General features: G+C 48.1%; 2 protein-coding genes across 9 annotated transcripts in view; both read right to left on the reverse strand.

Annotated features, from left to right (window-relative positions):
* Plpbp (pyridoxal phosphate binding protein) overlaps nucleotides 1–7763 on the reverse strand; it is a 14429-nt gene extending 6666 nt beyond the window's left edge. The window contains 5 exon segments of the mRNA XM_006982923.2: nucleotides 4907–4982; nucleotides 5492–5527; nucleotides 5607–5714; nucleotides 7556–7679; nucleotides 7681–7763. Coding sequence (XP_006982985.2) covers nucleotides 4907–4982; nucleotides 5492–5527; nucleotides 5607–5714; nucleotides 7556–7679; nucleotides 7681–7748 — 412 coding nt within the window. The 5' untranslated portion in view covers nucleotides 7749–7763.
* A 5463-nt stretch (nucleotides 7764–13226) lies between these two features.
* Nucleotides 13227–50886, reverse strand: Erlin2 (ER lipid raft associated 2). Of its 8 annotated transcripts, none has more exons than XM_076553580.1 (12): nucleotides 50772–50886; nucleotides 31004–31125; nucleotides 27865–27946; nucleotides 26761–26807; nucleotides 26340–26401; nucleotides 26070–26195; nucleotides 21767–21840; nucleotides 21583–21641; nucleotides 20950–21041; nucleotides 19720–19809; nucleotides 16693–16772; nucleotides 13227–16297 (listed from the first exon to the last, which is right to left on the reverse strand). In XM_076553580.1, exons 2-12 carry the CDS (start codon nucleotides 31108–31110, stop codon nucleotides 16097–16099), a joined length of 1020 nt encoding a protein of 339 aa, XP_076409695.1. In that variant the 5' UTR covers nucleotides 31111–31125; nucleotides 50772–50886; the 3' UTR covers nucleotides 13227–16096. The 8 variants fall into 8 exon arrangements, with proteins under 8 accessions (XP_076409695.1, XP_076409698.1, XP_006982987.2 ...); XM_076553583.1 differs by lacking the exon at nucleotides 50772–50886 and adding an exon at nucleotides 32566–32782; XM_006982925.4 differs by lacking the exon at nucleotides 50772–50886 and adding an exon at nucleotides 32293–32413.
* Nucleotides 50887–70829: the final 19943 nt, after the last annotated feature.

Raw genomic sequence — 70829 nt, forward strand, 5'->3', positions numbered from 1 at the left:
GAGATTGGGGCCAAACAGGGCTAAACAAGACTCTCTATCAAAAACACATAGTAGACTTCTCAGCCAGCCTTGGTAGTATAGGCTTGTAAAATTCCAGTTGCTTGGGAGGATGAAGGAAGAGGATCACAAGTTCAGTGCCTACTTGGGCTACAAAATGAGTTCAAATCTAGCCTAAGTAACTTAGTGATACTTGGCCTAACTCAGAATTTAAAAAGGGACTGGGATCTAGTTTAGTGGTGGAAAATTGACTAGCCTGAGAGAGGCCCTAAGTTCAGTCCCCAGCCCTGGGAGGAGAGAAAGTACAGGAATCAGATCCTATTTGTTACTGTCATTTTTGTATTATTATCCTATGCATATGATATATGTATGGCATGTGTGGAGGTCAGGAGACAGCTTGTGGGAGCTGGTTCTTCCCTGAGGAAACTGGAGGATCAAACGTAGGAATGTCAGGCTTGTTCAGAAGGTGTTTTCATTCACTGAGCCATCTGGTCAACCTTCCTCTTCTTTAAAAATAGCCCAAGGCAGGAGGGGACTATACATCCCTCAAGCAACCATTTATAAGGATCAAATATCGTGGAATAAAAGATCATGATCTCTGAGAGTGGGGAACAAATGATGTGAGCCCCACAACTGCCCCAGCTTCTACCTTGGGGATTTTCTCCAACAGGGCACTGGGAAGAAGACAGGTAGGATGTGGTGGACTTTGAGCTGTGAGGGTGGCAAGGGCCCAGAGTCCACTCTGCAGATGTGAGTGAGGACAGAGCTGCACCCAGTGAACCGGTGATGTTAATGGGCCAGAGTGTTCTGCTGGGTACTGAAGCGTGCACATATGTGAGGAAGTTACAGTTAGGAGAAACAGGGCCTGAGGTTCACAAAGGATGTGGACTATAGGTCGGGATGGAGACACTAGTATGTAAAGGACCGCCATGCCTTGGTAGTGCAAATATTTCTAAACTCAGCTTTGGCCTGGCTATACACCAACTGATATTAAGAACAAGACCCAAAGCAAGGAATTGGTGGTACACAACTTTAATCCCAGTGCTGGGGGGCAGAGGCAGATCTTTGTATTTGAGGCCAGCCTGGTCTACTGAGAGAGTTTCAGGACAGCCAGAGTTTCATAACAGAGTAACCCTGTCATGAAAAACCAACCAACCAAATAAAACCCCAAGCCCTAAAAGGATCAAATTGTTCCAATAAAATGTAAACTATGCTCCAGAACAAAGCAGAATTATTTATAGGAATACAAAAATAGCTAGAACTGAGCAAGATAAAATTCATGTCTGAAATCCAAACAAAATTGTCAGGCATCTTGCTGGGTGTGTTGGTGGCTCATGCCTGCAGTCCCAGCATTCAGGATGAGACAGGAGGATTACCACAGGTCCTACCTAGATCAGGCTGGGTTAGAATCAAACTCTGTCTCAAAAACAAACAAAGACAACCAAACCAGCAATATGAAAAGCAATTTTTCTCAGGACAGTGTATAATGAGAAGTTATATTAGCTAAAACTGGTCCAAAACAGAAAATGAAAAAAAAAAAAGTAGGTCATTTCTCCCATGTATCTAAAATGACTCAAACTTGTAGCAAAACCAACACCCCTCCTTCAAACTACAGTGTATCAGATGCCAAACTGAGAGCTGACAAATTGGGCATGAGGCACAGCCAATGAAATTACTCAGCATGGCAAAGCCAGCTGTTGTTGCTGTTGGGTTTGTCAACCTGACATAAGCCAGGGTCATCTGGGAAGAGAGAACGTCAAATGAGAAAATGCCTCCATAAGACTGGCCTCTAGGCAAAAGTCTGTGGGCATTTCTTGACGAATCACTGATGCAGGAAGGCACAGCTCACTGATGTGTGCCACCCCTGGGCAGGAGGTTCTGGGTTGTATAAGACAGTAGGCTTGAAAGACCCTAGCCCTTCAGGCTTATACCCCCAAGCCCCAGAAAAGGAGAAACTTCAAGCACCAGGAAATGAGAAACTAAAAAACTAGTTCCAAGGGCCACCTGACTCAGCCATTATTCAACCACCCCTACAATGTAACAATGTAAAAAGATTTCTGTTAAGAGATGTGCTCAACTGTGACTGGGATAGTTGTGGGTGTTCCAGGAAGGACCACTGTGACCTTTGTGTAAACTCCACTCCTGCCCTGATACCCCCCTTGAGGTTTCAGGAAAAATGTACCTGTTGACGTAACTGTACCCCCTCTGTGATCACTCTGTGATCAGACCATGATCTTGTGAAATGAAATTGTATGGGAATTGTAATCTTATGGCTTTTGTGGGTTTTTCCTTTAAAAGCCCTTATGGGGCTGCAGTAAGACTCGACTCTTGCTCTTAGGAGCAGAGTTTGCCCTTCTGTACAGATGCTTAATAAATCCTCCTGCTGTTGCATCAACTGGACTGGAGTCTGGGTTCTTGGGGCGCCCACTTGAGACCCTAAATTTTGGGGTCCAACAGGCTGAGGAAGCCATGGGGAGCAAGGCAGGATGCACCATTCCTCCATGGTATCTGCTTCGGTTCCTGCCTTGACTTCCCTCAGGGATGGACAGTGATGTGGAAGTGTAAGCCAAATAAACCCTTTCCTCCCCAAGTTGCTTTTGGTCATGGTCTTTATCACAGCAGCAAAAGCAAACAAGGACCCCAGTCCAAACGTGCGCAGTGAGCTGGGGCCCTGATGCGTGTGGTGGGATTCTGGCTGCCAAAGCCTTGCCACCTTTTAGTGCTTAATCTTGGGCAAGTTGTTTAATTTCTCTAGCCTTACTTTTCTTACCGTTTCTCTGCCTCTGGGACTAATTCTATAATGGCTCTCATTTTATGCTTTTATTAGCCATAAGGCCTTGTTGTGTTACTTTTATGTTGGCCTTAGAATTTCTACTATAAAAACTGAAGATCCAAGATCTGAAACTTCTTGAGCATCAGGGTCAACACATATATTCCATGTTTAAACCTCAGACTACATGGTTATTATATTTAAACAATTAATTCAAGATTCTGGTGGCACATACCTAAAATCCCAGCATTTGGAAGGCATGGCAGGAAGAAGGTGAGCTCAAGGCCATCCTATCCCACAAAGCCTAGTCTTGTCTCAACAAAATAAAACAATTCAAGGCTGGGCGGTGGTGGTGCACACCTTTAATCCCAGCACTCGGGAGGCAGAGCCAGGAGGATCTCTGTGGTCTACAGAGCGAGATCCAGGACAGGCACCAAAAACTACACAGAGAAACCCTGTCTTGAAAAACCAAAACCAAAACCAAACAAAAAAAAATCTCAAAATGAAACAATTTTTTGTTTACTTAAATGTTTTAATTTCAAATTTTTTCTTTTATTTTAGGCACATGGATGTTTTGCCTACAGGAAGGTCTGTGCACCACATTTGGGCCTGGTGCCTGAGGAGGCCAGAAGAGGGTGTTGGATCCCCTGAAACTCGAGTTAGAGACTTTGTGAGCTGTTTGCCATGCGGATGCTGGGTAATCAAACCCAGGTCCTCTGGAAGAGCAGCAAGTGCTCTTAACCTTTGAGCTATCTCTCCTTCCCTTTAATTTATTTTATTGAGGCAGGCCAGCCTGAAACTCTCTATGTAGACCAGTGGCCTCTAACACATATCTACCAGCCTCTGCAGGAGAAATGAAAACAGTGGACTCTGAAATAGTATAGTAAGTAACTGGAACAGATAAAGTGTGAAGAAACAATGGTTCCAAGTTTTCTTTCTTTCTTTTTTTTTTATTACATGTATTTATTAATCCTGAGTGCTGGGGATTCTGGCTTGTGCCACCACATCAGGCAGAGGAGCTTATTTGTAATACTTCAAAACTAGAAGTAAACTCAACATTCATCAATGTGAATGGAGGAATTGTGATATGTTTATTGAGTAAGAAGAGGAAGGAGCCACATACACATGATACACAAGGTCAAATCCTTGATGAGGATTGATAGAAATCAGATACAGTGTTTTTATAATTCCATTTACGCAAAATCCTAAAATGTGGAATTGACAGGAGCAAAACAGACAAGGAACACTTGGGAAAGATGACAGGAAGGAGCCTCTTGGGAGAAGGATGCCCACTATTTTAATTCCTGTGATAGTTTCATGGTTAGTATCCTATGTCAAAATTTATCAAATCAGATACTTTTAATCTATGCGGTTTATTGTAGTTAGATATGCTTTTTTCAACTGTAGTCTGATAAAGCTGTTAAGAAAAACAAAAACAATCCAGAGGAGGCAACATGGTTTCGTGTAAGGTGCCTGCCGCCAAGCCTGACAACCTGAGTTCAATCCCTGGGACCCACACAATGGAAAGAGAGAACCAACTCCTCTGTGTTGTCCTGACCTCTATATACACAATCGGCCTTGCCCTATCCCCCTCAAAAAAGGGGGGGAAAATACAGGTTTCTTAAGTTTTGACATCTTGAGAGAAGTAAGTTATTTGAAATCTTTGCATGTCACATGGTTAAGTATTTCTGTAGTTAGTAATTATTTTTTATGGTGCTGAGGATTGACTTAGGGCCTTGTAAATGTTAGGAGCACTCTCTTGCTTAGCCACACCCCCTAATCCTTTTCTGCTTCATTCTTATTCCCCCACCCTACCCCACCCCCAGATGGGGTTTCTCTGTGTAGCTTTGGAGCCTATCCTGAAACTCCTGTAGACCAGGCTGGCCTTGAACTCAGAGATCCACCTGCCTCTGCCTCCCAGTGCTGGGATTAAAGGCGTGCGCCACCACCGCCCGGCTCATTCTTATTTTTAATTTATTTTTTTTTAAAATAAATCCTTTTATTTTATTTTATTATTTGAAGAACTCCCACAACACAAATGGTGAGCTGGGGATGTTCTCAAAGCTGCTTACTCTGAAAGGGGTAGAAGCCATACAGTCACAGAGAAGGAGAAGGCATTACTTAAGAGTTTTGCCTTACCTATCAATTTGTTGACATTTTGTTTCTGTAAATGGCCAATGAAGTGCCATTTGATCTCAGGACAGGAAGACAGAATCTGAAAAGAAAAAGGGAAACATTTGATACCGATGTTCAGAGGTCCTGCCAGCATCCTTTACTCCTCTGCTCTCACTTCTTCAGCCAGTCTCCCAATGAGACACAAGGAAACTCAGGGCATCATCTAAGCCTAACGCCGTTTCCCTTCCTCGTTCCCATCAACTCACTGATTTTTCAGCTATTACCCATCAGAGACAGAAATGGTTTGTTCTCACAGCAAGTACTCTACCACCGGACTGCAGCCGATACCCTTTGATTTATGCTTTCAAATCTCCAAAGATTCAGCTAGCTCCAAACATCACTATTCACAACAGCCACAAAAGAGAATATTAAAGTCTGAATAAAGACAGAAAAGGTAGCTGAGAATTATTTGGGGCTCAAGTGAAATGTGGGCAGTTCCCACCCCTAGCCCAGCTTTCCGTTCTAAAAGTCCATCACCAACGTGGGTCTAACTTTCAGCTAAGAGCTAAGACTTCTATGGGGGAACCAACACCTCCCGTGTCTACGCACCTTAGGGTTTGATGCCTTTTCTAGCAGTTCCTGAACCTAAGGAGTAAGAACAGAGTGCGTCAGAAGCCTGGTAGTCATAAATTCTCCCAAAGGCTCTTTGTAAGAGGTAGCTTACATAGTTCTCTCCAAAAGTGCGCTGGCCATGACCATAGGCTTCAATCACCATGTCTGCGGGCTTAGTTTTGCTGACCGCTACTAGCCGGGGTTGGATGGCTGGGAGATCCTGCCAAGAAAGAAAGAGCCACACGAGTGAATGGGCGAAAATACTGCTCCAATAAGATATATACCTTGTAGTGCCGGGTGGTGGTGGAGGTGCACTCCTTTAATTCCAGGACTCAGGAGGCAGAGGCAGGAGGATCTCTGTGAGTTCGAGGCCAGTCTGGGATACAAAGTGAGTTCCAGGACAGCCAGGACTGTTAAACAGAGAAACCCTGTCTGGAAAAACAAACAAAAACAAAACGAAACACAAAGATACACTTGGAAAGATCCATCCTCCCCATTCTTTTGTTTTATGATACTGGATATAGAACCCGGGATTCTGGGAACACGAAGCAAGTGTTTCACCACAGAGCTACAACCCCACCTGCTGACTGCCTTAGGAACAAGTGTGGCCAGAGGATTCTCACTGTGGCCGGAGGTTTAAGGATCTGAGGCAGAAAAGGTGGCTCAGTGGGTAACATGCTGGCCACAGGAGCATGAGTGCCTGAGTTTAGACCCCAACCTCCATCTAAAGGGTAGCTGTGGAGCTGAGTTCTATATCCAGCCCCCAAAACATACAAACAAGAGAAAAAAACCAAACCCATCAGAATCAGTTCGTTTTTTTGTTTGTTTCGTTTCTCCGTGTAGTTTTGGTGCCTGTCCTGGATCTCACTCTGTAGTCCAGGCTGGCCTCGAACTCACAGAGATCCACCTGGCTCTGCCTCCTAGTGCTGGGATTAAAGGCGTGCGCCACCACCGCCTGGCCAGAATCAGTTCATTAAGGGAAGGCAGCATCCTATTGAGCAGGGAGGTCACTTCTGGGTTCTCACACCACAGGCAAACAGTTTAGAAATTCATTTCGGGCCTGATGTAATTATTAATAACGCTCCCATTCACTCTGAAAGGAGCTCGATTGGGATAAAGACAATGTATTGTTCAGTCTATGACTCAACCAACCAATGGTGGCGCTGACAACTGGCACACCGACAGTTCTGTACTCAGCATTAAAGTCATCCACACTCTCCTCACATCTGTCACATAACATGCAGGGATTCCCTGCTTCCAGCTGCAGCCGGATCCTCCCAGAGCTGTCTGCGTGTACCCCACCATTCCTGGGGTTTTCACAGAACCACCACGTCAATTACCACACAGTGGCCTGTTGCTTCCTTCTGAGGGACCGCGTGATGAGTGTCTCACGGACTGTGTTTCCTAGCCTCACGTTGATGAACCGAGGGCCAGAGAAGTTAATGGGACTTGTTCAAGGTACCGTCTAGACATCAGTTTAAGAAAAGACTGTGTCTTCGGGCATCATTTTGAAATCTGAGACCATAAACACTAGACCAGAGAGGGCTTTTATTTTCTCTCCTGTCTCGCCACGCAGCATAGCTTAATTTGCATGGAGCAAAGCAGACCCGGACCCTGGTCTAGTAAGTCCAAAAGGGGATAAAACAACCAATACCAAAATCAAAAATGCTCGTGACTGGGCACCTGACAGCGCCCCGCTACTCTGTGGAGGTCAGAGCAAAACCTTGTCAGTCCTCTCGCCCGCCGCCGCCCCCACGCACGAGATCGTGGGTGAATGTGGCCCTCTCAGGGGCTCTAGTACCGTGGCGACGGGAAACGGCACAAGGAGGAGACACCCGGACACGAGTCACTTTCCCTAAAGTGAGCACCTTCTTCTTTCCCTCCAACCTCCAGGAAGCCCGGAGCCCCAAGGCCAGGCCGCTGGGGAAACCTCGCCAGCCCCGCCGGCCCCAGCTCCTCCCGCAGGGAGCCCCCTTCTGCGTCACGGTGACACCTGATCATCCCACGCGGGTGTCTCCCCGTCTCTCCGCCCGCCCCAGCCCCCCGGCGGCCCGTCCTCACCCGCGGCCGCCGTGCCACGCTCTGCTGGACGCGCTCCTTCACGGCCCGCAGCGCCAACCCGACTCCCAGCTCCGTCGACATGCTGCCGGCTCTCCACATTCCCCGGAGGATGCCGCCGGGGAGAACCCGCGACCCGCGGAGGGCAACTTCCGGTCCCTCCCCCTCCCCGCCAGGCCCAATCACTGCGCAGCATCCAGCCACCGCCCCCCCTCCCAGTGGAGGCTGGCGGCAGAGGCTGGAGCCATCTTGGGGAGGTCGGAGGCTATCCCGGCTGAGAGCCCGAGCGCCAAACTAGTCCCGAGCCGTGACCGGGATTATAAACAAACTTTTTTTTTTTTTTTTCAAATAGTCTTAATTTTTATTTTATGCGTATTGACTGTTTTGCCTTCATACGTATGTCCATCATACGAGAATATTGGAGTATCTCCTGGGCTTGGAGTTAAAGCTGTGAGCCATCATGAGTGTGGCTGGGAACTGAAGGCGGGTCCTTTGCAACAGGTGCTCTTAACCACTGATCCATCTCTCTAGCCCCCACTTTTTGTTGTTGTTGTTGTTGTTGTGTTTTGTTTTTCGAGACAGAGTTTCTCTGTGTAGCTTTGGAACCTGTCCTGGATCTCGCTCTGTAGCCCAGGCTGGCCTTGAACTCACAGATCCGCCTGGCTCTGCCTCCCAAGTGCTGGGATTAAAGGCGTGCATCACCACGCGCGGCCAGCCTCCACTTTTCAATTTAAACATTTAAATATTTTTATGTTTGTGGGTGTTTTCCCTGCATGTAAGATAAAATTGACACTAATGCTGAAGCGTGATAGGAAAATGTTGTCTTTGTTTTCTGTAATAAAGCAATTACTTTTGTTTGTTTGTTTGTTTTGGTTTTTGGAGACAGAGTTTCTCTGTGTAGCTTTGCTCCTTTCCTGGATCTCGCTCCGTAGAGCAGGCTGGCCTCGAACTCACAAAGATTCGCCTGCCTCTGCCTCTCGAGTGCTGGGATTAAAGGCGTGCACCACCACCGCCCGGCAGCAATTACAAGAGGAGAAAGTTCTGTATGTACAGTGAGAACACTGGAATTCGTAACACACAACAGTCTTGAACCTGAGCAGACTTGGTTCAGGCAGCATTCACAGTGTATGGTGTGACTGCTATGTAGTACAAAGTACACATTGTGCGTTCACAACCAGTGCTGCAGTGATGTTTCGAAGCACCAATTAATCACAAATCTGACTTTGCATTAATTTTTGGTTGTGTGTTTAGAGGCCTTACTGGCACCAGGGTGGTATGGCCATAGAACCTCACAAATGAGCCCTTGGGATTCTGGTGTCTCTGCCTTTTTAGCAATGGGATTACAAGTGCATACTATCATGTCTTGTAGTTTTATATGGGTTCCGAGACTTGAACTCAGGTCCTTATCTTTGTGAGGCAAGTGCTTTACTGAGCTCTCTCTAGCTTCAAAATAAGTTTCTTTTGAAGTTATAAATGCTAGGCACTGTGCTAAAAATAGTTCCTATGTATCTTACTTGGGGTTTCTATTGCTGTGAAGAGATACTATGCCCATGGCAACTCTTTTTTTTTTTTTTTTTTTGTTTGTTTTTCAAGACAGGGTTTCTCTGTGTAGCTTTGTGCCTTTCCTGGGACTCACTTGGTAGCCCAGGCTGGCCTCGAACTCACAGAGATCCGCCTGGCTCTGCCTCCCGAGTGCTGGGATTAAAGGCGTGCGCCACCACCGCCCGGCTCATGGCAACTCTTATAAAGGAAAACATTTGATTGGGTTTAGCTCACAGTTCAAAGGTTTAAGTCCATTGTCAATCATGTCAGGAAGCATGGCAGCATGCAGGCAGACGTGGTGCTGGAGAGGTAGCTGAAAGTCCTATATCCAGATCTGCAGGCAGCAGGAAGAAAGAATGACACTGGGCCTGGCTTGAGCTTCCAAAACTTCAAAGTCAGCCCCTGTTGGAGACATACTTCCTCCCACAAGGCCACTGAACCGTTTTCATTCAAACCACACTATGCATCTCATATAGTTTACTCAATCCATTTTATACACAGATGCTGAGGCTTAGTGAGGTTAAAACACTAATTCAAATTGAGCACAGTTGTGTGTACTGTGCATATTCTTCCCCAGTACTTGGGAGAGGCAGAAAGTCTGTAGTTGAACTTTCTTTGGACTGCCAGCTCCCAAATAATGACATGGAGACTTTTTCTGTTTGTTTGTTTTTCGAGGCAGGGTTTCTCTGTGTAGCTTTGCGCCTTTCCTGGAACTCACTCTGTAGAGCAGGCTGGCCTTGAACTCAGAGAAATCTGCCTGGCTCTGCCTCCCAAGTGCTGGGATTAAAGGCGTGCCAGCGCCCAGTGCAGAGACTTATTATGAAAGCTTGGCCTATAGCTTAGGCTTGTTCCTAACTAGCTCTTAAAACTTAACCTGTTTACATTAATCTGCATCTGCCACATGGCTTGTTACCTCTCCTCCATATTGTACATCCCACTTCCTCTGAGGCTGGTGAATTCCCTGTGCCTCAGATTCTCCCCAGCGTTCCTCTCTCTCCCCAGAAGTCCCACCAACCCACTTCTGCCTAGCTATTGGCCATTCAACTCTTTATTAAACCAATCAGAAAGTACCTTGGTAGAGCCACACCTTCATAGTGTACAAAAAGATTATCCCACGAAGGCCATAAACTAAAGGTCAGTTTGGGTTGCTACACAGTGAGAGTTTAAGATCAGAACTGAACTACAATGAGAATTTAGTAAACCTACAGAGACACATAATTTTTTTTTTTTTTTTTTTTTTTTTGGTTTTTCGAGACAGGGTTTCTCTGTGTAGTTTTGTGCCTTTCCTGGAGCTCACTTGGTAGCCCAGGCTGGCCTCGAACTCACAGAGATCCGCCTGGCTCTGCCTCCCGAGTGCTGGGATTAAAGGCGTGCGCCACCACTGCCCGGCTGAGACACATAAATTTTTTTAAACATCTTAAAAGTGGTCGAGCACACTTGCCTAGCATGCACAAAGCTTGGGTAGAATCAGAAAGTAAGTTCAAAACCACATATCTACAGGTGATGAGGGCATGGATCTTGGCAATCCATTTCCAGTTAACTATATTCTTAAGTTGTAACTTCATATTACTTGTGTATCATGTTCTCAAATCAACACCAAGATTAGGGAACAACATTAAAAACCCCCAAGAAAGCAGGGCTTTGGTGGCTCATGCTGTAATCCTACCACTTGGAAAGGTGAGGCAGGATTACTCTGAGTTTGAGGTCAGTCTGGCCTAGAGTGAGACCCTGTTCCCAAACACTAAAAAATAAGACAAAAATCCCTGAGCAAGCCTAACTGGTGTTGTCAAATGTAACAGAGACACTAGGCATGGGTGGATAATGCCGTTTAGGTTATTAAAAGAAAATCCCTGAGTGTGGGATAGCTCTTTAAAAGTTGTTGGTCAGGGAGACCAACAATCCAGGCTATTGTTGCTGTTCTTGGTTGCCTAACTCGATGATGAGGCCCTGCTGCTTAAGACACCATACTCTTTGGTTACAGGACATAGAGAAATCAAGGTAGTACTGAGCTGGAAGCTTCCTCCTTGATGGTTAATTTTGGTAATGCCAGAAGGTGTTATGCAGGCTACTGAGGGAGAAAACTCGCCAGTAGCACTTAGCATCGAACCTCACGAGCTACAATATCAACCTGCTGGGCAAGATGAACAATAGCGCTATGACTATTATGGGAGCAACCAACTGCTCTTTGACTGGATTTGAGGCCCACTCTATAGGAGGGATTCATGCCAAAAGCTCATGATGCGGAGGTCATAGGCCCGAATGGATAAGCTACTATTGTTTTGCTAGTGGACATGGTATCAAACTGCCTTCTAAGTAGTTATAGCCATAGATTAGTGCTGACTTCAGCCTTGGTCAGAGAAGCTGTTTTTATAATGAATAATGATTAACACTGTCACAACTTTGATCGGTTTCAACTGGTCAAAGTGCTCAAAATCAGTGACCATTGAACCCTAACAGAGCATCTAGCACATCCACCAAGGCTCAAAGAACATCTTGGAAGAGAGGGGTGGGAAAAGATGTAAGAGCCAGAGGCTAGGGAGGCGAGCTGTGAAATGCTCTCCTTCTGGGGATGTCATGGCTCTTGCATCCCTTAACAACAGCAACAGTGGTCACCTGGACGAGACTGGGTCCATCAACATTCCATTGTGGACAAGGAAGGAGGCTGTGAGGCCCCACTGGTCTCTGGGGAGTTTAGGCAGTTGTGTTGCTGGGGGAGAGGGAGGGGTCATATTTCTCAGTGGTGTTGCCCTTGCTCAAGTAACTCCTCACTCAGGCTCATACAAGCAACCCAAAGTAGGAAGGGGAGAAAAGGTTTGGGGGGCAGGAGAGACTAAGAGGATGATGAGGGGGGATATGATCAAAGTACAAATTGTGTATCTTTTTTTTTTTTTTTTGGTGTGTGTGTTGTTTTTCTGAGACAGGGTTTCTTTGTGTAGTCCTGCCTGTCCTGGAACTCACTCTGCAGACCAGGCTGGCCTTGAACTCAGATCTGCCTGCCTCTGCCTCCTGAGTGCAGGGATTAAAGCCATATGCCACCACTACCAGCAGAAACAATCATTTTCAAAAAGAAATAAGACTACTCCCGGAGGGCTGGAGAGATGGCTCAGAGGTTAAGAGCACTGGCTGCTCTTGAGGAGGACCCTGTTTGATTCCCAGGACCCACATGCAGCTCACAACTGCTTGAACTCTGGTCCAGGGACTCCACGCCCTTTTCTGGCCTCCATAGGGGCCAGGTATGCATGTGGTACACAGATATACATGCAGGCAAAACACCTAGCACTATACACATAAAAAAACTGAAACTTTGGGCGGTGGTGGCGCATACCTTTAATCCCAGCACTTGGGAGACAGAGCCAGGAGGATTTTTCTGAGTTTGAGGCCAGCCTGGTTTACAAAGTGAGTTCCAGGACAGGCTCCAAAGCTACCCAGAGAAACCCTGTCTTGAAAAACCAAAACCACATAAATAAATAAAATAAAAAAACTGAAACTTATTTAAAATGCCCAGTTAAATGTGAATTTCAGATAAAGAGCAAATATCCTATAAAAGTAGATTCTGTGCACTATTTGGGATGAGACAGGAGTTGTAAAATTAATTGACATTCACATTTATCTGGCAACACTAGGCCAGGCAGTTTGCCAGAGCCCAGTCTGGGAGTTACCTACCTAACCTGCTAGGCCGTGGGTTTGGATCAACTGGGAAAGCCTTTATCTTTCAGAGGAGTGCCGAAGTATGTTCATTCTGCTTGTTTTCGACAGGGTCTCACTGTGCAGACCAGGCTGGCCCCCAACAGGTCCTCCTGCTTCTGCTTCACTGCTGGGGCTAAAGGTGTACACTGCACCAGCAAGCTGGGAAGAGCTATCTCAGGGAAAGCCTAGCCAGGAAGTTATATCTCTATCATCTAGCCTAGTGTTAGGTAAATTTATTTTTTATTTATTTATTTATTTATTTATTTTTTTTTTTGGTTTTTCAAGACAGGGTTTCTCTGTGTAGCTGTGCACCTTTCCTGGAACTCACTCTGTAGCCCAGGCTGGCCTCGAACTCACAGAAATCCGCCTGCCTCTGCCTCCCGAGTGCTGGGATTAAAGGCGCCACTACCGCCCAGCTGGTAAATTTTATTTTAATAAAAAAAAATAAAGACAAAGACATTTTATTTAGCAAGACTGAAATTAAATCCAAGATGTAAGTATATTCACATGAGACCTTTTGTGTTTCTAAACAATTCCTGGAGCTGTTAACCCAAGGTAATTAATCTAGTATCTTTTATGGAATGATTAACGTAACAAGAATCATTTTTCAGTTACAAAGGCTCACTAATGCCCTTGGGGCACACTGAAACTGCTCACCAGTTTACAAAGAAGCAGAGATAGAAAGGGATGGAAAGTACAGACACGTGATTGCCCATTACAGCTTTTATAAGGAAACGAAGAGGCTAGAATCCCACTGTAGACAACAAAATCGGTGAAGTTTACAGACAGAGGAGCTATTTGTCAACATACAGTTTATCAAATTCCAACTTACGATAGTCCAGGTCAGTAAATATGGCTCTCTTACTTTACAAGACACATACAGACCTACAAATCATTTATGAAACATCTCCCTTTTTTACATCACTGTATTACTCAGCCTCATTCAGTGGTTCCCTCCTCCTCAACTACGCAACCATACTGACTCCTTTACATCTATTTTTAGTTATAAAAAAGTTATCAAACTTAGGTTTCCTTACAAACATTCTGACCATATATTGAAAAGTGATTTAAAAACTGTTCTGAATATGAATTGCTTCTGTAAGTTTAGTGAGTGAGAAACATTCTACCAAGGTGGTTGCGCCTTGGGAAAATCCTACAAAACTGAATTTTACAAACAGTTACTTATTTTGATAGAAGTTCTCTATATAAATAGCAGCCATGACTTCACTGCCTACAAAACTGCAGGCTTATCACATTTTATGTTTCGAATTTAAGTGCTTTACAATCAGATTTTCTAGTATTACAAAAAACAAAGTCATACCGACAGATGGACTAGGATCCCATGCTAAAAAGACAGCTGAATTCCATGATTGTACTGTGGGGACAGATACCAACAACTACTGAGATTCTGTTAGCGACATGGGAACATTAATGTGTTTTGTCAGTGACATTCAAGGGGTGGGGAAGCAGCACTTGCAGCAGGACTTTATTGAGGCTCTTTGTGATGGAGGGACGAGCAACCTGAATGGAGTAGCAGACAGACTTTCAGACGAAGAGGGTGCTATTTGGCGACACACCCTTACATTGACTCCCATGAAATAGTGTTTCTGAGCCTGAGGAGGAAGAGGGGATGCTGGGTACAGCATGTTGCTCTCAACAAGGGGATCAACAGCAGCAAGTGGGAAGATGAGTTAGTCTTGGGGGAAAAAGAACCCATTTTTGCAAGAACTTCTGAGCATATTAACATCTACTTTTACAAGAACTTTTGAGCACATCTATCCTTTCCAGGAACATTCTGTAGTCTGTACAAAGTGTGGCCAGGACCAGTGGCTTGAGAACTCTCAGTATGAGGAATTAGAACAGAGAAGGGCAACATCTGAAGTAAGCAGAACTAACACAGTGCTTCCTTCTAGGCAGGCCAAATGATACCCACATACCCGACAAGCCTGGTGCCACTTAGGAGCAAAATTGGCCCGACTTATAAAGCCAAAAATGAGGACTGATGTCAGCAAATATCATTTACAGTATTCACCTAAAAGATAATGGTAGGTGCTTTGTGTGTGTTGGGAGTATGGGGTGAGGGGTGCAGCTAATAACAAGGCCAAGCACGGTTACACAGGGTACCACCATGGCGGCAAATGAACTCTGCAGTTGCCTGCCACAGTGTGCAGCACTCACAGGCCATCCAAGTTGCAGCCCTGCCCCTGCCCGGGCCAACTGCAGGATCTAAGAAATACCGTTCTTTCCTATTTGTTCTTCCCATCCTAAGTCCCCCAGGGTGACTCACTGTTTTCCTAACTGGCAGTGAAAAACAAGGCGTGGGAATTCAGTGCAGCCCATGGGGCTTGGGCATCAACTCTGACTTCTATCTATGTAGCTGCTCAGGAGTTGACTCCCAAGCAGCCGCCTGTTCTCTGGATTTAAAAGATCCCTTTATCTGTGTGTCGGATAAATGCCCAGCCCAGGCCGTAGGCCTACTACCTGGATGTCGACTGGCTGGCCCCTTCTCCTCCAGTGTCAAGAGCTCTTCAATGGAGAATCTCCACAATGATAAAAGTATACATGTAAGGAGCCAAACAGCACCACGGTGCCTAATGGGTATGAGGGACCTCCTTCTTCAGCTAGTATGACATTTGTTTGTTCCCATCTTGATGCTGAGTGGAACCAATGGATAGATTATTGAAGAGATCAAATCACAGATCAGGTGAAAATTCTGAAAAAGGAGCGTGTGGGGTGACTGAGCCCTGCTGCGGTGAGACAGTCAGAAAACAGGAGGGCAAGAGTACAGTGTATAGAAAATCTTGCAAAAACCTAGCACCAGGTTCTTCCTAAGGAGGCCCCAACCCAGCTTAACTCCAGGATAAGCCACCCCACTGTTAAAAAGCAGCAGGCCACTGCTCTCTGCAGCCGATGTTCCAGATGCCTGGGCCGGGGAGACAACTGTGGAACACATTTTCCCAGGAAGGAAATCAAACCACGAGGAAGCAGCAGCCACATCTAACTTCTTCCCAGTAGTATCATCCCCAGTTAAGCCAGCTTCAAAGGGACAAAGTTGGTGCCTGCAGGTCAAGGGTCAAATCTATGGTGTACACACCTTACCAGAAGTCATATAACCTACTTACCTGAATTAAAAATAAAATCAAAAAAACAATTCTCCATCTGCTCTCCCTTCCCAGAAGGGGGTAGATTCTTCTTCCTCACCACAGTAACTTGAAGAGTCAAAGAAGGTAGCGTGGAAAGGAGGAGCGCTCTGTTTCATCATAAAAAATAAAGCTCTCTCTAAGCGTCACATCAGAGGGTGTATACATTTTTTTTTCAATCATCCTTTGTGGTGGCCTCGAGGGGCTCATCTTCTAAGCTGAGGCCCAGCCTGTCAGTCAGCCCCTCAAACTGCTTGCCCAGACCACCTGCAGAGTCCATAAACATGTTGGGGATGTCTTTGCCAAAGTAAATCTTGCTGTTGGAAGCAATGGCCTTGTACTTCATCAGCTGCAGATATTCTGGGGTCAGCTTGAGCTGGAACACAAAAGTGAAGGAAGCTGAGGAGCGAGGACATTAGAGAAGAATTTGGTGGTGCCCTTTCAACTTTGATCTGGAGAGGGTCTCTGTCAAGCAGACATGCTCCATCTACTTTTCATGGTCTTCCTGTTACCCAGAAACCATTTTTCTAAGAGAAAGGAATCCAAGGTCCTATGACAGATTAGCAACAGTTTCAAGAGTTTCTGTGTTTAACACAAAAATGAAACTTCCGCTGAGGCTTCCCACCTGAGAAGTAAGTGCCTGTCTCGCCCAGCCCAGGCTCCTTGGCACTCTGGGAAGGGCAGCAGACCCCGCACACCCTCAGCACCGCTGAGGACTCTGGGTAGGGCAGCAGACCCCGCACACCCTCAGTCCGGTGGGTCGCCCTTTACCTTATTGGCCTCTGCTATCTTCAGAGCGGTGTAGCACTCAGCATCAGCCTTCGCCTTCTCCCGGGCCAGAAAGGCAGCATCTAAGGGGGAAGGGTGCAGGGACTGGATCAAGGGAAAAACACCAAGGGAAGGGCAGAAGCCTGTGCTCTGGGGGCTGGCAATTATAGCTCGGAGGGAGAGCACTTGCCCAGCACACACAAAGCCCCAGGTTCCATTCCAGGCACTGCAGAAAACAAAACCCAACAAAGATATTTCCTGGTCTCTATGACCTTGGTGAGACTGCTTCATGTGCTTTGTTTTTGAAATGGTTTCACCTTATAGCTCAGGCTAGTGCTAGACTACACAGTCTTCCTGTTAGCACAGGGAAAGCATTTCTCTAAAGGAAAGTAACTTAACATCTTTAAGACAGTGTAGCAAGAGTTTCAGCTTAATGCAAAAAAGAAAACCTCTACTATGGCATCCTCCTGCCTCAGCCTCCTCAGTGCTGGGATCACAGACATGCACTGCCATGCCTGTCATGGGTCTCCCCTAAGACTGAATAGCACAAATGAAAAATAGATCAGTTCCCTTTCCAACTTCATTTCCCCAAAGTTTCTAACAGTGACAAAGCTGGCTAATTGTAGAATTACATATGGTGGTTCAGAGGAGCAATGTTTAGATTCAGACCTGCTTCATCTCATCATGCAGCAGGGCACCTCCCTGCCTTGGGAATACACCAGCCTCATTCCAGTCACGTTTGTATCAAAATATTCAGAGACAAAGGTCACCCTCTGAGGATGCTGTTTTGTGGCTGTTGCTGTCTCCTTTCACCCCTTTAACAAATTCAAACCTCCTTATTATTACACTTATTATTTATATAATATTTCCTTATTGGGAGCGGGGGTGGAGCATGCACACCATGGCGCGTGTGTGAAGATCAGAGGACAACTTGGGGAAATTAGTTCTTTTGGCCACACTCAGACCAGACTCAGGCTGTCAGGCTCGGCAGTGAGCGCTTTTACCAGCTGAGCCATCTGGCTGGCCTGCTGCTGCTGTTCTGGAGACAGTTTTTTTTTTTTTTTTTTTAACGTGACCCCAGGTGCCCTGGGATGCTAAATCCTCATGTTCCACCTCCGGAGTCATAGGATTTCAGGTGTGCCCATAACAGGCAAACTTAAGTCCTTACTTTTTTCTGTGCTCTCTGTTGAACCCAGGACTTTGAACATACTAGCAAGTATGTTAGACTCTGAGCTACACTTTGGGGTATCTTATTGCACCCCAGAATGGCATAATTTACTAAAGATTTATTTATTTTTAATTATGTGTATCTGTGTAGGATTATGTGCATGTAAGTGCAGATGCAGCCGAGCAGTGGTGGCGCACGCCTTTAATCCCAGCACTTGGGAGGCAGAGCCAGGCAGATCTCTGTGAGTTCAAGGCCAGCCTGGTCTACAGAGCGAGTGCCAGGACAGCCAGGGCTATGCGGAGAAACCCTGTCTCGAAAAAGGAAAAACTAAGTGCAGGTGTCTGTGGCTCCCAGAGGTGTCAAACACTTGTGGAGTGGGATTTAGAGGTGGCCGTGACCTGCACAATGTGGGGCATTGGCAACTCAACTCAGTTTCTCTGCAAGAGCAGTGAACTCTTGCAGCTGCTGCGCCTCTCTCAGCCCCATGACAAGTATTTATAGGAAATGAAAGCACTGTTGGACTAAGAGCTCCCTGGTGAGAGCCCACAGATCTGTGGCATCCGAATCAGCTCTTCAGTGGGTCCCTGCAAATCCTGCAGGCTCCACAATGCCTGTATAATGAATGACACAGAACACCGTGACCTGCAGCTTCCAGGAGGATGGACTTTGGTCCTGGAAGTCGCCTGACAGAAGCCCTACCTGAAGCAAAGGGAGGGTGGGTGGTGGGGAAGTGAGGGCCCAGAGGGGGAACTGAAGGTGAGCAGTGGTCAGAAGGCCAGCAAAGAACACTTCTCAGCTCCAGAGCTGCTGGAGCTGAAACGTGTCTTCAAGGCTAGTGCAATACCTGAGATGCAAATAAATAATGCAACCGACTGACTGCCTCCTCCCCTAACAGGCTTGTGTGAGAGCAGAGGTGTACATCGACACGCCTGGTTCTCAGGACTTTAGAAGAGGAGGTAGCAAAGACAGGGAAAGCTGCAGTTCAAGCCCAGTGTCAGAGTTAATTCCTAATGCTCAGAGCTATCTGCTAGACTGAGCTCCAGGACGGCAGGGACTGTTACGTCTCTTTTCTTCACTCTTTTTCATTCTCTCTCTCTCTCTCTCTCTCTCTCTCTCTCTCTCTCTCTCTCTCTCTCTCGTCTTATTCTGTAGCTCAGGATGTCCTCTGACTCACTACATCATTCTGCTTTTACCACAAGTGCTCAGACTATAGGAATAGGAGTATGTTACCTTGCCTGTACTGACTCCCCCCCCCCCCCCCCGCCCCCTTTTCTGTTTCCTATCTGCTGTCCGCTGTGCCCGGCTTGCCCCCTCCGCCAGGCCTGTCCTATCCCCTCTTCTTTCTAATGAAGGCCATTCTCCCTCTGGTAACCATGGCCCGCACTCTTCCGCCGATCAACCAGCGCCGCCCATCCTTTCACTGACAGCCTTGCTCTTAGCCCTATTTAATTAATGACTTATTTATAGACATTTATGTGTGTGTGTGCGCGCGCGCGTATGTGCAAGCATGCCATGGTGAGTCTGTAGAGGTCAGAGGAAAACTTTCAGGGCTGGTTCTCTCCCCCGTGAGGCTCTGGGTAGGGAACGCAGGTCCTCAGGTTGGCAGCAGCTCTTTTGCCCACTGAGCCACATCACCTTGGTTCCTCTTTCTCATTCCTAGTGAAATGCTCGGTGAATAATCAACACAACCCACACCTGCGGAGTGTTGCTCTGTGAAAATCTGCTTGCTATGCAGGGCCAGTTCAAAGTTCTAAACCTGGGTCTAAGCAGAGGAGAGCTGCTGTTTCAGAGACACCACGGCCCCCAGAACAGAACACAGACTGGATCTCAGTCACTGTGCTCCATCAGGCACGTCTGCTCACCTTCAATTTCTGAAATCTTCTTCTCCGTCTCCTTTTCCATCACCTTCTGTCCGTAGGTGATTTCTGCAACCTGGGCCACTTTTTCTGCCTCTGAGTAAATGAAATTGAGGAACGATTTAGTGCTGACATGTCAGAAGCTTGGCCAGGGCAGTGAGATGGCTGGCTCAGGGGGTAAGGGTGCCTGCTGCCAAGCCTGACGATGCAAGTACAATCCCAGGGTCCACGGGGAGGAGAGAGATGGTTCCCACAGGCTGTCTGCTAGCCTCCACATAAGCAATCACGGCATGCATGTGCCCGTACACTCACACGCGGACAGTAACCTTGACTGACCGTGCCTTCCCCTGACCTGAGTGCCCTAATACCTGAATGGGGATGCTCACAGAGCCAAGTCCACAGAGGGCAGCTGCAATAGGCACACCTGAGAGATGAATGGCCCAGTGAGCAAGAAGCACGGCATCGGCACGAAACAGTAACCGGAGACGCTGACCCGTGAGGAAAGCATGCTTCCGGGAAGTCAGGGGTACAACCTAACTTCTCTCCCAAGCCAACCCTTTCCAGAGTAAGTTTCACCTGACACTCACTTGAGGAAGTATCTCGGTCAATTGCTGTGACCAGAGATCTGGAGCAGAGCCCCAGTGCTTCCTCTGATTTGCCACATGACCTGGGACATGTTTACAAATCTCTGAGTTCAGCAAAATAAAGCAAGCACCTCAAGACGGCTGAGTGGGTAAAAGTGCTTGCCAGACAAGCCTGGCAGCCTGAGTACACAGTTCAAGGAGGGAAGCATTCCCCAGAAGTGTGCTCTGACCTCCACAACTGTGCCATGGCATATGAGCTCCTACTTGCTGGCACATCTCTCACACACACGTGCACGCACACACGCACACTAAAATTTAGGAAACCAACCAAACAAAAGAGTCCAAGCAAATGACTTTCCTCTGGTGGTGATATGACAACTGAGTTACTTCACATATGAAGTTCTTAGTAAATGAGGTGGTTATTCCTATTAAGAATTAAGAAATCCTTCCATTTCAGAGATACAGAAAAACTCAAGACTCACTACCTGTGTCCACAGTCCGACAATTCCCACTTGGCTCCTGGGGATAAGAATGCCACCCCAGCACACCGGACGCATTTTGGAGGATTTAACCATGCCCTGGACCTCCTTCCTTCCATCATCTGCCATCCCCAACCCTTCTTCCCTAAAGGATTAGAGAACCATGTGCAGACCAATGAGGGCCTTCTTCCTCTCTGTTTCTGCCTCCTTTTCCACCACCTTCTGCTTCTGGGCTGCAATGAGAAGCTTCGTCTTCTCGCTTTCCCTGGAAGGAAAAGCACAGAGCTGTGAGGCAGTTTCTGGGGAACAGCAGTGCTCCAGAATCCTGAGGAGAGGCACACCGGGGCGCCTTTGCTCTCCTGTGCAGGGCTGTTCAGTGGCCCAGCCTCCACTAGCTGATAGAAGGCTTCCTTTGTGAGAAAGACAACCCAATGCCTGGGTGCATGCTTGTGGTCCCCGCTACTCAGGAAGCTGAGGCACAGGAGCTTGAGGCTAGCCTGGACACTAAACAAGGTCCTCTCGTAGGAAAACAAAACAGAAACATTGTCTGCTTGACTCAACTAGACTGCCAGCAAACGTACTTGTCTGGCCCTGTTATCTCCTCTACCTCTGCTATGAGTCGCTCACCTTTTAAAAGCATCACTACTCGCCAGGGCTCCTCTGTGGCCCCGAGTGCTGACATGTCCGCCCAACCTTACAGCACAACAGACTAACAGATGTTCAAGGAAGGGAAAAATCAGAGCTTGCCACTCTGGGATGGGTTGCAGGGAGCTCATGGCGGGCAGCTTAGGCTCAGGGGTACTCACATCAGCTCATAGTTCCTGCGGATGGCCTCAGGAATATTGGGCTTTGTCACGCGTACAGCCTGGAGAAGGGCACAAACAATGACAATGACATCCGCTAGGACGGGCTCTGTGTCCCTGTGCTCCAGGAGCTTCCCTCAGGAGAGAGCATGCAGTGTCAAGTACTCCCCACTGAGGCGATGCTCACCTGGATAACAAGCCCCGGGGCCATGGAGGTCAGGTCCTGTTGTAAGGCCAACTTGAGGTTTTCATCAATTTGATCTGGAACCAAGAGACACAACTGGAGCTGTTAGACTGTCTAGGCGAGAAGAACATGGGGAAAGTACAAGCAAAAACATTAGCCCACTGACTTGTCTTTCCAAAACAGTGTACGTAACAAGCCAGACCCCTAAGGGGAGACCCTGGAGCAGCCCTGCATGGAAGCGAGAGCTAAGTGTAACCTCTCACTTTGGCCTCAAAACAAAGCCCCCTTCATTGTTTAAAACATCAGCCATACCTTCCAGGGGGCCTGAGCTTAAGAAACGGAAAAACAATTTTAAAACATTCCTTGAGCAGCCTTTCCCAACTGGCATCAAGAGAAGGCTGAACCACGGTTCCTTGGAGGAGGGCAGAATGGCTATGTCAGGTTTTCAGAAAAGAAGCAAGTTGAGCTGGGCATGGAAGCACACGCAGTCTGCAACCAGCACTGGGAGACGGAAGGAGGAGAAGAGCCTAGGCCACAGGGCTGGCCTGGGCTGCACTCGGAGGTCTTGTCACCAACAGGTAGTTTAAACCTAGTGGTTAAGAGCACTTGCTGCAGTAGTAGAGGTATTATCAAATCAAGGATTAATTGTGGAGGTGTGGAGGGGCTCATGTGTGACTCCAGCATTAAGGAGGCTGAGGCACGAGTGTCATAAATGAGACCAGTCTGGGTTACATAGTGAGCCAGCCTGAGCTATAGCATAAGACCCCATGGCAAAAACAAACACCACTTGCTGTTCTTCCAGATGACCCAAGTTCAGTTACCAGCCCCATACACCACGCAGAACCAGCTGTAATTCCAGCTGCAAAGGACCTGACGTCCTCTCTGACCTCTGGAGACACTTCCCCGCCCAACATACACATGGCACCCACTCATTCACAGAGATGTACACACACACACCAGAAGACAGAGCAAAATCCCTGGCCTGGTGTTCAGGAGAGCCTCATTTTGCTTTCATTGTGAAGTCTATCAACACAAGGGGAAAATGCAATTCCACATTCTGAAAACCAGCTTGTCTTTTTTCTGATGTTTGTTGTGCGTTCACATGGTTTGAGGATGTGTACACGCACAGGGGTCAGGGGACCATGGGTGTCATCCTCAGGAACACTATCTACTTCCTTTGAGACAGGATCTCTCACTGGTCTTGAGCTCAGCAATTAGGCCAGACTGGCTGACCAGTGAGGCCCGGGGAGTCTCCCGTCGGTCTCCCCGTGCTAACACTCCAAAGCTTTGGGTTCTGGGGCTCAGTTTCAGATCCGTATACTTCTGAGGCGAGCACTTTACTAGCCATCTCTCCAGTCCAGCCATGTCTTTTCATACATTTGCTTTGGTTCCAGTTCCTAGTCTGGAATCCCAATGTGAGTTGTTTCCGAGGCAAGTGTGGGAAAGGCTATCACCGACCCACTCTATGAACAGAAACACTAAAGCTGCCTCTCTGGCCGGCACCTTCTTTTCCACAGACCTCACTGAGATCCTGGAAAGAGAGTCAATAGAACCAGGCTGGGATATCGGAGCACGATCACTGCTGTTTCTGTCAGCTGCCATCTGTGCTAGTCAGCTGTGCCCAAGGGATAGCCTCTGAGGAACAGCGGCTCTCCTCTCTTTTATAGATGCTCAAACTGAAGCCTATGGAAGCTAGCTGGCAACCAAGATGTGAGCCTTTTGGTTTGGGGGTGAGGTGGGGAGGGGTGGGGAACAGTGGCAGATCACTTGCTGGGCATGCATAGGGCGGGCCACTGATTCCATCTAGACAGACAGACAGACAGACAGACACACACACACACACACACACACACACACACACACACACACACACACACACACACGGGAGGGAGAGAATCACCTGATTAATTATCTCCTTTGATTGTTATGTGAAACTGCATTCTCAGCTGTCCTATGAGTAGGCAAGGACTTGTGATGTTTCTATATTTGAATATGTTCTCACATGCCTCTCAGTATTGAGGGAGAGAAGGCATCAAGTCAGTACCTCCCATCTGATACAGGCTTCCATGCTGCTTTCTTTTGGTCAACATGACACAGACGAGAGACAACTGGGAAAAGGGAAGAAGAACTGCTTCCATCAGACTAACTGACGGGCCTGCTACGGGGCATGTTCTTGAGTAATGACTGATGTGGGAGGGTCCACATCACTGTGTGCCACGGCATCCTGGGCTCTATAAAAAGGCAAGCTAAGTGAAGCATGGAAGCAAGCCAGTGAGCAGCCCTCCTCCAAGTCTCTACTCCAGTGTCTGCCTGCGAGTTCCTGCCCGGCTTCCCGCAGCGATGGGCCTCCATGTGCAAGTGTACGGCACTTAGACCCGTGCCTCCCCAAGTTGCTTTTGGTCCTGGTGCTTTATCGTAGCAACAACAGAAAGCCAACCAGGATACCAGCCCATAAAAGAAGAGTTTCAAGGCAAAGAAAGACTTTTTCCCAGCTCCACTGTACGAACGCAACAGTAAATAAGTAGTTAAGGGTATCTGTTTGGACATCAAGAGATTTCAAATACAAAACCATCTATTTTAATTTCCTTCCAGGGACATTAGCGATCCTTTGTCTTTTGATGTTTCATATGCCTTGAAATGGTACAAGCCCTAAAACAATGGCTAGAGAATTAATATTTAATTAAATTCTACTAGCGTGACATAAAAAAATATAGCACATTTTCCTTTCTTTTTTGGTTTTTCAAGACAGGGTTTCCCTGTGTAGTTTTGGTGCCTTTCCTGGAACTCACTCTGTAGACCAGGCTGGCCTCGAACTCACAGAGATCCGCCTGGCTCTGCCTCCCAAGTGCTGGGATTAAAGGCGTGCGCCACCACTGCCCGGCTCAACAGTAGTTTTCTTCCTTCTTCCTTCCTTTCTTTCTTTTTTTTTTTTAAATAATGAATCAAAAACCAACAAAAGAGTACAAACTCTTAAAGTGAATTTAGGTTCATTTCTACTACAGAAAAACAAAGTGATTTGAATGATTTTCTCAATCTCAGTGTAAAAGTATAATAAAACAACTAGCCATTTGAGTTATTATTTTTATTGTTATTATTATTTTGAGCCACTATGTAGTCTTGGTTGTCCTGGAACTCACTATGTAGACCAGGCTGGCCTCACAGTCACTGAGACCTCCTGGAGTAAAGGTTTGTGTCACCACACCTGGCCACTTGGTTAATTATGATCACAGCCAACTCTGACGTGTTTCCTTTTACTTCTAGAAAGTACTCATGGGCTGAGGATGCAGCTGAATGGTAGACCACTTGCCTAGCATGCTGCGGGGACATGGCTTCCACCCCGGCACTGACAAAAAACCTGTTTTCCAAGTGCTCCTGGAGAAAGTCATCGCTCAGTCCTAGTGTCAAGAAGAGGCCATCTGTGTTTAGCAATGGCTACTAGGAAGCTTCTAGAAGTGAATTCAAACAGAATAATACCCAAGGGACCATGACACTAACTGGGATGTTTCTGCTGCAGAATCAAGGCTGCATTTCCTTTGACCAGGTAAAAAAGACAAGCTCCATTTACGCCTGTGGATCCGTTTAACTCAGTGCTTCCTAGTCACCTCTCTGGGGGAGGGAGGATGCCCCAAAGGTTCTAGAAAGTGTAAACAGCCACCCTTCTCTCATTACTTGTAGAACGAAGCCCGGACCACCACCCTCGCCACCATCCCTGGCGCCTGCACTCTGTGGGAAAGGCTTCAGTGAGAGCAGAGGAGGTCTGGGTGCAGCCCTGCTCCCCGCCAGCAACAGCCCCTCACCTTCCTGCTCTTGGCCCAGTGTACTTATTGAAAACGAGTGTGGTAGGCTACCTGGCCTGCCAGATTCTTCTAGAAACCACTGCATTCTCATTCCAGAACAGTATTCCGGGGGCAGTGAGAACATTTCTGTCCCTGTCCTCTCTGCAGGCCAGCAGGGACTCCTTTCTTACACTCTTACTCCAGTGCTATGTCTGACTACTCCAAGGATCTGCCCATCTCACCTTGTCTTTTGGAGGAGTTATCTATTTAGGAAAAGTCTTAGTTTGTAACCCAGGCTGGCCTTGAACTTGCTTTCCTCCTGCCTCAGCCTCCTGAGTGCTAGGATTACAGGTATGGACCACCATGCTTGGCTGTTCTCGGTATTATCTGGAACTCTCTTGGTGACTGGATCCCGTGGATTCCTCATTCTATGGTGTGGTAGCTCAGAAACAGACAGATATAGGACTGCTGAAGCCTGACGTGCCTCAGGGAGGGGGAGGGGGTGGCATCGACTATGACCAGGTTCTTACCAAACAGCTCGATGTAGACTTCCTGGAGCGTATGCACGCTGCAGAACTGGTTAAGCTCATGATGGATCTTGTTGAAGATGAGGGCCTTGTCATAGTCCGCAGTATAGTTCTTCACTATATCATACACTGTGGGGAAGGAGAGGGCGGGCTTAGCATAAGACAAATCCAAGACTTCAACCCTCTCCAAACTTCCTCAGCTTCCTCATTTCTCAATCCCTGTGGTGCCCACAGATGCTGTGTGCACACTTATGGACGAGCTGGAACACATACCTGCATTTGGGACCAGGAAGTTCACCACCTCGATTCTGTCAAAGTAGATCATCACACCACCACTATTGGAGGGAGAAGTGACAAGTTAGCAGGGAGCTCTGGAATCTGGTGACATCTCCTAAGAGATGGCTGGGAGGACAGGAGTTCAGTGTTCATGGGACGCGAGGCAGCTCACACCTCCACGCAGGAGGAGACGTGGGGAGCTTATAACCTGCACAAGGAGACAGCAGGGCCTTGCAGCGTCAGGAAGGAGAGGGTGCTTCCTATCCTTCGGTCACTAGTATCTTTTGACTAGCAATTGACTACATGGAAAGGATAGAGGATTAAGAGGCTCCAGAGCGCACTGGGTGCCCCGAGTTCATCCTCATCCCGCTTCACCATCACTTCAGCTGGGCACTGCCTGTTACTCTTGGTACCTTACCTGGTCCCACAGGGTACGTTCTTCACTTCATCTGTTTGGAGAGTGGTCTGGAGACAGAGGAAACATCAGATAATGTAAAACGGGCAACGGCAGACACCAACCTACTATTTGGAAGCCCCAAAGCCTTTGTAACTGACTGCTTGTTTGGACTGAGCTTCACCCTGGCTAAACATGACCATCCCACGTAACCCCCTTTACAGGCTGAGATTTGAAATCAGGCAAAAGTACCTACTCTGGTGTCGCTGTATGAGAAACACACATGGATGGGCAGGACCCTAAAGGACATGACACCGAGTTTGGGGCCTGAAGAGTATTTTACGAGTGCTGAAGAAGCAGCAGCCTCCCTTTCTGACTGGTTTCAGAATACAGTATCTGCTCGGCATTACTGTGAGACCCAGATAAAAGCCCCCAAAGCGCCGTGAGTCCACAGAGCAAGGCAAAGGCAAGAGAGGATACTCACAAGGGAAGGTGGACGTTCTGCTGGGCTAATTTCATTTTCTCCTCCCTCTCCTCCTTCGTTCTGGGCACTGAGCACAGAGCCTGTATGCTAGCTCCTGGCTCTGTGTGACATCCCCCAGCCCTTGCTGGGCTGGCTGAGTTTTCTTAGTTGGACAGACTTTAGAGAGACAGTCTCCCTCAGCCAGGAGGAGGCCGGCCACAACTAACCTTACTCCCATTTGACATGGCACTGGCCCTTACCCAACCAACTCTCCTCCCCATGCAATTAGGTTCAAACAAGTACAACCAAATCCCATGTTTTATTTCCATCGGTCATGGTAACCTGTGATTTAACATACACACATACTCGACTTTTCTTCTTCAGTCCCACTTCAGAAGTGAGGAAATGATTTCCACTTGGGGCTGATAGGCCAAGGCAAAGCAATGGCTCCCTTCAGCTATTTATTTCAATGATCAAGTAATATTATAAAAGCCCCTGCCTCTGTCTGTCTCTCTCTGGGTAAGTGTGTGAGAGAGAGATCCTTAAGTAAGTCTCTGAAAAGGCATTTTATTCACCTAACAGCTAACTAATACCAAATTGTGTATTAGTCAACAACCCAACTTCGCAGTGATCCAACCACACCACACAAGTCGCGTATCATATACCTGTACAGACTTATAGGATGTGATGAATGGGAGCATGAGATGGAAACCGGGGCCACTGGTGGAGGTCAGCAGGGCACCACCTCTGTAGAGGAGGGAGAAAGGGAAGTTCAATACCCCAAGATCCCTTAAAGCAGTGGTTCTCAACCTGTGCAACATGACCCTTGGGGGCGGGGTTGAACAACTGTTTCATAGGGGTCACCTAAGACCATTGAACAAGATGTTTAAATTACGATTCATAATGGTAGCAAAATTACAGTTATGAAATAGCAATGAAAATAATTGTATGGTTGGAGGTCATCTAACATAAGGAACTGTATTAAAGGGTCACAGCACTGGGAAGGTTGAGAACCACTGTCTCAGATCAAGACTTAAGGGCCAACCATCTCTCTACTCCTAAACATTTAATGTAGAGTGACACATGCCAGTGACATGCCCATCCTTTCCCCCTTTCTTCCTTCTGTCTCAACTCCAACATTCTAGGAAGGCTGATGGGAAAACATAAGACATCAGAGAAGTAAGTATGTAGACTAAAAACCAAAGACAGCAGAAACCCTGACCACACCCAGGACAGAGGGAGCCTGTCCAGCTGCTGAGCCTGGGGCAGTCTCCAGAATGTTAAACCCGGTACTAGTTATCAACGAGCAGCATCGCGGCTGGGAGTCCAGTGGCACAGGCCATCAAAAGAACCCTGGCTTTGGCAGTGCCAGGGCTGAACCCAGGGCATCACACAGTCTAGTAAAGTACTCTAGGGTTGAACCCAGGGCATCACACAGTCTAGTAAAGTACTCTAGGGTTGAACCCAGGGCATCACACACTCTAGTAAAGTACTCTAGGGTTGAACCCAGGGCATCACACAGTCTAGTAAAGTACTCTAGGGTTGAAGCCAGGGCATCACACAGTCTAGTAAAGTACTCTAGGGTTGAACCCAGGGCATCACACACTCTAGTAAAGTACTCTATTGTTAAGAGCTACACCCTGCTCCTTAAATACACTTCAATAGGAAGTGGCATACTCCATGACAGAGGAGGCAAGTGAGACTGAATTAACAGAGGAAGGGAGAGGATTTTTTTTTAAAGATTTATTTATTTATTATGTATACAGTGTTCTGCCTGCATGCCAGAAGAGGGTGCCAGATCTCATTACAGATGGTTGTGAGCCACCATGTGGTTGCTGGGAATTGAACTCAGGACCTCTGGTAGAACATCCAGTGCTCTTAACCACTGAACTATCTCTCCAGCCCCAGGGAGAGGATCTTAACCAAAGTTTTAGTCCAACTTAGAGCACAAGGGTAATTCGCTTGCCTTACCTGACCATGTTCCAGAAGCATCCGTGGACTAACATACGATAGAGCACCATTTTTGAGACGGAGCTTGCTACACAGCCCTGATTTCATAGTACCTGCTATATAGCCCAGGATGGCCTAAAACTCATAGTAGATCTCTTGCCACTGCCCTCGCCCAAGTGATGGAATTGCAGGTGTACTTAGTTCAAGAATCATTTTAAAGTCACTTCAACACATATATTTTGATATACATATTTCTGTCAAGTTGTATATGAGTGACAAAATTAAAAGCTTTGGGGGACCATGAAAGCAGACAGCAGAGATAAATTACTAAAGAGGATATGTGTGGGAATTCAACAAAAGCTTAAACCTTTTTATTATTATTTTATTATTATTATTATTATTATTATTATTATTATTATTATTATTTAACTAAGGGTCTTGAGTATGTTAGTCAGAAGCACTTCCACTGAGCTATAACTCTAATTTAACAAGCATTTTTGAGCTTGCTATTCCATAAATAAGCACTAAATAAGACCCATATAAGGGGCTTGAGAGATGGCTCAGAGGTTAAGAGCACTGACTGTTCTTCCAGAGGTCCTGAGTTCAATTCCCAGCAACCACATGGTGGCTCACAGCCATCTGTAATGAGATCTGGTGCCCGCTTCTGTATACATAATAAATAAATAAATCTTTTTTTTTTTTAAAAAAAGACCCATATAAAAGAAGGGGTCACACTGAACATGTTGATGCATGCATTTAATCCTGGTACTCGGGAAGCAGGGGCAGGTGGATCTCTGTGAGTTCAAGTCAACCTGGTCCACATAGAGTGTTCAGGACTAGCCAGAGCTACACAGTGGACCCTGCCTCAAAAAGGGGGCACTGTCAGAAAGGCTCACAGCATGGCTGGGGCTGTAGTTCAGGGAGAGCAAGAGCTCAAGATGCATGAGTTTGATCCTCAACACCACAAATCAAGCAAATTCCCTGCTTCTACAACCTCAAAAGAAAACCTTGGCCAAAGAGGCCCGTGGACAGAAAGTGACTCAAGATTATGTAAAGAGTCACTCCCAAAGCTGCCTTGACTGATAAAAATCAGGCATATACACTTCCTTGAAATACTCACTTTAAAACAGAATCTCAAGCCAGGCCTGGTGGCACACGCTTTTAATCCCAGTACTTGGGTGGCAGAGGCAAGTGGATCTCTGAGTTCGAGGCCAGCCTGGACTACAGAGTGAGTTCTAGGACAGCAGGGCTACAAAGAAAAAACAAAAACAAACAACCCAAACCCAATAAACAGACCCAAAAACACAAACTCTCAAGTTAGCAGAGTATACTTTTCAAGTTGCCATCAAGAACTGGGACTCAGCCAGGCGGTGGTGGCGTATGCCTTTAATCCCAGCACTCGGAAGGCAGAGCCAGGTGGATCTCTGTAAGTTTGAGGCCAGCCTGGGCTAGAGTGAGTTCCAGGAAAGTCGCAAAGCAACACTGAGAAACCCTGTCTCGAAAAACAACAACAACAAAAAAGAATTGGGATTCTGTCAGCTTTTAGAGAGGTAGCCTGCCAGTGTGGAGACAAGATTCTTGAAGGGATGCAAGAGAAAACAGTATCTCAGAGATGATCTTGAAAGAGCAGTGACTCCTTGAGATTTCTACCTTTAATCCTATAAATACACGTATCGCAGCACACACTAAAGACAATTTTAAATTTAAATAAATACTCACACGCACCCTTACCCATGGACCCTGACTTACAAACTCCACCTGAAAAGGGGCTCCCCTACTTAATAAAATATACGGACGTTAGCAAGATCTGCTAGCCAGGGACAAGGGAAAGGAGCTACCTGTCTCTTGCCTTACCTGTAATACACTCCAATATGTCCCTCTTCTATCTTGTGTACAGCCGAGAAGAGAGACGCGCAGAAGAAACTGGAAGCCACGGCCACAACTGCTCCCAACTGAGCCATCAGTGAACCTGTCTCCTAGAGATAAGATAAGGGACAATGCGTGGCCTGACATCCAGGAGAGAGGCCGCCCCACGGAGCGTAGCTCACCACGCTGCAGCTCATGGAAAGCGATCCACAGGCAGCCTGTGGCAGGGGACTCACAGTGCCAGCCAGATCTACAGCTCACTGCATCCTTGTTCTCGGTCAACATCCCGTTCCTTAATTGTGGGAGTATAATGCCCACTGCCGCGGAATGGCACTAAGTACTCCAGATAACGCCGTACCTAAGGGAGACCCGGTGCCAACTGGGCAGGGCTTAAAACACAGCCTTCTCCTCACTTCTCATTAAAGTGTTGTCGCCGAGGCCACTTAGGAGTAAGGGAAGAGAGGCAGCTGCAGTGTGTTGGCCCAAATTACAGAGGATGTACGAATGACAGGCAGCTGTGGCTATGTATTTCTGGCCAGAGCCTCCCACTTCTAATTGCCTGCCATTTCGAAGGAAACCGTCAGTCACTCCCTTGGGACTCTGGGGAGAGAGACAGCAGGCAGGCAGTCGAGTTCCCGAGGTAGGGTTCTCTGGCCTGTCACCCACCTCTCCAGTTATCCCTTTGGACTGAAACGGGACCGCTCTCTTAACAAAACCGAAACCCACACTCTCCCATAGCCTTTGCCCGCCAAGCCAAGCCAAGCCCCGTGGTTATCGGAAACCGGGAGTGCCTCAAGGCTGGGATACTCTGGACTCCTGGAGGGCCCCAAGCGGTGCAGGCACCGAGATCCCCCCGAGCGTCGGGAAAAACTACGGTGACGGCCCGGCCCATTGGCCCAGGGCGCGGATTCCAACTCTCAGGTTTAACTGATTGGTACCGTGGCGGCCTCCAGCTACCCAGCAGCGGCGGCGGCGGCAGCAGCGTCCTCTCTGCAAATGCCCTCACCGCCACCCCGGCCCACCTCGCGCCCTCTCCCCGCCCTCCTCCTCCGCCGCGAGGCGGGCACGTGCGAGAGCATCGGCTCGGACCCGCTAAAGGACCCGTGAACGGGAGCCCGGACAGACAGGGGGGTTCGCTCTGCTCCCGGGTGGGCGGACGGAGGGTGAGCGGCGGCGGCGGCGGCGGGGGACCAGGGCTCGGGAGCTCCGCCAGGGCCAGCTCCATCCCCGGAGCCGCGCCGAGGCCGATCGCGCCCTGAGGGGCGGGGGCTGCGTACCAGGCTGTCCCTCCAGGCGCTCCGTACCCGTCCGAACCCCCCGTGCAACCGCAGAAACCGCCACACCCCTCGGCAAGCGACTTCCTTCCGGGCCGGTCGCTTGGATGACGCCATCAGTCCGCGCGCAAAAAAAAAAAGACCCCGCCCCTCCCCTGTCCCCGCTCGTCGGCCCCGCCCCGGCCCTGCCCCGCCCCGCCCCTCGAGGCAGTGTTCGGCGGTGCCGCCAGGGGGCGCCCGCGAGCCGACCCGGCGGCTGCAGACGGACGGACGGACCTGGGGATGGCGGGTCGGAGGATGCCCACCGCGCAAGTGCTCAGAGTGGGCTCCCGACACCACGGCTCTGGTATCGCCTTCCGAGGTTCTGACTTTCCAGATGGGTAGAGTTTCTCCTTCGATTCGAGTCGAGCTGGATTGCTTTTGCTTTTCTTCTTCCGGAGCAGGGAGTAGTAGCGCGATGGAGCGTTCTCGTCCTCTGGCTCGCTGCTTTCCTGCCGCACGGGCCAAATGAAAAAAAAACTTCCAGACGTGCAGATTATGACGTCCCTAGTCAACAGTCCTAATCTGAATCGCTCTTTATACTTTTCTGAGAGCTTTGTTTAGCCTTGAGGTCCCCACAGCAACATAAAGTAATTAACAAGGAATTATTGTACTGAAATTTTTTTTTTTTTTTTTTTGAGACAGGGTTTCTCGGTGTAGCTTTGGAGCCTTTCCTGGAACTCACTCTGTAGCCCAGGCTGGCCTCGAACTCAGAGATCCACCTGTCTCTGCTTCCCGAGTGCTGGGATCAAAGGCATGCGCCACCACCGCCCGGCTTACTGTCCTGATTTTAAAGAACAAAACACGAGTTCTGTGAAGGGCGAGGCCAACCACGGTGATTGAAAACTTCCTTTGCATTTCCTTAATAGTTGGAGCTTCCGCTTCCCCTCTTGGTTAACACGTGCCACAGTGAGCTTGTGTCCGCCATCCGCACCCAGGGACATAGTGGACCAGGAAGAAAATCAGACTTCACATCTAAGGCCTCCTCCACCTGTTTTCACCCTGCAGCAGCGTGGGATTGGGGCATTCTTTTTCATCCTTTTCTTCGGGTTTGTCCTGGAGGTGGAACCAAGGGCTTTGTGCCCCACCCCCCTCTAGCCCCAAGCTGCTTTTTTAGGGGGTGGGGAATTTCTGAACCAGCCACTGAAGTCATTTTGTTTGCAGACCGGGAAGTGCCCACTTTAATACTAACTTTTGGTAAATAAGAAAACTTTTCCATACCGTAGATGTCACTTGTCAACGTTAGATGATTTTAGGACTCGGAAAGAGGAAAGTGAAGGGATCTCTCTATCCTCTCCGGAAAGCCAAGGCACTGAAACCGGAATTCAAAGTTCTGGGAAGCCAGATGTTTGAGGACAGCAGAAGACAAGCAGCTGCCCCCAACCCCAGATACTCAGTGGCTGCAAAAGCGAACAACAGACCCCGTCGTTTCAAAAACAGCTTGTCTAAGGGAACGGCTGACTTGGAATTCTGCCCCTATGAGCCCCGCTCCCCTACTCTTAGCTATAATCCCCCTGTTTGAGGCATGTAATCTGCATTCTTCCGAACTCTGGTCACTGAGTGACTGGGTCCTGTGCCCTGATCAGGGTGTGGTCACAGTGTGGGAAGGCATCTCTCTGATGTTAAAAAAAAAAAAAAAAAAAAAAAAAAAGCCTGCTTCAGCTGTCTGAGGTTGTCTAAATCCTCAGCTTTTGTTTCTCCTTACAAGCAATTACTAGATATTCTTACATAGTGGGACCAGAATCCAGGAAGGGCTTCCAGGGTGTTACAGCCCTGCAGGACCCATTCTTCGCCTCTAGCCTATCCCCGATCTCCAGTCTCAACTTCTTCCAAGAACCACTCCACCCTTAGCACCCACTAAGGCTGAACATCGGGTCCCCACCTGGAGTCGGCACCCATCTGGGGCCATCATTCCTAGCAGCCTCATAGCTATGTGAGTGGAACAGGGGCTTTAGTCTGAAGTCCGTGTTGGCAGAATTGGTAAGCTTTCTTGTTCTTACCCTCCGAGGAGACCTTTAGTACCCTAGAGGTCCCCCTTTGCTATTTCTAGACCCACACCCACACATCAGCCATTTTCCCTCTTAGCACGCATGTGTGGGTAACGATCCGTTTGTTTGACTCCGTTTCAGGAGCTGTGCGTTCTTGTCGCTGGAGACTCTTGGGAATTTCATTCCAGGGAAACTTCTGTCCCTGGAGGACATTCCAGACCAGGCAACTGGCCTTGACCCATTTTTAGACCTACAAACATGGGCAATAGTCCCTCTGTTCCCAAAGACAGTCCTTTGGCGTGCTTGAAAAAAGTTTTCAAACAAATGGGGCCTCCAGTTAGATGTTGATCTGGTCCTGATATCCCCTTGACAACCAAAGCTGCTGGCCTAAATTTGTCAGGTTCCAATCGACCGTCGTCTTGCAGGCCCTCAACAAAAATGTCTGCAACGAACTGGCAAAGAGTCAGCATTTCCCGTCCCCTCTCCTTCCACTGTGGGGTTAGGGGATCAAACTCAGGGTGTCAGGCCTGTCTAGTAAACCTGCCACCCCACCCTCCCAGCCCCCGAGCCATCTCTCTGGTCCTTTAAGTAAAGGTCTCTGAAGATGTTATGTGAACTGTGTCTTTTTTTTTTTTTTCTCGAGACAGGGTTTCTCTGTGTAGTTTTGGTCCCTGTCCTGAATCTCGCTCTGTAGCCCAGGCTGGCCTCGAACTCATAGAGATCCACCTGATTCTGCCTCCCGAGGACTGGGATTAAAGGCGTGTGCCACTACTGCCGCCTGGTTTAAGATGTGATTTCTGAAGAAAGGTGGTTTGCCTGACTTAAAAACATCAAATAGGAGGGATGGAGCACTGGCTCAGCAGTGAGGAGCACTGGCTGCTCTTGCAGAGGACCCTGGTTTGATTCCTGGAACCCACAGGGCAGCTCACTGACATATTTTTTTCCCCTCCAGACAAAGTTTCTCTGTGTGTAGCTCTCGCTGTCTTGGAACTCACTCTGTAGACCAGGCTGACCTAGAACTCAGAGATCCACTTGCCTCTCCCTTTCTCAAGTGCTGGGATTAAAGGCGTGCGCCACCACGGCCTGGCACTCACTGACATCTCCAATTCCAGTTGTAGGAGCTTTGATGCCCTCTTCTGGCCACCACAAGCACTGCACACACATGATGCACAGACATAGGTGGATTTGCTTTGTGCTCCGGTTGTTTCCATAGCCTGGCTAGCTCCTTCTTCTTCTGCTCTTCATCCTGCTGCCTGTCTTTCGACACATGCTGCATTTCCCCAGCTTCCATTTCAGTCGGTTTCTTTTGGGACTTCTGCTCCTTGGCAGCTTCTCATTGGATGGCTGAAAAGGTCCTGATTGGCCACTGATTATTCCCTCCTCTTTCTAGGGAGCAAAGGGCTCCTGGAAGAACATGATGAGTGATGAGCCTTAAAACAAGCCACTGCTTTCTGCTGTTTCCACTAGCCAGCATGTCACCATTTTCTCTGGTGAACATGCTGTCCTTTGGTGCAAAAGCTGGTGACTTGTCCACAGCAAATTGATATACCTTCTTTTATGCAACACCTACAACACATCCTAAGATCTTAGTAGGGCAATGTAGGCAGTTTTCCTGTCCTGAAGACATTCTCAAATAAACACACTGAGGCTTGTATTAATTACAAAGGCTCAGCCAATAGCTCAGGCTTATTACTAACTCGCTCTTACATTTTAAGTTAACCCATATTCCACGTGGCAGTACTTTTATTAACATGGCTAGTTCATCTCCTGTTCCCTCTGTGTCTGGCTGGCAACTCCAGACTCCACCCTTCTTCCTCCCAGCATTTTCCTCGTCTGGCTCTCCTGCCTAACTTTATCCTGTTCAGCTATTGGCCAGTCAGCTTCTTTGTTAAACCAATCACCGCAACATATATTCACACAGTGTTAAGGACTATTCCACAGCAGGGCAAGATCTGGAATGAAATTCCAAGTGTTCATCCTCTGATTTCTTCTTTGAGGCTCACTCCTCCATTCATTTATCAGTTTGCGAATCAAAACCTGACGAAGTGGTTTCTTGGGCGAGAAGGGCTCAGCTTCGAGAATTCTGGGACCAAGGCCTGGTGCTTTGAACTTTTGTTCATCTGCCTCTGCTTTGCTGTCCCTTTGCCCATCACAGACCTCGCTTGCTGTCCGGTGCGCAGTACGGGGAGTCTGGGGGATCTCATTCCTAAAACAGATACTTATTCCTTTGTTGTCCCCACTGACTTCATGAAATTTTCATATGTGAGCGCTGAGGAAAACACTGAAAATATAGACTTGTGCTTAATTAAGCCAAGGGCACATGTACCGTGCCTGGTGTACTGCCCGCAAGGCAACAGATTTTAAAAAGTCCTTAGGAGCAAGAATTGGAGAAGAGAATGAAAACGCATCAGGGGATAGTGGAGGTTGGGTAAAGGATGGACAGCTCAAGAAGCTTTCTCTAGAAGGCGTAGGCAAGCTGTGAAGAAATCAGTGGGTCATACCGCCAAGGCAGTTGTCTTTTGCTCCCATACGAATGAGTGACTTGAACTACATCCTAAGAACCAGAAGGAGTATAAGGAAGTGATCATCACGTCCGAACTGTGAAAGCATCCTCCACCTCCTGAGCAACCAAGGCATATACCATAATTAACCCTTTCAACCAAAGGAAAGGACGTTGGTGAGGCAGCTTCTCCATGCACACCCCTTGCACAGCAGGTCCAAGCCTTTCACCAAGGAACCCCTAATGGACATCATCTGAGGAGTAGGAAGGAAGAGATGGCCTTGCAATTATCAATATCTCCTGTGACCAAGATCTCCACCAGACCCAAGCAATAAGATTCATTTGGATAGCTCCATGGGGAGTAGAAGAAGGGTGGATGCTTCTGGTCCATCTACTTGTCACGGGACTCCAGACTGAGTACCCTGTCCAGTATGAACTACTTATTGGGTTCAGTTTTATTAAACAATGCCTTGTTGACTTAGATGATGTCAATAAGTTGTCATAGGCTGTAAAAAGCTGGCTCTAGAGATGGGCTCTGACGCACCCACATCAGACAAAAACATGTCTACCTCAAAGTGGTGGACAAATTTTCCTCAAAGTTTCCTCACAGATAAATTAATTTTATTATATTTCCCTATATAATTTAGATTCAACTTTCTGGACTTTTGTTTGTTTGCTTTTGAGACAAGGTTTCTCTGTGTAACAGTCCTGGCTGTCCTGGAACTCACTCTGTAGACCAGGCTGGCCTTAAACTCACAGAGATCCGCCTGCCTCTGCCTCCTGAGTGCTGGGATTAAAGGCGTGCACCACCATCACCAGGCTTCACCTGTCTCTTGTTATACAATATCTTTTCTGTTTCACAACTGCCATCCACATACCTCCAGCTGTGCCTGCCTTAAATGATTTATTATATATTTGGATTTGTTATATATTGTTAACCCTTCATTGAAGAAAGAAATGGACAAGGCCATTCTAGCCAATTGTATACAATTAGGGCCTCAAGGTTTTGGGGGAAAACTAATACACACACACACACACACACACACACACACACACACACACACACACACACACGACTTAAAAGGGACAGCCACTTACACAGTTAAGGAAAAACTGTCATACATAAATACACACTGTCTAATTTTCCTCCAGGGAAAATTTCTCACAACCGATAGTAAGTTTGTTAATCATGTCTCACAATATTAAGAAAGGTTAAAATGTCTGAATGTTTCCAAAACTGGAAAGAAAACAACAAATAAGAGGTCCTCAATGACTTCGAATGAGGGTTAAAAACCATGAACAGCATGGCTTGTCATGTAAGGCTACAATTACAGGTCAGCATTAAAGACATTTAGTTCAAAGGACTTTTGCCATTCGAGTTCTTGTTTACAAAGAATGTTCCCTCATCCCAAACCATTGATATGTCTAAAGCTCTTGTTAAGATATAAACACCTGGGCTGGGGAGATAGCTCATAGGTTAAGAGCACTGACTGATCTTCCAGAGGTCTTGAGTTCAATTCCCAGCAACCACATGGTGGCTTACAACCATCTGTAATGAGATCTGGTGCCCTCTTCTGGCGTGCAGACATATATACAAACAGAACACTGTATACATAATAATAAATAAATCTTTAATAAAAAAAAAAGATGTAAACTCCTTCACCCAGGATCTGTGAGACCAAACAAAACCATAAAATTTTAAAACCAAGTCACAAAAAGTCCAAATAAGTTCCACAAGGTTTGCAGAGGATGTCTTGAGGCAAGTTTGTTAATTCTTAAAGTGATGGTACTCTGTCCATGTTGACAAAAACTGACTTTAAAATGTATGTCTAATCACTTATGTCTTTATTAATGTCGTTAAGCTTTAACCCTTTGGAGAAACTGAGTCACAACAGTAGCTATGGTAATGATTAACTGTACATATTTTTATTTTAAAATATTTTTATTTTATTGTATGGGCATATTGTCACCATGAATGTCTGTCTACACACTATATGCGTGTAGTGCCCACGGAGGCCAGAGGAGGAAGCCAGATCCTTTGGAGCTGGAGCTACAGACAGCTTTGAGCCACTGTGTGGGTGCTGGGAATTGAACCTGGGTCCTCTGAAGAGCAGCTGGTGCTCTTTACTGCTGAGCCATCCCCCCTACTCCATCTTTATCCTTACGAAAACCATCTTGACTGTTCTCTCCTATGATTATATTCTTTATGATAAAAATGAGCTTGTAGGGCTGGAGAGATAGATGGCTCAGGGGTTAAGAGCACTGACTGCTCTTCCAGAGGTCATGAGTTCAGTTCCCAGCACCCATATGGTGGCTCATAGTCACCTGTAATGATATCTGGTGCCCTCTTCTGGCCTGAAGGGACACATGCAGGCAGAACACCGTGTACATAAATAATAAATAAATAAATAAATAAATGAGCTTGCTTAAACTGGGCAGTGGTGGTGCATGCCTTTAACCCCAGCATTCAAGAGCCAAAGGCAGGAGGATCTCTGGGTTCGAGGCCAGCCTGGTCTACAGAGCAAGTTCCAGGACAGTCGGGGGGCTACCTTCATTTTTTGTGAATCCAATCCTAGGGAGCTGTGGTGGCTAGCCCTCTGGAAAGCACTAGAGTCGACAGTAGCATGAGCCCGAAGAGAAGAAGGAGCACTATTAGCCCTGTCCGCAAATGTCCCTTGAGTCCCCTGGGAGGGGCACTCAAAGGGGCTGGTGAAGTTTTCCAGTCCACAACCCTTCTTCCTCAGGCAGGGTTGTTCTCATTACCCCGGTGTGTGTGGTGGATCCATGGGATGACACTGTGACTTAGAGTTTGAATGAGTGTCCATGGTTCAGCCTGCTGCGCCGACTCGCCCTTTGGTAGAGCGATATATTTACGTGGAGCTCCCCTGGGGATTCGTAGAGAATCAGATATTGAGCTCTTGGCCCTGAGATTAGCTTTGCTAGGAGGAGGAAACGTGAAGACCAGGATAAAGGCGTGGCCAATTTGAGCTAGCATGCAGGTCCCATGCCAGTCAGTAGGCTTAGGTACAAGATGCCTCTGTTTACGGCATCATCTTACATCAGTTTGGGAGACACTGAGTGCAGAGTAATTGTTATTTACCTCTCCATTGCTCGAGTTATTTAGAATGTGGATACAGACTCCAAGATCCCCCACTGGGAAAGAGAATCCATCCCTCTGTCATGTGAGAGACAAGGAGTGATCCATCTTCCCTGTAGATAAGGAGGAGGTTTCACTAGTCCAGCCTGAACAGCTGGGAACAGAAGTGACAGACTCTGGCAAGTCTTATTTCCCCACCCATCCTTCTCCTGAGTTGAGGCCAGCATGCAACTTACTCCTGATGGGGTTTGTGTCCCATCCACCATCCAGCTATTTGATTTGTTTAAAAAAAAAAAAAATTTATGGCTGGCCACACGTTCCAATAACAGCCTGTCCTTGTAGATTAGAGGTTCTCAACCTTCCTAATGCTGTGACCCTTAAAAACAGTTCCTCATGTTGTGGTGACCTCCAACCATGAAATTATTTTGTTGCCATTTCATACCTGTAATTTTGCTGCTATTATGAATTGTAATGTAAATATCTGATATGCAGGATATCTGATATTCGACCTCTGTGGAAGGGTCTTTTGACATTCCCTCAAAGGGGTCGCAACCCACAGGTTGAGAACCACTGTTGTGGTGGGGCCATTTCTCCCGATCATTCCAGGTTTGTCCTTGGGTCCTTAAAGTCTAAGCTGCTTAACTCGGCTGTCAGATGACCGCCATTCAAAATCAATTTGCCTCTGGCTGCTGCGCTGAGAGCTGGACCTCAGTAATGCAGCCCACAGAGGGGTTCACACTGTCCTGTAGGAACGCTGCTGCTTTTACATCAGCAAATCAAAGCTTGCTAGGGATGGGGGCCCAAAGGCTCAGGGACCAGGTACTAAAACTCCAGCTGTGAGTCTTGTCCTCTGGTTGGCTCCTGAGTCCACCCATCCTGGCTCCTCCCACACTCACCTCTTCCTCTGGATCCCTCTTCATGCTCACAATTTTTTTTTTTTTGGTTTTTCGAGACAGGGTTTCTCTGCGTAGCTTTGCACCTCTCCTGGAACTCACTTGGTAGCCCAGGCTGGCCTCGAACTCACAGAGATCCGCCTGGCTCTGCCTCCCTAGGGCTGGGATTAAAGGCGTGCGCCACCGCCGCCGCCCTCATGCTCACACTTTTGCCTTGTTTTTTAAACCTTTCACAGAAGCTCCTCTTAGGTCACCTCACTGCTGTCACTTGGTCTATCCCACAAGACCAAACCAAAGCAATACTTCTTTTAGAGTAGAGTCACTCCAGACTCAGAGCCCCTAGAGTCACTGCGCCCCCCCCCACCCCCAACCAGGAGGAAGTAGCTAGACAGAAAAATGACATCTCTATCATTTATATAGAAAGGGTCTGGAGGGCTGGAGAGATGGCTCAGAGGTTAAGAGCACTGGCTCCTCTTCCAGAGGTCCTGAGTTCAATTCCCAGCAACCACATGGTGGCTCACAACCATCTGTAATGAGATCTGGTGCCCTCTTCTGGTGTGCAGACAAACATGTAGTCAGGATACTGTATGCATAATAAATAAAGAAATCTTAAAAAAAGAAAAGGATCTATAATAAAGGACACCCCCTCCCCAACACACACACACCCTCATCCCATACCAAAGTCAAGACCCTGAAACCTACCTCAGAGTTCCAGGAAGCCAGATGTTTGGAGACTGTGGAAGAAAAGCAGCTGCCCCCTCCCCCAGACACCTGGTGTTTGCAAAAGGAGACCACAGATCCCGTAGTTTCCAAAACAGCTTGTCTAAGGGAACCAGCTACCTCCCCATTCTGCCCCAGATGAATTCCCACCTCCTTCTGCCCCTAAGCTACAAAATCCCCAGCTTGAAGCATGTTATCTGCAGTCTCCTGGACTCTGCTCACCGAGTGACTGGGTCCTGTGCTCTGTCCAGGGGTGGGGTCAGAACTTGAGAAGGCGCCTCTCTGGCGTTAAATAAAGCTGGCTTCAGCTGTTTGAGGTCGTCTGAATTCTCATTTTTGTTTCTCCCCACAAACTTAATTCTTACATATTCTCATAGAAAGTGTAGATTTTTCAGTCATCTTTGGGATGGGCCAACCTCTTTTCCCTGGGTGAGTTTATGTTGGGATATACCAGCATTATATTGTCAAACCCATGAATGGGTTGCATGGTGTTGTCCAGGGACCTGTGCCCCTCTGCCCCAGCACACAGACAGACACATGTGGCCAATTTCTTGGTTGATCCTAGCAGCAGGTTATCTCATTCTCACATACTAGGTGTGCTTAGTGATAATAGTTGAGTGAGTCTGTCACGATGACACACATCTGTAATCCCAGCATTTGGTATGATGAGGCAGGGGGATTGATAGCACAGGCAAACCTGGGCTACACAGGGGACCTTAATCTTAAAAATACAGTTGAGTGAATACATGAAAAGTGAAAATACTGAGGCTTATCAACCTGGTGAACAGGCCCAGTCTACAGCATAAAATATTATTATTATTATTATTATTATTATTATTATTATTATTGAGACAGGGTTTCTCTGTGTAGCTTTGCGCCTTTCCTGGAACTCACTTGAAAGCCCAGGCTGGCCTCGAACTCACAGAGATCCGTCTGGCTCTGCCTCCCGAGTGCTGGGATTAAAGGTGCGTGCCACCACCGCCCGGCAAACATCTTAATTGTGATTTAGGAATTTCTTGTTAAACGCTGGGGTGAACTGTGAGTGGGATTAGTGGCCCTGTCTAAAGGTGGGGGTGGAGGGGTGCGGTAGATGACTGTGTAGCTCCAAAAAGCCCCCACCCTTTTTAAAGTTTTCTTTCTATTAAGAGATTTTCTATTCGTTTTTACATATCAACCACGGATTCCCCTGTCCTGCTTCCTCCCACCACCGCTCCCGCCCTTTCTTTCTTTAAAAATTTTTTCTTTTATTCTTCTTTCATACATTGCATCCCAACTGCAGTTTTCCTTTCCTCCATTCCTTCCAGTTTCCTCCCCACACTTCCCCTCTCTCCCAGATCCATTCCTCCTCCGTTTCCCTTCAAAACAAACAAACAAAAAGAACAAGGCTTCCAGGGATATCAACTGAACATGGCATAATGAGTTACAGTAAGACTAGGCACAAACCCTCATATCAAGGCTGGATGAGGCAACCCAATGGGAGGAAAAGGGTCCCAAGAGCAGGCAAAAGAGTCAGAGATTACCCCCCCACACACACACACACTCCAACTGTTAGGAATCCCTCAAGAACATCCAGCTACACAATCTATTCAGAAGACCTAGCTCAAATTCTTGGCCTATAGGGAGTGGCACTATTAGGAGGTGTGGCCTTGTTGGAGGAATTATGTCACTACAGGGGCAGGCTTTGAGGTCTCATATGCTCAAGCCACACCCAGTGTGGGACACAGTTCACTTCCTGTTGCCTGTTGATCAAGATGTAGTACTCTCAGCTATCTTTCCAGCACCATGTCTGCCTGCATGCTGCCATGTCCCACCATGAGGATAATGGACTAGCCATCTGAAACTGTAAGGGAGCCCCAATAATGTTTTCCTTTATAACAGCTGCTGTGGTCATGGTGTCTCTTCACAGCAATAGCAACCCTAACTAATACAGTCTGTGGTTATCAGAAAAGCCCTTTAATCAAAGACTCAGTATCCAAAGTTCCCAAGCAGGTAAGCTTGATGATTTCTTCAACAAAATGCTTAAAAGGCAGTCTCTTGAAGCTCACAGCACTGAGTAGTAGTTAAGCTCAGGTACCCAGCACCCCTTAGCATCTGACTTTTAACCATGGCTTCCATTTTTATTAGCCATGTCAACCTTGGGAAAATGACTTACCCTATCTGTGTCTCATTTTCTTTGTCCATAAAATGGAGGTAATAACATCACAGGCCGTCTAATATCATTGCAAGGATTAAGGAAAAACCCAACTCGTGGTGCTTTGTAGAAGGATTCATAAAGTACTGATTTTTAAGTGGCAGGTTTCTCATGTCCTTGCGTGTTTGTGGGTTCAGATTGTTTACCTGACAGAAGATGAGACAGGGATAAGCTTAGAGTTATGTGGTATTGAGTAATAACTAAATCAAGTCTCTGGACCTGGAGAAACGGCTCAGCAGGGAAGGATGCTTGCTGCCAAGCCTGCCTACCTGAGTTCAGTTCCTGAAACACACATGGGAAAAGGAGAGAGCTGACCCCTGCAAGCTGTCCTCTTGCTTCTGATGTGTGTTGTGACATATTGCACGCCCACATATACACACCAAATAAATTAATGCAAAGGCATTTTTAAAAAATGGAATGTTTTATCAGAAGAAGGGATAAAGGTCGTGGCAATTATACTGTGATAAGTATTTACCAAACAGATTTCATGAAGCATTTTTGAGTATTGTCTTTATATAAGGCCTGAAGACTTAGGCTTTCTTATTTTGCATAGTCTTAAAGTTAATCCTAAAACTCCACGTTAGAGGGAGCCGAACTTGAAGAAGTTAAGGGACTGACTAAGATTCCTGTCCTAGTCAGGGTTTCTATTGCTGTGATGAAACACCATTATTAAAGTACCATGAGGAAGAAAAGGATTTTTTGGCTTACACTTCCACATCATGGTTATCATCGAAGGAAGTCAGGACAGGCTCTCAAACAGGGCAGGAACCTGGAGGCAGGAGCTGATACAGAGGCCATGGAGGGGTGCTGATTACTGGCTTGCTCCTCATGGCTTGCTCAGCCTGCTTTCTTCCTTCCTCTTTTTCTTTCTTTCTTTCTTTCTTTCTTTCTTTCTTTCTTTCTTTCTTTCTTTCTTTCTTTCTTTCTTTCTTTCTTTCTTTCTTTCTTTCTTCCTTCCTTCCTTCCTTCCTTCCTTCCTTCCTTCCTTTCTTTCTTTCTTTCTTTCTTTCTTTCTTTCTCTCTTTCTCTCTCTCTCTCTCTCTCTCTCTCTCTCTCTCTCTCTCTCTCTCTCTCTCTCTCTCTCTCTCCCTCCCTCCCTCCCTGCTTTTTTTTGAGACAGGGTTTCTCTGTGTAACCACTCTGGCTGTCCTGGAACTCAACCCGCTTTCTTATAGAATCCAGGCCCTCCACCCAGTGGCGGCACCATGAAAAATGGGCAGGGCCCTCCCCCATCAATCACTAATTAAGAAAATGCCCCGCCGGCTTGCCTACAGCCCCATCTTATGGAGGTATTTTCTTACCCAAGGTTCCCTCCTCTCAGATGCCTTTAGCTTGTGTCCAGTTGATAGAAAACCAGCCAGCACGATCCCAAAGCTTGTGAATTGCAGTAGCAGAATGCAAATGGCTTCTGGTTCACTTTTCAAATTTTATTTTAAAAAATTGTTGCTGTTATTATTTGCATGTGCATGATGTGTGTGTGTGTGTGTGTGTGTGTGTGTGTATGTGTGTGTGTGTAGCTGCAGATTGTGGCAGTATGTTCGTCCTCCATCACCGTGACAAATACCTGAGATCATTAACCTAAGGGGTTTACTCTGGCTTCTAGTTTCATTTCATGGTCACTTGGCTTTGTGGCTTTGGGACTGTTGTAGCCCTGTATAGCATGGGGAAAGTGAGGTCGAAGAGGCATGAAGGTACTGACCTAACTCTTTCAAGGGCAGGTCTCCAGTCACCTAACTTCCTTTTACTAGGCCTTACCTACTGAAGTTTCTACCACTGCCTGATAATACCACAGGTTAGACCATGCCAAGCACACCAGTCTCTGGATGACACTCAAGATCAAAACAGTGAGAAACAGGAAAAGGACATAATGCTGTTCCCAGAAATCCCCCTCTCTGATCTCTGGGGTGCTACCTGGTTGATCCCCTTACCAAAGCGAGCGTGCCTCTCCTAAGAGAGAGCCAACCTCTTTCCCAACTAGAGCTCATTTTAAAAGTCACTGCCAGCCGAACTCCAAAGGGCCGGGGACCCTCACAGTCTTTGCTTTAGTTCTTTTACATTACAAAAGTAGAAATTGCTAGAAAAAGGTTTTGTCCAATTTAGGTATTTCTTTCTGTAGGCTCTGAAAGAGAGAGTAGAAGTCACCTTTCAGAATGTTTGGTCCCGAAGGCAAGGTTTGGGTGAATATTGCTGAAAATCTAGATGCTACGGGTTGGGTGTCAGTATGCTTAGTGTGCATGAGACCCTGGACTGTATCCCAGCACTGCAAAATATTTTTCTTTTTATTATTATTATTATTATTATTATTATTATTATTATTATTATTATTATTTGTTTTTTAGAGAAAGGGTTTCTCTGTGTAGCCCTGGTTGTCCTGGAACTTGCTCTGTAGACCAGGCTCGCCTCAAACTCACAGAGATCTGCCTGCTTCTGCCTCCCACATGCTGGGATCAAAAGCATGTACCACCACCACCTGGTGTGACTCTGTGTGTGTGTGTGTGTGTGTGTGTGTGTGTGTGTGTGTGTGTGTATGTGTATTGGTTTTTCAAGACAGGGTTTCTCTGTGTAGTTTCAGTGCCTGTCCAGATCTCGCTCTGTAGACCAGGCTGGCCTTGAACTCACAGAGATCTGCCTGGCTCTGCCTCCCGAGTGCTGGGATTAAAGGTGTGTACCACCATTGCCTGGCTGTGACTGTATTTTTATACTTAAATATGCAATAATAGGTTCTCCATAGAAAAATCTTTAAATCTTTTATCTCATCCTACAGACTTTTTAATGTGATCCCCTCCCTACACCTCCAGCTTTTTTGATACCTGTGTGTGTGTGTGTGTGTGTGTGTGTGTGTGTGTGTGTGTGTGTATGTGTGTTCGTGTGTTGCTACACCAAATCTTATTTGTCTTTGAAGCTCTTCCTAACATTCTTCCGTGCCCAAAGCATCTTAGGCATACTTCTGGGTCTTGGGCAGAATCTCTCAATTCCAAATCCAATACTTTCTCCTGCACACTTGTAACTTGGAAGCGTGTTGCGGTATCAGGATAGAAATCTGGTTTAATTCAACAAACATTCATTGAAACAAGGACCAGCTATAAGCTGCAGTTTGACTGTGATGCTTGACTGAGCCTTGAGACTACTGATGGCCTGGTGTTGTGTCAGCTGTAGGGCTTACTCGAATAAGTTAAAACCAGATGCTAATAGCCAAGTGCTCCCACCAACGACCAGCAAGCTATCACACATTCTAGCTGCCCGGGTGAATCCAGAATGCTTTCGTCTGATTTGGGTGCCATAGTGATTTTGCAAACTGTAGTTCTGCTACCGTGTAGTAGGTTTGACCATGCCCATGCCCAGAACTGGAGAAGAAAAGAAGTAGTTCCCTGACCCCTGGAAATCCCCTTTGTTCTCCATGACAGCCTCTGAGAACAATGTAGGTACCACACCCCTCACAACCTACTCTTAGTAAAAATCCAGTCCTGGACCTTGGAGGGGATGCATTTATATCCTGGGCTCTTCTCCATCCATTGACCATTGAGTAAAATGTCCAGCCTGCTCTAGAACTGTTTGGTTATTTGTTGTTGGTGTTGTGTAGGAAAGCAGCTGGTTCTAAAATAAGCAATGGAAGCACATAAGGAACAAAGAGCCCCTGATATCTGTCACTGGGTTTTGACTCCTTTGTATCCTCCCAAGTTTCCGTGTTTAGAGGTTGATGTGGGATGTTCTGTATGCTGTGAATCTACATTGCTCTAATTGGTTGATAAATAAAATGCTGATTGACCAGTAGCCAGGCAGGAAGTATAGGCGGGATAAGCAGACAAGGAGAATTCTGGGAAGAGGATGGCTGAGTCAGGAGATGTCAGCCTGCCATCCAGGGGGCAGCATGTAATGGCACACAGGTAAAGCCACGGAACATGTGGTGACATATAGATTAACAGAAATGGGCCGAGTTCAAGTGTAAGAGCTAGTCAGTGGCAGGCCTGAGCTAATGGCCGAGCAGTTTTAATTAATATAAGCCTCTGTGTGTTTACTTGGGTCTGAGCGGCTGAAGACTGGGCAGGACACAGGAAAACTTTCAACTACAAGAGGTGGGGGCCTTTGGGAGGTGAATGGACTGTGTAGGCTCTGATATAATCAATGGCTCAGCATGCTGACAGGTTCACAGATGAATGGGTTGGGAGGAGGGGCTTTGCACTCGCTGCTCCTGACCACCATGATGAGCTGAGCAGCTTTGCCCCACTGTGTACCTGCTGCCTGCCATGATAATCCATGGAGCTAGTGACCCTGGACAGAGAACTCTCCCTTCCCCTCCTCCTGACAAGTACAGAGCAGGGAACTCTCCTGTGCAGTGTCAGATGATGAGAGGGAGCTCTGGTGTCTATCTCTAGGGGCCAGTAGCATTCTGCCTCGCCCAGTTGTGACAGAAAATGTGTTCCAGGTGTTGCCAACTGTTTGTCTCCACCCCTGTGTATTGTCACAGACGTGTCCCAGCTGAGAAGCACCAGTGTGAGGTTTTAAAAGTGAGGGATTGCTGGGATTAAAGGGGAGACCTTGCCTTGGAGGAGGTGGGAATAGAGGGAGGATGGGGGGGGAAGGCTGGGGTGTGGGAGGAGGGAGGACAGGAGAAATCTGTGGCTGATATGTAAAATTAAATTAATTATAAAATAAATAAATAAATAAATAAATAAATAAATAAATAAATAAATAAAAGTGAGGGATTAAGAACAAGAAGGCATCCTCTTGCAGGCTTCCCAAGTATGATATGTTTGTACTGCTGTGGCTTTTCGTGGACTGTATCATAAGAGTTGAGAATGGCGGAGACGTGGGCCCGGGTTCGTGGAAGGAACGTGTTCGCTTTCCACTACGGTGATAAAAAATACCTAAGGTAAAGAACTCAAAGGAGCAAAGGTTTATTTTGGTTTGTGGCGTCAGAGGTTTCATCTGTGACTGCTGGGTCACATTGCTTTTGGTCTGGTAGGTACAATATGTCATGGCAGGGATGTGTGGTGGGAGGAGATTAATGTGCCTCATGCTGACTGGGAAGGAGCCAGAGAGGAGAGAGGAGAGCAAGGGACCAGGGCTCTATTAACCCTCCTGAGAGCACTTCTCTAGTGACCTAACTTCCATGAGGTCCAGTGCCCCAATCGTTTCCCCACGCCCCAACCTGGTGACTGCCTTTGGGGGCGTATGGAAGATCAAACCCACAGAGCCCCTGAGGAATTCCAGAGGAAGATGGCTGATGGGAAGGGTGAGTTCATATAGAACTCAAGAGAACAGAATCCACTGTCTAGGGTGGCAGTTTTCAGTCTGTGAGTTGTGACCCCTTTGGCAAACCTCCATCTCCAAAAATATTTATATTATGATTCATAACAATAGCAAAATTACAGTTACAAAGTAACAACAAAACTAATTGTATGGTTGGGGGTCACCACAACATGAGGAACTGTATCAAAGGATCACAGCATTAGGAAGGGTGAGAAGCCCTGGTTGCTGATTGGTGATGGGGTGAGATGGAACATTTGTGTGACGTAGGAAATACATATGTCTAGCCCATCCTCCTGAACCAAATTCCAAAGAGACGAATCACGTGCTCCTTGGGAAGATCAAGCTTGGGGAGAGGTTGGGCTGTAAATCCTGGGAGGGAAGACTTTAATGCACTTGGAAATCAGGCCTGAAATACTCATAACGTTTGTCAGTCCACATTTCAGTGTTCTTAAGTAAGTGTGCAGGGCGTGGGGAATGAAATATGGCAGGTATTTGATTTAAAAAGCCTGCCCAGATTTAATGTCCTGATAAAATGTATTAAATCTTTTAAGGTTTTAATGAATCTAGTATGTGTTTCATAAATCAAGACCTCTGCTAAGCCGTCTCCTGGTTTAATAAGAGCAAACTAGGAAATTGCTGTAAGCAGAAGCAAAATGCATTTATATCACACTGAAAAGTAATAGATTTTTAAGCTGAGGGGGTCTTTCTGGCCCTCTTAAGCTGTTTGCTTATTACATTGCTCCAACTCCTTCAAATATTAAACCACAGGCAAGCATGTGCTTAACCGTATCAAGATGTGGACCAGCACAAAGGTAAATATTATTTGTAAGAGTGAAGAAAACAAAACCAGTGTTTCCTTAACGCCTTAGCCCTCAGATGAGGGCCATCTTGATTTCTGAACTTAAGCTTGGCTTTGTGGATCTACATTAAGGGGAGGGTTAAAATAGTTTTTGATTTTTTTTTCCTCCACCCCCCCCATCAGTTCTTGGGGTGGTACCCAAGGACCTGTTCATGTTACTAAGCCAGTGCCCAACGTACTAGCTGAAGCAGGCCCCTTACTTCAGAAATCTTTATGAATGGTTTTAAGCGTTCTTTCTCGGATTGCGTCTCCATTCTCACCCCCCTCACCCCCACCCCCCACCCCGTAACACATCGCAGACTGACATGGTAAGTATGTAAAAATCAGTCTTGAGATTTACAGCTGCCCGGAGTGGTTGTCAAGGGTGATGGACCCGGATGCAGCTGTCCAGAGCGAGCCTTCAGACAATCGTTTGCCTTGTTTCCGCCGCCTAGGCTATGGTGCTTGTCTCCATTCCCCTTCCTCCTTCTAGCCCAACTGCTCAAGCTGCAGGCCGGGTGGGGAGAGGCCTTGGGGATTGGGGCGTCACAGATGGGTATCTCCAGCAGGCCAAGCCCGCGCTCCACCACCCAGCTTCCTTGGTAGATGGGTGAGGTTCTGGGTGAGATGGTGGTTGGGGAGTTGGGGGAGGTGGTGGTGGAGGAATGAAGTGTGTGTGTGTGTGGGGGGGGGGGGGCGTAGGGCTTGAACATTCCAGCGCACAAAAGCTGGCAAGGCTCGTGAGCTCTGCAGGGGACGGAACGGGCTCCATAAAGCTCAGTGTGGAGAAGCCTGTCCAACCTCATTAGCTGTCACGGGCAACAATACTGATCTGGCAATAAAGGCGATTCCAAACCTGTTGGTCATTAATCACCCGCCTGACAGTTGCGAATGGAAGTGGAAAAACTTCACCCCCTCTCCCTTACCCCCCCCCCCCTCCTCTGGCCCACTGGAGTTTAGAGTTACCTCCGGGTAGATGTGTGTTCCCTGTTACGCCCTGGTCTCTTCTCCCGTGGCTTTTTCCAGGGTCCCTTTCCGCGTAGAGAGGCCACAGGATGGTCAGCGCCTGGAAGCCGGACAGTGACTCTGCACACAAGGATCAGAGGGGAATGAGGAAGTTGAAAAGGGGGTGGCCTCCAGAGCCTGCCTTGTGCCCTTGGCAACCATGAGATCTGGAGGATTGTCATCAGTTCCCTAGGCCACCTTTCCATACCCCCCTGGTCCTCTGGCACACCTCCTCCTGGTCTTCAGCCACCCGAATGCCAGCATACTTTCTTTGATGTTCCTTTCCCGGCCCCACCACCCCCAACTAAGCAGAATCTGTTCTCAGAACTCCTTCATCTCCATCTTTTCCATCCCCAGAGACCCCTGTTGTTCCCAGCTTCATTCCGGGTAGGGGCATATGGTGAAAAGTGATGTCTGGTGTGTGAGAGGTAAAGTGTGTGTGTGTGTGTGTGTGTATGTAGCGGGGGAGATGGAGGTGTGTAGGAGCCCCTGAAGTCTCACAAGGAAAGCAGTTTGGCTACATGCTCTGTCCCCTCTGGGTTACACAAACAGAGAAAGGGACCAGAGAAGGAAAGCGGTGTGCCGAGACTCCTTGCGGGTCGTCTAGGAGACTGCCGGGTTCTTAAGGTTGCTGGCGGGAGCTTCCGGGCACTTGGACCAAGTTGCCACTCGGAAGGAGGACATTGGATTTCTGCTCAGTTTCACAGCAGGTAGAGGGGAGAGGGGTGCGAGGGTTGGCCAAGCTGTTCTGAAACAGTGGCCCCATGGAGCTACGGGCTCTGCTGGCAGGTCCTGGAGCGTAAGCTGATAGGTAACGCCGCCGCGATTGCGACACAGTTTCCAGCGGCTGGAAATAACCCTCCACTTGCCCACACCTTCCCGTGGCCTGGAGTTCCTCACTGCCCGGGGCCTTGGCTGCATTAGTTGGTCTGCTCTGTTCTGAACAGACTTCTTGCTACTCCTCAGACCATGAGCAAGAGGACGGTGGCTTCTGTCCAGTGCTGCCCCGCAGAGCTTCCTCTGCCAAGAATAAAATGGAGAGGAAGGTGAGGCAGACTCTAGTACTTCAGGCCCATTTCCCAATTCCTTGCCCGCTCTTATTTCTCTTGCCCCTTACGTTTTCATGTTTCCTGTAATCCTTTGGTTGTTCTTAAGCCCAGCGACGCATCAAAGCCACTTTGAGGAAGTTGGGAAATATACTGATGTCCGGGTCTTGTTTCCATTCCCTGATACATACATACATACATGCATACATACATGCTTTAATTCTCTCTCTCTTCCCTTCCCTGCTTCCCTCTGTCCTCTCATGCTAGGGATCACCTCACCTGGGATAGCTCCTCTTTTTCTTTGCCTGGTAACTCATTAAAGCCACTGCCCGCAGCATGCTTGGGTCTATTTACAGAAAAGCAGCAAAAAGTATAGTTCCCAGCTGGGTAAATAATGCACAGACACACCTTAAAGAGATTCATTTTATTATTTAATGTGTATGTATGTGGGCCTGGGTGTGGGATGGCGTCCATGAGGATCAATGGCTGCAGGTGTCAAATCCTTTTGGAGCAAGAGTGACAGGTAGTAGTGAGTCACCCCATGTGCATGCTGGGATTAGAACTCAGGTCCTCTGAAAGAGTAGTATGTGCTCTTAATTTCTGAGTCGTCTTCTAGCACCCATATATTCCTTTTTTTTCCATGTTTTTTTATTTTTTATTTTTTTATTTTAAGGCTTGGTTTGAAACTGTGTAGTTGTTATAGAGCTGGGAGAGGAAAGAAATAATGAGTGGACCAGGAATATCACCCGGAGGGAGGCAGTTGGGGCTGAGCACTGGTGGGTGAGAAGGGTCAGGGTAAGGGGGGCAAAAGGAGGCAAGGGTGCCACAGCCCACGGAACGGCAATGGCGAGTGAGCAGGAGCTGGAATGTTCGGGCATGGGCTGGGAACCGGAGTACGACTGATGAGGTAGAGGATAGCTTGAGTCCTCTGTCCTCCTTCATCCTGAACTGATTCTTCCTAGGTACCCACAGAGGCACCGTGAATCTCCCTAGGCAAGTGCTGTAGGCTGTCCAGGAGCCCCTTCAGGGCTTGAAACTAATGGGTGTCTCTAGGTCTCTTAATCAACTGTGTAAAAAGGGAAAAGCAGGGGCCATCCACTGTGTTACACAATTCAATACGATGCAAATCAATCTGATGTAATCCAATCCAGTCCACTTTGGCATATACTTATTAAGTGCCCATTATGTGCCAGTTCCAGGCTTTTGTGAGTCTACTAAATGGACAAAGATATTGGCCCTTCCGAGCATAAAGTCTTTTTTTTAAAAAAAAATTTCTGTCATATATTACATCCCAACTGCGGTTTCTCTTCTCTCCACGTTCGTTATCCCTCATCTCCTTTCTCCCCCCAGATCCAAGCCTTCTCCATCTTCCCTCAGAAAAGGGTGGGCCTCCCAGGGACATCCACCAAACGCAGCATACTATGCTACGATAAGACCAGTTGCACACCCTCACGTCAAGGCTGGACGAGGCAGCTCAGTGGGAGGGAAAGGGCCTCATAAATAGGCAAAAGAATCAGTGACAGTCCGTGCTCTCTCTGTTAGGAATCCTACAAGCACACCAAGCAATGCAGTCATAACATACATGCAGAGGACCTGCGTCAGACCCTACAGGCTCCCTGATCTCTTCAGGTCCCCATGAGTCCCGGTCAATTGATTCCATGGGCCATGTTCTGACCCCTCTGGTTCCCCCGATCCTTCTGATCCTTCCTCCCCCTCCTCTGCAGGCCTCCCCGAGCTGAGCATGGATTCTTATGGGGGGGGGGAGACATGGGCAACAGTAACAAGATGGCTAACACAGAGACAAATTGTATAGGATAATGTGAGCATATAGGTGAGGGCGTGCATGCGTGCATGCGTGCGTGCGTGGTGGCACAGTAATTATGGAATGTATGAAGTAGAAGCAATCGTTCCTCAAGGCAGTAAATAGGAGGTCAGCCTAAGTCTCACTGAGGAGAAAGACTTGAAGGACATAAAGCAGTTGTCAAGTGGATCTCAGAAGAGAAGAGAAGGCCCCGAGCCTGAGCGTGCCTAGCATGTTTGAGGAACAGCAAGGAGACCATGTGGCCGGCAGCCAAGCCCACGGAGGAGACCATGGTGGGAGAAATTAGAGAAGGGACAGGGTGTTGAATCATGCGTGGCCTCAGAAGCCACTATGGGGACCTTGGCCTTTACTCGGAGGTTTCTAACCAGTGAGTGGCATGATCTAACTTGTGGTATTCAAAGCTCTCTTCGGCTATTAAATTGAGGATAGACGAAAAGGGGTTTGGAGGTATAGAATAATAAGACCAAGACAGAGGCTGATTGTGTGCATGCGTGTGTGTGTGTGTGTGTGTGTGTGTGTGTGTGTGTGTGTGTGTGTGTGCATGCATGCATGTTCATGCTAGAAACTGTTGCCAGGGACTCACACATGCTAGGCAAGTGCTCTACCGCTGAGTTGCACCCCAGTCCCTATCTTTTTTTTTTTTTTTTCAAATATGCAGAACTTAGGCAACTCAATGAAATCTGACTTTTGGAGCACTCGTATTCTCTTTCTTCGAGGTGCGGTTTTTACTTTTTGGCTCATGCTTCCCTAGAGCTCCTTGTGTAGCACAGGCGGGCCTAGCACTCTTGGGAATGCTCCTGCCTCAGCCTCCTCAGTATTGAGGTTACAGGTATGAGCTACATGTTCATCAGGGCTCCATTATAAGGTACATGTCACTTAGATTTTTTAAAAAAGGTTTATCTTGTGTGTGTGTGTGTGTGTGTGTGTGTGTGTGTGTGTACATCTCTGTGAGTGTATCTGTCCCTTGTATATTCAGGTACCCAGTGGGGCTCAGAAGAGGGTGTTGGGTCCCCTGGACCTGGAGTTACAGGCAGCTGTGAGCTGCTTGACAGGGTTCTCTCAACCACTGAGCCATCTCTCTGACCCTTTGTTTAGATATTGGGCCTGACTAGGAAAATCTCAACATCCGGGGTTGGTTTCAACAGATATTCCCATTTGCTATCGTTTGGACCTGACACGCTCCCTCAAAGCCCACGTCTCAAGGCCTTGGTCTTCAGCCTGTGGGGCTACTGGGAGGTGGCTGAAACGCTGAGGTGTGGGACCTAGTGGGAAGAACTTAGGTCACTGAGGGTGTGCCCTTTGAGGGGATGCTGAGGAACTAACCCCCTTCTCTCTGTTTCACAGCTGCCACAGAGTAACCAGGCTGTCTCTGTCATACATTCCTGCCATGATATACTATGCGCCACAGGCCCGAGCGACAGGGCCCAGTGACCGTGGACTAGCGCTTCTGAAACTAGGAACCAAATCCTTCTTCTTCATAAGCTAATTTATGTCAGGTATTTTATCACAGTGATTGAAAACTGACTAACCCCCACCCCCAACCTACATCAGCACACAAAGATTTGTCACTGTCAACAACACAGAAATCCACAAGCTTTTAAAGACGGATCTGAGCAAGGCGACACAGTGCAATAAACACCCAGCCTTCAAAGTGGCCGTTTGGAACGGGCCGTATTTATTTCGCGATCTAAGTCCTGCTGTGCACACCTGTAATGGCAGCCTTTGGGAGGTGGGGGGAGGAGGAGGGTGGAGAGAGTTCAAGGCCAACCTCAGCTATGCAGTGTATTGGAGGCCAGGCTGAACTTCAGAGCGAGACCTTGTTGCAAACGAACTGTCACGTGACATCGTCGCCTCTGTGTTCCCCTCACTGCTGAGCCAGAGCTTGGCACCTAGCACACTCAATGAGAACCTGGGGAGTGGAATTAAACCGTGGGCATGTTAGTGTGGTGTTAATTTGCAAGGCAGTATTAGAAATTCCATTTGGATGTCTAAATAAAGCTTTAAAATGGTTTCTGCTTGCCAAAATACTTTTAATATCTTTTATTTATTATTTCACAATCTCATGCACGCACAAAATGCATTTTGATCATATTCGCGCCCCCCCCAACTCTTCCCTCCCAGCTCCCCTTCAGGAACCTCCCAACACACCCCTCACCCAATTTCAGGTGTCCTCCTTTTCATGTTGTAACTCTCTTGGGTCCAGTTGGTTCTGTGTACAGGGATATGTTCACTGATCTCGCTGGCTTGACCTCGGGCCGGTAACTATAGTGCAGTGGGTCCATGACAGCATCGGCCACGCGATGTCTAGAAGACAGCATTCCATGGCACACTTCCATTCTGCTACGATCGATGTTCCCTGAGCCTTTCCGGGGTTGATATACATGTCCTCTTTAGAGCTGAGCGCTCAATGCCGTTATTCTCAGCAACTTCGGAAAGACGCCCTCTCTGGCCAAGGGTGAGTATTGCCAGTCTATGGGTTTGAAAGGCAATTTTAAAAACATTTATTTTAGCGTATTACTAGTGTATGTGTGTGCGTGTTGTGTAGTTCAGAGGCCAGCTTTGTGGAGGTGGTCCTCTCCTTCCCCCTTTCTAAGTGGGAATCAAACTTAGCTTGCCAGTTTACGGCAGGCAAACACCATATCACACGGCCCCTTTTAAAGACAGGATCTCACTCTGTACTCCTGCGGGCTTTGAGCTTGTATTTCTCCAGCACCAGCTCCAAGTAGTGTAACTGCCAGTGTGCACACACACCAGCCTGGCTCAACTCCAGCCAATGTTGAGGGCTAAACTAATTTTGTCTTCTTCCACAGATGACACACACACACACACACACACACACACACACACACACACACACACACACACAGGAGAGTGGTTTTACATTGTAACCACTTTTCTGTTAAGCCTCTAACAACTCCATTTAAAGGAATAAATGGCTGGAGGGTGGCTCCTGGTGGTGTTAGGACAGAAAGACATGGAAACGTCCATCTTCCCTTTCATGTCCCTTCCCTTCTGGGGAGGAAAATAGCACCATGCAAACAACAGGATACTTCCAACCACGTGCTGGCGGGGACTCCAGTGAGCAACAGTGTCTCCTTAGGTCCAGGTGCTAAAAGTCTTTAAAAGTGCTTTAGTGGGGGGCTGAAGAGATGGCTCAGCAGTTAAGAGCACCCGGAGGACCTGGGTTCAATCCCCAGCACCCACATAGCTGCTCACAGTTGTTATAACTCCAGCTCTAGGGGATCCAATAGACACACAGGCAGGCAAAACACCACTCCTTATAAAATGAAAAGAAATCATGAAAAAGAGAAGACGCTTTAGTGAATTTTGCCGTCTCTCATTTCTGTAGTCCCGAAAACCGTTCTCTAATAAAATCAGTGTCACTGTGGAAAGGATGTTGAAAATCAACCGTCACATGCAATCCCTTGTTCTACGTATAAGGATTAGCTACCTTTATGTAGCTGTGACTCAAACACCTGATGGGAACCACCCGAGGGAAGAGAGACTTATTTCGGCTAAGGATTTGGCAGGGAAAGCGTTGTAGCCGGAGTGTGTGGCCAAACTGTTCACATACTAGCTGATCAAGAAACCAAGACTGGCCAGAAGTAGGCGCCCGGGCTGTATCTCTCAGGGGTTTACTCCGTGTGACCTCCTAGGGTTCACTTCCTAAAAGGGGCAGGCAGCCTCCCCAAATCCTGCCAATAGAACCGCGAATCTATGGGGGACATTTCAATCAAATCACAACAGAAAGAGGGAGGCCAGTAATGGGCCTGCTCACCTGAAACACAGTTAGAACTAGAACCCGGGGCTCTCGATTTCACGCTGTAGGACGGAAGTTATAGGAACATCCTGGATCGCAGGGAGACAAGCAGGTGCCACGTGGGTAGAGGCCCTAACAGTGCGTGTGCGTGCGGTTATTTCCGAGAGCAGAGGCTGAGGTGAGAAGGCATGGCGGGGCCGAGCCCCCCGCGGGGGCACCCCTAGGCAAGTCGCAGTTGGAGAAATGCTAACTGTTAATTCTTGTGTTCTGAGGCGCACAGCCCTCCCACAGTTGGAAGGGCAGGAGCGGGGCAATCAGGGAGGCCAGGAATGCCTAACGGGCTGAACATTAGCTGGCAGTAATTACACCAGGCCCCAGTAATGAGCTGAATTCCTCAGCGTGGGGTCCTTAGGTCCCAACCACTGGACGGGAACAAAGACCAGAGCCGGGACACCCACCGGAGAAGGTCATCTGGCCCTGCTCCTGACCCGAGCCCTGCGGTGTGCAGGGTGGACCGTGCCTTACAAAGTTTCTCAGTACATTCTCATGGCAGCCAGAGGACCGGGACCAAGTTCTCTCTCCTCCTCTCCAACTCCTTTCTCCCACCCTCCCTCCGTTCAACTCACTTCCCTTCTTCCTCCTTTCCTTTCCTTTCCCATGTAGCCCAGGCTATCCCATAACTGGCATTCCTCTAGCCTCAGCCCCACCAAGGCTGGGATTATAGGCAAGCACCACCACATCTGGTCGACAGAGGTGGTGTTTGTTTTTTTGTTTTTTTCAATGTAGAAGAACAGTGAGTTCTCTCTCAGGGGATTGCCAGGCATCCTGTCCTTGCACCAGGCTAGCTCTTCAATGCATCTTCTTGGCCAGCACTCTGAGACCACCTCTCATCCGCAATGTGCTCACGGTTACTTAGGGGCTCAAGTGAAATTACGGCTGTAGCTCTAGAGTAGTGTCCCGGAGTCCGAGTTACAACAAGCTCCCAGGCTGTGTGGATGCCACAGATTTTCTAAAATCGGGGGGTGGGAGTCGGGAGGGGCACACGCCTTGAAGGTAGTGAATGGGGATGAATGAATAGGGATTAGTGCTCCCCAAGTCACCCCCTGGAAGACGGCCTTCTCAATGCTCTCCTGATGCTCCAACCGTGCAGATCCCTTTACACACACACTCTGCTTTTCTGGATTTTTTTTTTTCAGCCCCTCCCGGCCGGCCTCTGTGAACACCCCTGTGGCTCTTACCATCTTTGTGCTCCTTAGTGTCCCCTGTCTAGACTGTTCCACATGTCTGTTTGTTATCCCTCCCCCCAAAGATGGCTAGCTCCTCGTGGGCCACACACTTCCATCTGTCCTTGTAAGACAGGAGACGGGAGGGAGAGCCAGCACCCTGTAGGCGTTGGTTCCCAGAATTGATCTGCCCTTCAGAGCCAACGTCTTCTCTCCTAAGCCTCCATGTCACCTTGCTCAATTGGCCCCAAGAATCTGTGCCAGGCTCCCCCCGCCCCCCCCCCCCCCCCCCCGCCGGCCCCTTGCCTGGATGTTGTTTCTAGAACAATAAGATGGATTCAGCCCGTCTCCCAAGAGAGCCCTGAGTTCCGGAATGGGGGTGACACAGTTTTTCTTCTGGCAAAGGAGGAACTGCCCAGTGAGGGAGGCCAAGGCACCATTGATCTGAGTCCAGTGACAAGTGGTTCCTCAGGAGCCCTGGATCCTGGCCTGCTTCTGGGCGACTCCTTTCAATTTCCTTTCAAGTGTTAGACTTCACAAACACGCCAGCTTCCAGCTGCACCCCCCCCCACCCCCACCCCCCCCCACCCCCCCCCCCCGTCGGAGACTGCGGCAGGGAGAGCGGTGTGGTGGGGAGCTGCTCACACAGCAGGGGTTCATCCCATCTGGGGTCAGAGGTTAAAGTGTATAAGTAAGGCCAATCCGACACCAACCCTTACGGTGACGACCCAGTCCTGCACCGTAACACAGAGAAACACACACACTGCCCACAGGAGGCAAATTCTCACTACGACAGCTTGCCCCCGCCACGCACATACGCTCGAGACACACACACACACACACACACACACACACACACACACACACACACACACACACACACACACAAATACTTAACCAATTAAGTCCGCCGAGCACTATTTGCAGAGGATGGCGTGGAATTGTGCTGGAGTTGTGTCCGGCCTCATTAAATGTCAGACTTAACAATAGGGCACTTGGCAATCAAGGCTGCTCTGTGGCTGTTAGTCATTAATCACCCATCTGACAGTCCTGAATTGGGAACGAGGAACTGCTCACATGTGCCCCATGTACCTCGTTCCCTTCTTGGTAATCAGCTTCAGCGAAGTTGTTTTTTTTTTTTTTTGACTCCATGCCTGTGAGGGCCTCTGGTCTGGCAAGGGCCAGGGGGTCCCTAGGCTGGTCCTGCTCCTCCCCCTCCCCCAACACCACTGGGAGGAAAGCTGAGGTACAGGAGAGGTGAGCATATTGTTTTTGGCGCACTCTGCCCCTCCTAGGCATGTTTTATATAGCCTTGTTTTTCTGTTCTGGCCTCATGGGCAGGAAAATTATTATTATTTTTTCCCTGAAGAGATCCCAAAAGATGGGAGGGAGCTTGATTCCCGTCTAGAGACCATTGGGGTACATTTGTGAAGTGTATCTTTCCCAAGCTGCAGAGATAGACCCGACTTGCTGGAAGATGCGCTCCACTCATTCCAAATATCGCTTCCAGTGGGTCAGGGCGCATTTCAGCTTGCCCTCCAGGTCCCTCCGCAGAATTCAAAGGGCAAGGGCTAGTTTTCCTCTTGAGGTCTATTTTTAGCACATTTTCACAGTCTTATTCATTCATTTATGGATTTTTTTTTTTTTTTTTTTTTGGTTTTTCGAGACAGGGTTTCTCTGTGTAGCTTTGCGCCTTTCCTGGAACTCGCTTTGGAGACCAGGCTGGCCTCGAACTCACAGAGATCCACCTGCCTCTGCCTCCCAAGTGCTGGGATTAAAGGCATGCACCACCACCGCCCGGCTTTCATTTATGGATTTTTAAAATGCATCTTTTAGTTAAGAAATAACTATGGGCCACTGAGATGGCTCAGTGGTTAAAAGGAGCTTGCCACCAAGCCTGATGACCTGAGTTTAGTACCCTGGACTCACATGGAGAAAAGAACCAAATTCCACAAATTGTCCTCTGACCTTCTCACATGCACCATGCCTTGTACGTGCACACACACACACACACACACACACACACACACACACACACACACACCCCTACACACATTTAAACACACAATAAATCAATTTAAAAAATTCGAAAAAGAAATATCTGGCCTCCACCCCCAGGGCATCGATCCCAGAACTGCTTTTCTTGGGAACATGTTTCTGACCTGGCACCCTTTAATGGTCTCCTGTACCTTTGCTTTCAGACCCTGATTCTGTTTACCTAGGTGGGATTTTTATCCTCTTTAGTGGGCACGGGTGCCTCAGCAGGACTTTCTTCTCACCCTCCATGCTTACAGACATTTCTATTTATCTGACCGAGTCTCACTGTGTAAGGTGGTCACTGAACTTGCTGTGTATCCCAGGCTGGCCCGGAAGCTCTGGCCATCCTCCCTCAGCCTGCTGAGGGCTGGGATTACAGACATGTACCATCCTGTCTGGCATCTATGGTGCTTCTTTATGACTCAATTCCTTCTCCCAGTAACGACTTGAGGGGAACATTTTAGCCCTTATCGAACGTTGGCAGAGCAAGGTGCTCTTTGCGATCCTGTTTAATTTGCCTCTCCTGCATGGTTCCAAAGCATGCCCCTGAAGTGGGAACTCTCAGAGTGACCACCTGCCTGGTCTGGACATGGGAGACTGATTAGAGAAAGGAATCCTGGAATAACCGATCACCGGGCCCTGGTGGCTGCCACACATTCTTTCTCTCCTGTTTCATCATAGCACCTCCTTTGTTTCTCCTTTGAGTTTTGTCCCCGGGGCTCCTCCCCTGTCCATCTAATGACGTCAGTTCAGAGACATTGACAGATGTTTGCCCTTGTAGTGATTCCAACTAAGGCACACAATAAACGCTTATTGACTACCTACCAGGCGCTGGGCACTGTCGCAGGCGGAGGGGACATGAAGATGAATAGAATAGCCTTCTTACCTTTAAGGGGCTTCTGGTACGTTGCGTGAAGATGAGGGGGGACATACATGAGGATTACAGAGGAGATAAAGAGGAGTTGAGAAGGTTGCCAGCAAAGAAAAAGGTGTCATAAGGGTTCAGAGGAAAACCGGCAGCCCTGAAGGGCGTGGATATCTTTGGAAGAAGGTGCTAAGTTCCCAGAGAGCTTGATGTGTAGCAACGAGCTCTTCCATCCGCTCTCGTGAAGAGTGCTGGCGGGGGAATGTAGATACACTGGAGATGTGAGGATTTGTACAATAAAGTAAAGGTTTGGCTTATTAGACATGGCGCCCAGTGAAGTCCCGTTCAATAGTTTGGTGGTGGGACCTCCCTCAGTGGCTCATGTACTGAAGGTTTGGTCCCCTTATTGGCAGCTGGTGGAACCTTAAAGGGGGAAGAGGTGGAGGGTTCAAGTCACTGGAAACGGAACTTGGAGGAAGATTGTGGGATTCTGCTCCATGCCTCTTTGCCCCCTTCTCTCCTTCATCATCCTCCGCCCTCACTCCACTCCCCCATCTCCTCCTCCTTCTGTCTCCTGATCATGAATAGAATGATCTGCTCTAGTGTGTGTCCCTCCAGGACATGCTGCTTGGCCACAGGCTCCAAAGGGACAGGGCACATGCTATAGATGGAAACTTGGAGCCAAAATGAACCTTTTGTCTTTGTTTGTTTCTTAAAGTCTCACTCTGTAGCCAAGGCTGTCTAGAACTCACTATGTAGTTCATGATGGCCTCAACTGGTGGTGATTCTCCTGCCTCAGCTCCCTGGAGTACTTGGATTACAGGTATAAGCCGCCAACCTGCTTAATCTTCCTGTTTAAATGCTTTTTAAAATTTTTCACTTATTTTTATTTTGTGTGTTCGAGTCTTTTGCCTACATGTAATGTATGTGTGCCATGTGTGTACCTGGTGCAGGTGGAGGCCAGAAGAGGGTGTCGGGTTCCTTAGAACTTGAGTTACAGATGGTTGGGAGTGACCATGTGGGTGCCAGGAACCAAACCTGGGTCCTCTGCAAGAACTGCAGATTTTCTTAACTCCCAAACCTTTCATTCTTTAAAAGAAAGTTGATTATCTCAGGCATTTGTCATGTCTAAGAAAGCCAACTGAAAATAGAGCCTGGGAGTTTTCCAAAAGTCAGAAACATACTCTTCTATAATTCCTTTAAAAATTATCTTTTGGGCCGGGGCGGTGGTGGTGCACGCCTTTAATCCCAGCACTCGGGAGGCAGAGGCAGGTGGATCTCTGTGGGTTCAAGGCTAGTCTGGTCTACAGAGTGAGATCCTGAACAGGCACCAAAACTACATAGAGAGACCCTGTTTTGCAAAGCCCCCCCCCAAAAAAAAATCATCTTTTGGAAGAAAGAAGACTAAGTTTTCCTCAAGCTATACACTTCCGGCAAGGGACTTGTAATTATTCTGTGCTGATGTCAGGGATTATTCCTTGATTTTCATCTCCCTCGGTGTCTTTTATTGTAGAGTTAGTTCCAGGAGCTAGAAGGCTGCCTAGCGCCTCCCTGTGGGCCCCGCAACATGCTGAGAGACATCCACTCTGCACACTCTTGCTCCCCGCCTCGGGTGCAGAGATCTTCCTGCCTTGCCCAGGCTGTTGTGGTCGGTGGCCTCCTTCTGCATTTCCTGGACTTCCCTTTCCTCCCGGCTCATTGCTTGGGAGGTTCTGCCGAGGTGTGGTTGGTTTCTGAGTTTTTTTGTCCTCCCATGAAGTCTCAGCTCAAGATCACAGGACCCCCATGACAAAGGAGGTGAGCTGACAGTCACTGGTGACTTTTTCCAGCGCATTTTTCACCGGGCCAACCTCATTCATTTAGCCTCTGGGTGGGTCCTAGTGTAAGTGTCATGTTCCAGTGAGGCCTTCTTGGCACTTTGTTAACTTTGTTCTTTTTTGTTGTTGTTGTTGTTGTTTTTGTTTTTCAAGACAGGGTTTCTCTGTGTAGCTTTGCGCCTTTCCTGGAACTCACTTGGTAGCCCAGGCTGGCCTCGAACTCACGGAGATCGGCCAGCCTCTGCCTCCCGAGTGCTGGGATTAAAGGCGGTGCGCCGCCACCGCCGCCGCCGCCGCCGCCGCCGCCGCCGCCACCACCACCACCACCACCCGGTTGGAACTTTGTTCTAAAAGAGGATTCCTCACTATACCTCCTGTGTGTCTCATACAGCGCTCCCCATTTCTCTCATCACTACCCTGCAATTCACAATTATGTACTGAAATGTGTGGGCTTCGTCTCCTTACCTGTCAGCTGCATGTTTTGACTGACTGTTGTCTGCCCAGAGCCAGTTCAGTGTCTGGTACACATGAACAGTGCTGACGGACAGTGTGGATGGTCTCAGGTTCAAGTGTAATTGGAGGGGGACCTCAAAGCTGGTTAGGCACTTACCCTGCATGTATTCTGGTTTCTTCCTCTCTTCTTAGAGGAAAGGAAGAGGTTAAAAAGGGGACCCTCTGTCTACAGGGGCTCGGTTTCTTTCCCAGACCTCAAACCTAGTTTGAAAAGGAAATCTGTGAGTGCTTAAAAAAAAAAAAAAAAAAAGACAAAATAAATTCCCACTTGGTGATAGTGGTGTACGCCTGTAAGTGCAGTTACTCATGAGGCTGACCCTTGAACAACATAGAGAGGGTCTGACTCAGAGGGAAAAGAAGCCCCATGGACATCTTAGCTCCAGGGAAACAGGGGGATTGCAAGTTTGAAGGCCAGCCTGGCCTAAATGGGGATATTTTATCAAAATGAAAGAAAGGAAGAAAACAAAAACAAAAACAAAAAACCATGAAGCGCAAGTCAAATCCCTAAACCCAACTACCTCCACCCAGCCTGCTGGTTCCTGAAGGGTTCTGAGTTTGAAAGTCGTCAGAACATCTGGCCACTGCTGGTCTACGGGATGGGGAAGGGAGGGGGAGAGAGACTGGGGAGGGATGAGGAAGGTAGGCAGGGAGAGGAGGCCCCTGCAGTTTGCCGTAGAGTGGGCCGGGGAGGGCGGGGCTTGAAGGGTACAGGAGTTCCCGAAGCTGCACTTCGAGCCTGGCTCTTTCGGTACCCGGGCCAGAAAGGCTTTCTGCAGCACGGTGGTTGTTGGTTTAGCTGGTAGTGCCCAAGGGGCATTTGGAGCTGTGGGAGGGCCTTCCAATTATCTCCATGTGGCTGTTAGAGAAGTGTCTCGTGACCAAGATATTAAGCCTTCTGCCCTCCACGGGTGCCTTCCTGACTTGAGTGGCAGAAGCTGTAATAGTTATTGCATTTGAGGAAACCCCCCAAAGATAAGAAAAACAAACAAGGAATTTATGTCTCATCTTCTGGGGGCCTTTGTCCCCTGAGGTCCCTGAAAGAAAAGCAGAAAGGTCCACCCTGTCCATGCGGGGGCATGGAGTACACCCAAGGAGTCCACGGGTTCCAGTCCTCCACGGTCCCTGCCCAGCAGTCCCTCACCACCAGCCTCTGCTCCTCACAAGATGTCCAGGAGGCCCTGCTCCCTCAAGTTGGCCCCTCAGCTGTGAGGCTAACTTTTTCCATGTGTAGGGGAGGCTGAGAAGGAAGGGGATTGGCAGCGAGGGTGGCTGGTAAGAAGAAGTGAGGGATGGAGGGGGCCGTCTGAAGGCTGATGGGAAGGGACTTTTGGGGGGCGATGCCTGAGAGGAAGCACTGGGGGAGTCAGAGGCAACGCGTTCTGGCCTGTTGGGAGGACGGCTGTTGGCACCAGAAGAAATCCATCCTGTGGAGCCAACCCTCATTAATCATCCGGGCGGCGGGACTGCCAGCTCCTTTCAAGACCTTTCAAGAAGGGTTTTCACCCAAAATAGAGTTGAAAATGTGCTGGGCCCTACTCAGAATCTCATCAGTCTGGGCATTATGGGAAGTGTCAGGCGGGCTGTGACAGACAAGGCCCACTCTGTTCAAGGGGTCCTGACTCCCACAGCCTGTCATATCAAGCGCCTGATCAAATTTGACAGCTTCATTTGTACCTACAGAATAGATAAAAGAGTCTGTTCATTGAAACAAATGGAGGGGAAGGTGGGGGGAGGGAGGTGAGGGTGAGAGGGAGCACGCATGTGAGTGTGTCTTGGGGGAGGAATGGCGCGGGGGGGGGGGAGGGGCACCAGGGGGAGAGTCACAGCGAGGTTCAAGGGTGCAAAGAAATATGCTAAGAGCTCCCCAACAGTCCGGAGGGGAGGGAGAAGCCGGGTCACCCGGGGAGGAGGCAGGTGCCTATCGGGAGATGTGGGCGAAAGTTCTGTTTTGCAGGTGTGACCCTGGGAAAAGTCTTCCCGAGAAGACACTCTTCTCTGGACCCTGGTGCTCTAACGGAGCCGGGGAGGTGGTCCCTGTGAGGACGAGCGTCTAGGGTGGGCAGCTGGGACTTTGTAAGTTGGCCGAGGAAGCCCAGCCCTCACTTCAAATCCAACGCCCGCGCCCCCCCTCCCCCCCAAGTGAAGAGCTGCCCTTCCCTCCTGCTGAATCTGCTTGGTCATACCACTTCCCTACCCTGAGTCTCTGGCCCTCTCTTGTCTGCCTGCTGGGTGGCTGCACCCTTGCAGGTGGCCCAGAAGCCACTGCTGGCTTTGGGTGTCTTTCTGTTCCCCCTACAAGCTGGTCAACATGTGCATGGGGGGCATCCCCAGTACACGCGCTCAGTCCTGCTTTGGGTATTGCTCAGGCTGTCCTCTCAGCAAGCTCTCTTCTTCCTCTTCTTGGGTGGGTGGGTGGGGGGCTCTAAGGGTGCTGTGAAGGCCTTGCACTTTTGGGGGTTATCCCTTTTGTTTGCTGTTATTGCATTTGCATGATTAGCGTGAGTTTGTGATGTTCTTCATAGGGGATCGTAGGTAATCTGGTGTGCAGGGTGTGTCCAATAGCATTTAACACGTACTGTGACTTCTCCAGGAAAAACCAAACAAAAAGCTTTCTGAAACAGGCTTTTACTAAGGTGCCCAGGCAGGCCTTGAACTTGAGATCCTCGCGCCTCAACTTCCTGAAGACTGGGGTTGGGGACGTTGGACACTGGACTCCACAAGTCTTTTGTAGCTGGTGATTGGCATGACACAATCTATGCCTAGTGTCAGACTTCAGGAGGGGACGTGTGACCTGGGCCCGAAGGCTCCTTTTTGGCCTTGGTCTCTGGAGTGCAGGGTCGGAGGTGAGCAAGGCTCCCCTTGTGGATGCAGCCCAGGAGAGGCTTCATGGGAGCCGTGGAGCCCTGCTTGCTGCCTTGGCTGATGTGGGCTCCACCTTGACAACAGCATGTGGTAGCTCTGGTGGTGGCAACACGATCCTGGTCATCAGGGGATCTCGCGTCTGTCTCTTCTTGCGACTCTGCGTCAAGGTTTACTGGAGGGAATTGTTGACGAAGGCGCATGTGCAGAATGCTAGCTTAGTGCCTGATACACAGTAAGCATTCAGTTAATGTTAGAGCAGAAAGGGACTCACTGAGGTCTGGCCCCTTTGGCCCAGACTTTTTCACTTGAACTTGGAGCACATTCGATTGCCAACACCTATTGGTGACCGTGGATGCCAGTGACCGGTGATCATTGTCACTCTGTGTCAATCTTTAGCTTCCTGTAAATTGCACCATGAGGCCATTATCATCATCAAACACATCAATGGTCCCTAGCCTTTTTGCTAGAGAGTTGGTTTCTATGCCACCTCAAGTGCTCAATCTGTGGTTCTTTGCAAGGTGGAGGTCTCAGCTCTATGGAGGCTGCAGGTCTTGACCTCTGGGTAGCTCTGAGCCTTCTGCTTTGCCCTTAGTGATGCCAGACTAGGCTGCCGGACCATTACATCCCTGGGAGGGAGGGTGTACGCTTGTGTTTCCTATAGTTTCTCCCTTCTCCTTCCCTTCTATTTTTGAGACAGGCTCTCACTCTGGGATGACTCCTTATGTAGCCCAGGCTGGCCTCAAACTCACGACTCTCTTCTGCTTCTACCCTCTTGGTGCTGGGATTACAGACCCATATGATCAAATTCCCATGTTCCCTGTGACCTCAGCATCAACGATGCCCAAGGAAACAAGACTCAGTAGGGTTTGGAGAGCCTCTTGGGCTGTGAGATCTGAGGAAGCAGGGTGGAGGTGAGCTGAGCTGAGGTGAACTTCTGGGGCATTCATGGTGTGACCTTCAGTAGCTGCAGGACCCCTGTACCTCTTCACTGGCATGGTTTTCCCTAAGAACAATGAGCTTGAGGACGGCAGGATGGAACATGCCTGTTTAACACGTGACTGGATGCATCTCTAGACCTCCCTGCTGCTTACCGGGAGAATCTGCATATTAGCCTTGCAGTTAGCGGCAGAAGAGGCAACCGGGGCCATTTTTGGCTCGAAGCATGCAACAATGCATTCGAGGATCCTCTGCTGTTGTCCGCTGTCCCCGTAGGTCTGACGAATTAGTTAGCATAGTGTGGTGCTTTCTGACATGTTGGCTTGATGAGATGGAGCCATCGTCCCCGTCAGGCAATCAAACATTAATCTAAGCACCTCTGCGAGACAGTTTTGCAGATTATAATCAGAGTTCCTAGAAGTGGACTTTAAAGGAGCTGGTCTGGGCGTGAGCCAAGCCTAATCCGGTGAGGCCTTCGAGAGAGGTTTTAGGCCTTCCCTGAATTCGTGGCTCATGCCAGAGTGTTTGTGATCCTCCCTTCCTGCCCTCTGCCCCGCAGACTTCTGATTGGCTTATCGAGCCACTACAGTTGCATAGACCAATAACTCGGAAGAAGTGTCTTACCCCTGCGGTCTGGGTGGAGCGTGGCTGTGGGAATGTTGTTGGTCCATATTGGATATGCAATGTGAGGGAGGGAGAAAGGTCTTTGCTGTGTAAAGGCACTGGGACTTGGGTGTTAACTTGCTGTCGCCACAGACTCTAGCTAATGCTGGCTATGGAAACAGCATCAATGGATCCATTAGTCTATCGTGTATTAACTAGAATGTGTCTCCACACCGTATCCAACAATGAGTTCCTTGAAATAAGGCCAGTTCCTCCATAGCTGTTGAATCCTAGGTCAGATTATAGTACCAACACCCTTGGTGTCAAGGTAGATTGGTTCGAGGGCCTGCCTCATGTGCCCAAATCCACGGATGCTTGTCTCCTATATAAAATGGCACAGGCTTCTCATATTCCCTAGGTACCCTTAACTTTTCCACCACCTGTAGGTTACTCATAAGACTCAATAGAAAGCCATGCTGTATAAGTAGTTGTTACACTGTATTGTTGAATGATGACAAGATGCAAACCTTGTCATCATCTATGGTCAATATTCATGCAGTTCTTTTAACAAAATATTTTTGGGAGTGGGGTCTGCCTTGGAGGTAGAGTGCTCACTTAACATTGCTTTGCACGTGTGGCACCCTGGGTTCGATCCCAGCTGGTTCTACGTGGCATGTGGTGGTCACTTGGAGCGTTTACCGACTGAGTCGAATCTACCGTCTGGACCAGCATTTTGGTCTAAGACACTTCACAGCACACACACAGCTCCCGAACCTCTTTTGGAGGACAAGCAGCGTCAAGTTCATCAAGCTTGGAGATTCCCCCAAGATATAAAGTCTGGAGCTAAATGCAGAGTGTTTTAAAGTCAGGAGAACAATAGGAGCCCGAGTATGGCCTTTTTGTTTGTTTCCGTTGGAGATGGGGGGGGGGGTCTCGTTACGTCACCTAGGCTGGAAGCACGTTGCTGAATCAGGCAAGGTCATCTTCCTGCCTCAGTATCCTAAGTACTTGGTACTATTGGTGAGTGCTTCTATACCCAGCTTCCCACAGTCCTTTAACTATGAAATCTCGGGTAATTAACCTCTTTAAATCTCAGCCTATCACCAAAGGAAAATGGTGGTTTGTCATAAAAATTAAGCAGCTAGGACTAGGGATATAGCTCGGGGTGGAGCACTTGCTTAGTACGTGTCAGGTCCTGGGTTCCAGCTCCAGCACACATACACAGAAGGAGGAACCGAGCACTGAGCACATCTTATTATATTGAATATACATATGACTCAATATATATGGTATGACGCACACAGAGTGGTGCTTCCTGATTCCCCCAGACACGCCTGACTTAGAGTTCCATATGTGTGAAGTTACTGGAAAAGCCAGAGCCCTGCCGTTTCCTGTAAGGACTGAGCACACACTTGCATATAGCACACACGCACACACACATATGCTCACAAATCCACACAGCCAGGAGAGTAAACAGGATGTGGAGGAGCGTGCCATAGCACTTTCTAACTGCTGTTTCTAGTCTCAAATCTGACTCTGATTTAAGCTCCAAGATGACTCCGCGTTAGGTTCTGAACTGGGTAGAGATGCCCGCTGCCCACACAGAGCAAAGGTCTCCATTGTGGTTTGATGTTTATCTGCTTCTCATTAGTTCTCAAGCTAGTCCCACTCTCCAAAAGCAACTGGCTGTAGGCTACGAAAAACTGAACTCTGGCCGGGCGGTGGTGGCGCACGCCTTTAATCCCAGCACTCGGGAGGCAGAGGCAGGTGGATCTCTGTGAGTTCGAGGCCAGCCTGGACTACCAAGTGAGTCCCAGGAAAGGCGCAAAGCTACACAGAGAAACCCTGTCTTGAAAAACAAAACAAAACAAAACAAAACATAACCCCTGAAAAACTGAACTCTGTTTGAAGACCTTGGTTTAACCTCGGGATTCTCAAAATTATTTAAAAATAATTTCTACCCCGCCTGAACTATCCATGCAGTTTCTGAAATACCTGAATCAGACTATAACTGAGCATTCATTTTAAAAGAAAACATCACAGTCATTCACCTTGGAGGAGTCAGTGTTGGGGGGAGGAGTTTTTCGTGGGCACCCCTTCCCTCTGTCTGGTGAAGTGAGGCCGTGGAGTTTCTTTACTGGAGCATCCATAGTGTCTTCTCTGACAGGGAGTTTACTCTGATGGAGCCCAGGGCTCCAAGTATGCTTGGCCCATCCTACCACTGAGCTGTGTCTCCAGGTCTGATAGGAACTTTGATGGGAAGCCAGTGACAGCATCCCAGCCAGGTACACCCATCATGAGGCCTTAGTCTTTAAGTGGCTCATAAATCCGTAGGAGCTGCATGGTGGTGGTACGTGTCTGTAGTTTCAGCTATCTAGGGGCTGAGGCAGGAGGATGTCTAGGCTAGCCTGGACGTCATAGCAAGACGCTACCTTTAAAAAAAAAATAGAAAATAGCCCAGTTAATAAGAGATAAGTATGTAGAATCTCATTTCAGAAATTAAAAAAAAAAAATAGACTCAGTAGAGGCCAGCAG

Source organism: Peromyscus maniculatus, chromosome 17, assembly GCF_049852395.1.
Source record: "Peromyscus maniculatus bairdii isolate BWxNUB_F1_BW_parent chromosome 17, HU_Pman_BW_mat_3.1, whole genome shotgun sequence".
In the NCBI taxonomy this organism is placed as follows: Eukaryota; Metazoa; Chordata; class Mammalia; order Rodentia; family Cricetidae; genus Peromyscus; species Peromyscus maniculatus.

Excerpts from the sequence above, each read along its gene's own strand:
- Erlin2 (XM_006982925.4), bottom strand. The coding sequence starts at position 32,406 with ATGGCGTCATCCAAGCGACCGGCCCGGAAGGAAGTCGCTTGCCGAGGG. Across the intron at positions 31,126-32,292 it reads GCGCCTGGAGGGACAGCCTG|GAGACAGGTTCACTGATGGC; the intron begins GTACGCAGCCCC and ends TCTTATCTCTAG. Across the intron at positions 19,810-20,949 it reads GAGGAAGAAGGCCCTCATTG|AGGCAGAAAAAGTGGCCCAG; the intron begins GTCTGCACATGG and ends TCATTTACTCAG.